Source organism: Tauraco erythrolophus, chromosome Z, assembly GCF_009769465.1.
Source record: "Tauraco erythrolophus isolate bTauEry1 chromosome Z, bTauEry1.pri, whole genome shotgun sequence".
Lineage (NCBI taxonomy): Eukaryota > Metazoa > Chordata > Aves > Musophagiformes > Musophagidae > Tauraco > Tauraco erythrolophus.
The window spans coordinates 29183676-29255764 of record NC_141496.1 but is presented as its reverse complement, the minus strand read 5'-3'; the positions used below and the strand labels follow the sequence as shown (position 1 = coordinate 29255764).

General features: G+C 42.7%; 1 protein-coding gene and 1 non-coding gene across 2 annotated transcripts; one reads left to right on the top strand and one right to left on the bottom strand.

The window, feature by feature from the left end:
• The first annotated feature begins 36799 nt into the window (after positions 1-36799).
• On the top strand, positions 36800-60617 carry AGGF1 (angiogenic factor with G-patch and FHA domains 1). The gene is made up of 14 exons (XM_086628835.1): positions 36800-36970; positions 37767-37863; positions 38322-38521; positions 39239-39385; positions 40786-40974; positions 48100-48454; positions 49962-50073; positions 51316-51367; positions 53483-53584; positions 55240-55405; positions 55656-55738; positions 56744-56871; positions 57816-57915; positions 59557-60617. Exons 1-14 carry the CDS (start codon positions 36800-36802, stop codon positions 59755-59757), a joined length of 2103 nt encoding a protein of 700 aa, XP_086484961.1. The 3' UTR covers positions 59758-60617.
• A 2758-nt stretch (positions 60618-63375) lies between these two features.
• Positions 63376-63504, bottom strand: LOC147526358 (small nucleolar RNA SNORA47). Its single transcript, XR_015222943.1, has one exon. It is a non-coding gene; the product is annotated as a small nucleolar RNA SNORA47 (small nucleolar RNA).
• Positions 63505-72089: the final 8585 nt, after the last annotated feature.

Here is a 72089-nt window from a genome sequence, read left to right as displayed (position 1 = left end):
AAAAAGTCAGCTCATAGACATCAAATGCCTCAACTCCTCCGGGGTCTAGTTCTGGAGAAGTAAGGAAATAAGTACTCTGGTGGATGAAAAGAAAAAAAAAAGAGGAAAAAAAACAAACAAACAAACCAAAAAAAACACAAGGCAATAAAAGCACTGCAAGGAGAAAAAAAAAAAAACAAACAAACAAACAAAAAAAAAAAAACCCACAAAAAAAACCAAAAAACAACCAACTGAAAGTTTGTAAAATGAAAAAAAAAGAAAGCAGGGTAAGAAATACGTGAATAACATGAATATCTGTTGAAATAAGCAAGGAAAGAACTTATCAATCTACAAGGTTGTAGCCTGGAGGCTTACAAGAGCTGGAAAGCCTCCTAAGAATTAATAAAAAATCAAGCTCCTCACAATAAAAATAGAACAAAAGTGTTTGAAGAGGCATGTTGGCTTTGAAAACTAATTGTATGTCAAAGATTTAGACACCTTGACAACCATCATTATAGGCAAAATCACCAAAACTCACAATTAATGTCAAAAACTCACAAAATTGTCACGAGAAGATGTGAGTGGCAGGCTTATTACAGACTCCAATGTCCAAGACTGAACGACTTTTCTTCCTCAGCAAGTTTGCAGATGACACCAAGTTGTTAGATGAGGCTTTGGGCAACCTGGTGTAGTGGAGGATTTCTCTGCCCATGGCAGGGGGGTTGAAACTAGATGATCTTTAAGGTCCCTTCCAACCCTAACCATTCTATGATTCTATGATTCTATGATCTTTTGGATTTGGCATCACCTCTTCCTTTGCCCTAGAGAAGTGATGTAAAAGATGATATGATACCAAAGCAGTGCTACACAGCACAGGTGCACCATGCTAGATTTAGAAAGAAAATCACTGAACTTGAATGGACAGGTCATCCAACACTACAGCGTTGACTCAAAAACTCCTTGGCATCACAAATACAAAGAAACTTAGGGTCAAAAACTGTTGTTTGCAGGGAAAGGGATAAATCAGTAGTTCTTACTGGAATCTCAGCCCTGGAAGACTGTGATACAGAACATGAATGAACTCCTACATTTCTGCACTAACATGAAATCCAGGATGGTTGTTCAGAAAAAATAATGTAGTGAGTTGCCCAGAGAGAGGCTGAATTTCCTACCTTAATTAAGATTTAATCATTAAAAGTCTTCTACTTAAAGACCATGCAATAAATCTTCAGCTTCAATGTTATTTCCATCTTTACCAAGTATAAATAAAAAAAATAATAACAATTGCAGAGATTTATTGGAGAGTGGTAAGTCTTTGTTGTTGAAACTGCCCAGAAGAGAAGACAGAAATACTCTGGAGATAGTGGGAAAAAGGCCAGAGCACCTGTCGCTGTAGAAGTGCCCCTGGGCATTTGAAAGAACCAGTCAGCTGAAACAAGATTTGTCAAGAGTTTTGTGGCAATGGAAAGGGGAACATTGTTATGGGACCTACCAATATAAAACGTGTGCTGAGGGCCACAAAATATAAGTCTTGATACAGGAATAGACACAGACTCATTCAAGCACTTTGGGATTTTTAAAAGCAGAAAAAAATCTGTTCAGGAATTAAGGATTATTTTCAATAAGAAAACGCGCAGTAGAAATATTTTATCAAAGTCCGAATTGCTGCCTTTGGAGGTAAAAACTCAACACAACAATTGTAACTTGGAAAGACTGAAGACAGTGATATATTACAATGATTCTGGCTTTGTGAGGTGACCGTCTGTTCCCAAAATTAGATGCTTTGTTCTCACGCGGTGACAAGAAATCACAGACTTGTTGGCAGTAATGTGCAACTCCGCGTAATAATATGCAATTATTTTTTAAGTTAGAGTTGTTCTGCTAAACTAACGTTGATTTATATCTTTCACAACTGACAATGAAAATAAGCACTCAAACCAGTGTGGTCTTTCTGAATGGCAGCCTAAATGACTTTTTAAAACATCTTCTAAATATCTGCTCTGCTAACATGGATTCTATGAAATCAATGCTTTCTCCATAGTGCAGATTCGATCAATAGTTAGGAAGCAGTCGCCCAAAGGCTGAACAGTAAGGAAAGCAGATTTACAGAACACATTAGGTTCTTGATCATATAACCTGCTTCCCACTGAATATCTGCTCCTACAACCTTAAAATATTTCTCCAGGACCAGCACACTGTACTGGCTTGACACAGCAAGTGGATTTTATGCTACCTGCATGGACTCCATTATTTTGTGCACATAGGTGTAGAAGTCTCTGAACTCCATTATCCCACACTGGAATATACGCAGCACCAATTATGCAACAGGGACCAAATGAATTCTTAAGAGCTTATAGAAATTTCACTCACCTTCAGAAATGTACACTTCTTAGGACCTCAAAGCTGTACTCACTCAGTTCTAAACACAGGCTAAATTATACTTCAAGGAAGTGATTCATTATAGTCATTTTTATTCAGAGCCTCATTACTTCTGGTATCTGAGTAACTTTCTTGTTGATAAATTGACACAGTTTTCACTTTTCTTTCCCCGCTTTGCTTCTTATCTTTAAAGATCAGCAACAACTAATCATAGCAACTATGGATTTTGTACGCACATCATTTCCTATTAAAGGAAATGCAGTGTATTACACGTGAGTCACTACAAAATGAAAAGTTTTCATTATCTGTTCTTTTGAATAAAATTGATATTCATGGTACCGTGCTGCTGCAAATTACCATCAAACCATCAATTACAGTGTTGACTAATAGTTTTTTTATAACTTTGCCCCTCAACAGGAAAGCAAGCAGTTTTATAACAGAAATTAGCTTTTCGTCTATACACTGGTAGTCAACGCCCCTCATCGGGACTCACACAGCATTTTAAAGGACCGAGCATGTCCTTCAGATGAAGCACGTAATGCCTGTTTCATGGAGGACACGTTACTCATGGATATCCCACCACGCACGGTCCCATCCTGGGGCTGGAGTTAGAGGTTTCCTAAAGCAACATGGTGCTCAGCAGCACCACCTCCTGCCAAGAACTGAGACCTCCAGAGCTGGAGGAGAAACATCTGGTCTCCAAGCTCACAGACACCAGTACAGCCTTGCCCAACCTCCTGGAGCCCCGTGGCAGGAGACCATGGTGTTACAGCCACCTCTTCCCAAGTGCTCCTGGCAAGTCTGAGCAAACTATTGTCAAGCAAGGGTGATCTCAGCTCCTCTCCCATGAGAGACGTCCAGGCTGAGCCTCCCCCTGCCCTGAGACACTTCCCACTGCTGATGGTGAGGAGGTGCTGGGGGAGGGCTTTCCTTTGTGCAGAAGAGCAGCAGAAGCTTCCCTATCATCAGGTCTCGCCATCAGGACCCACTGGCCATTGAACATACCTTGGACACGTGCAGCTACAGGCAGGCAACTGGCACATATCTAAATAAAACACTATGTAAATCTGAGTTATTAAAACAATCTGAGGCAATAGTAAAGGATGTGATTGAGTATTTATCACATAACAAAAATAAAAATTACAGAACCATCACAATGACAAGTGATAAAAGATGATAATAATTTGTCTGAAGAACAATTATGCTGCCTTTGGAAAACTGAGTTTAAATTAACTGACAGATATCGGCAAATACCTCCAGGATAGTAGAGCTGGTTGAACTCAAAAGCTGGGTGATGATGACTCCTTCTGACATGGTGTCGTCTTGTTGACATCTTGTTCAGATGTCAGAGCTTTGATTAGGCTGATGGGAGAACTTGCTGAGAGTCTCAGCTGATCCTACCTTGCAGCCCTCAGTCCCAAACCATTTCTGGTAGTGAGAAGTCACACAAGGTGCCTGGCCCAACAGAAACTGGAAACACGCAGCTCCACAACCTGCAGCTGCCACCAGCTGTGAGTCAAACCAGGCACCTCCTGACATCAGAAGTACCTGGACACAGATTTTGCAGATCCTGAAAAGCCCTTCATTATGGAGCTGGAGGTGTGGGGAAACAATTAAGATCTAACCTCACTGGGAAGGTTTCACAATCTTTTGAACTTTTCCAAGGAGTTTTGTGGGCCCAAGCCCTACATCCAGTAGACAACACAACAATCATGTTCAAAGCACTTTGTTGTAGCTTCTGTGAAGATATTAGAAGATATGACAAAATGAGCAACATCTCTAAGTAGCTCTTGGTTTCAATCCTCCTCAAATTTATGTTCTGTAGTAAACAGAGCTTTAAACTGAGCACCTCTTCGAGGAGGTCTGAACACAGCCCCAAGTTTCCGATTCCTCTTAAAAATATTTTGGTTCAGAAATCTGGCCCTTTTGCGAAACAAAGGAGATTGATAGCACCTGCTTCTAAATCTGCCATTATTTAATTAGAGTTACAATAAATCCTCCTTCAGTCTCATCAGATACAACAATTAATTGGAAGCCAAAACGAAGTGTCCCAAATGAAGATAACCAAATGGAGTCTCTGGCTGTTTAATCAGTCAAGCTCCAGTTTAGCCTTTGGGAATGTGTTGGCAGTTCCTTATCATACAAAAGAACCCATGTCTTCATGCTGATTCAAGCTCTCAGGTTGAGCTGAAGCTTTCAGAAGAAGCCACATTGCTGGCATTACCAGTGAGAAAAGACTCCTGTTAAAGTACACTGGAGTCCTTTAAGCAGGTGAGATGATAAAAACTAGAAAAGTCCAGCTTAGAGGCAGGAAGCATTAGATCCTCAAAAGAAGAGGAAGAGAAGAAGTAAATCTGGGAAGCTTTACAGAGCCATCCCCGTGTAATAAAGTCCATTCCTGATGCGGCTGACGCACACATTTATCATCTCATTACATCAAAACGTAGTTATCTTTGGAAAGAGATTGTTTTTGGCTGATCCATTTGTCACTACAGCAGTATCGGCCCTACCTGTCCAAAGATAGTATTTTTTATGTTAGAAATAGATTCTTCACAAAATGTGGAAATTGCTGTGTGTTTACTATCATAATTTGGTTGGTTTGAACACACACAACGGGGATTACAAAAATAAGAAACCTGATCATTCTCAGCCCATCTGAGCTGTATCTACAGTCAGTGGACAGTACAATTTTCTGGGGAGCTGGGGATGCAGTGGAAATGTTGTTTAGGTGATTCAATCTAAAATGAAGAATGGGCTATAGTGAATCCTGGGGATTTGCCCCAGTGGTTTTGGATTGTTCTTATTCCAAACTAACTTAATTCAGGAACGTGATCCATCAGAGGTTGTTCCCATCTCTTGGCTTATTTGGAAAGTTGTTCTTACTGTCTTAGCAGCAAAAAGTGGAGCAGGAGGGGAAACTCTGGCATGTGTGTATCTCCACACTTTACCGAGGACACATCAGGTAGATTCTGGAGCCTGCATTGCATCAAATACAAAAGCAAAATCAATTGCAAAAGGCCAGGCTGGTCCATCACAACCCAGGGGTCCAATTATATTACTACACAGATTCATGAGACCCCATCAGTAAAAAGCCAGCAGTTCTCCCACTGACTTTAAAACAACTGTGCACAAAAACTGGTGCACTGTTAACTCTGGATAATACAATCACGCAAACAGATCATACATATGTTCGTTTCTTGTACAATTGATTAATTGCTATATGTAATTAGTTATTGATTACTAGTGGATTAACTACTAGTTCTCATACAACTTTCTATTACCATTAATTACTGCTGTTTTTCATATTGGGATAGTTTCACTGATGTTTTCTAATTCAGGGAAGTGTAGTCCAGCATGCAGTAAGCTTTCAAAACTCAAAACTAGTGTAAAACTAAAAGCAGGGTAAATTCACACAAAAAACAAAAGCGGACACCACAGCTAAATTAGCCTGTGTTTGCCACAAGAGCAAAAGCAGAGCAGCCTGACGTGATGGGCACAGGACATGCTGTGTGCAGATTGCACACTGGTTTTCAAACTCCAGCAGAACATCATCAGGGGATACTCCTCATTCTGCAGTAGGGAAAGAGAGAATCACAGCCAGGGACAGATCCTGGTTCTTCATTTAAGAGAAAGAGGAGCCTTTATCTTTGGTGAGATGGGGTCAGGTGCAAATGCCAGCCCCTCGCTGGGAGCCTTGCAGGGGGGCCTGGCCCCACAGATGAGAGCTATGTGCTCACTGTGATCCTCAGCCTCACAGAATCGTTCTAGTTGGAGACGACTTGGGCAGATCATCTAGGTGCTTGCATCATAGTTACACCAAGTTGCTCAAGGCCTTGGACAGTGGAGGCTCAAGTACTCCATGAATACAGAGATCATAACCCAGCTGCTCAGCATTACCTGGTCCCTCCAGCTGTTTTATAGGTCCAAAACACTCTATCACAAAGGGGGACCGGTGACTGAGGTAGGCACCCTGACCAACACCATGGATCCTACCAGACAGCTGCCCTCCTGGCATCAGTCTAGCATCACAGAGACTCAAAGCAGACGGGCAGCAGTGGTGTACCTGGGGAGCAGCAGCTTGCCCAGCTTCAACACGAAGGGAGAGGTAGTCCGCCAGAGGGGCTGGCAAGGGTTCTGGTACAAACACAGTGACTATTTCAGTGGCATCTCAACACTGGCATCCTGATGTAGGATGGATGCAGACAGTGATACCGCCACACCATGTACTGAGCAGAGGCTGTGGGAAAAAGTTTCCCATCTGTAGAGACCACCAAAGCGATGACAGGGCCGGGAGATGTGCTCTTAGCCAAGACCTTCTGAAGATCAGTCTCACTGAATGATCTGCATAATTGGAGCCATCCACGGCATCGGGGTCATCTCGCTGGTTGTCAGGGGTAAGCGGTGTCTGGGAATGGCAGTTCAGGTCTCCCAGGAGCAGGTATCCAAACTAGATCAGGCGAGTGGCACCAAAACCCAGCCCGTTTGGCTCTGCTGACCAGGGGACCCAGCATCATCACCTGAGTTGCAGGCATCCTGGTTTCTTCGCTTGCTCCAAAGATATTACTTTACTAAGACACAGAGCTGTTTCAAATTCACACAGCAGTTGATAAGTAAGCTTCTGCACAGCCATAATAAATATAAGGATTTATTTGTCATTTCTCCTACACAAACTGTCATTTTCACTGCTTTAAGGAAAATTATTCCAGATTGAGACTTTTGGAAAATACTGCCTGAGCCAAATCCTACATGTGAGTATTGAAATCTTTGAAATAGGGATGGGATGTGCTGCCCAACCGCTGACTAGTATATCATCTATAGGAATGGAGGGTTAATACAGATTTCTGAGAAGAGAAACTTAAAGAAAGGACATTGCGCATACATAAAACAAGAGAACTTACGTAAATTCAAAACGATGTTCTATTTCGGCTGCTGTTAATTAAATGTTATCTTGCATGCTTCATGCTTACAAATCACTTCAGCTATTGTCAGATCTCAAGTAGCTTCCCTTCATTTCTTCTTCTTCAATGAAACCAATTTGAAAGTCTCTCAGCGATCTGCTTTTAATTGGAAAGCGCTCCCAAATGCGAGAGTGAACAATGCGGTCACTGATGTGCACTGATACTGATAAAGCATTATTTGTCAGTTTGTGTTTAAAAAGGAACATCTGACTGGAATCTGTAGCGTGGTTTGTGTTCACCCTTTTGCTTTTTCCCCATGAGATGGGGTAAGCCTGAGGAGCAGAATGAAGGCAGGCGAGCACCAGGACTCTGCCAGGGAGCACAGAGACCCCAAATCACCCAAGGTGAGGTGTTGGGAGCCTACACAAACACACCAGCAACTGAGACCAGCGGGTGAGTTTTGTTCACAGAATCACAGAATCGCAGAATGTTAGGGATTGGAAGGGATCTCAAAGGATCATCTAGTCCAGTCCTCCTGCCTGAGCAGGACCACCTAGATCAGATCACACAAGAATGTGTCCAGGCAGGTTTTGAACATCTCCAAAGAAGGAGACTCCACAACCTCTCTGGGAAGCCTGTTCCAGTGTTCTGTTACCCTTACTGGGAAGAAGTTCTTCCTCATGTTTAAGCAGAACCTTGTATGTTCCAGCTTATATCCATTTCCCCTTATCCTATCATTGGACGCCACTGAGAAGAGCCTGGCTCCATCCTCATGACAGTCACCCTTTACATATTTATAAACATTAATGAGTTCCTCCCATCATCATCCCCTCACGATGGTGCAGACAGGGGGGAGGGAGGGTCTAAAGCTGTTTTCTTCTCCTCTAGAAACAAAAGAAGCCAGGAAACTAGTAGGTTTTGATGGCTCGGCTGAGCTGTCAGAGAGTGCTAGTGACTGAGGATGAAATCACATGGCCTCTCTCCTCCTCTGCCTCCTCTTCTTCCTTCTGCCTTCTTCAGCATGTCTCTGACCCTCCTCTGCCACTTGCCTGGCTATCCTGTCGCATCAGTCCTTTCCCAAGACAGGGAGAGGATTCAGCTCAGGGAAGGACTCAGTGAGTTGCACCACATGTCTGGGCAGCACGGGCAACTGAGGCTGGGAGAGGGTGGAAACACCGTGTCCCCTTTCTGGTAGTGGCAAGTCACTGGAACAGCCTGAGTCGTTCCCGGTTTGTTGGGAAGAACAGGGAACAGCTAATTAACAATCTGATAGTGCTTTGGGATCATGTGGTGGGTAACCTTTGCTTTCCAGGGACAACCCATGAGACAGGAGGTTGTAAATGGAATACGTTAAAGGAGATGACTTCCCTTTGCAAGCCTCAGAGCACGGTCTAGGCATTAGCCATCCATCTGTTTTGTTTTCTTCTGTATTAATATACAGAGGGAGATAAGGAGATTGACCAATGGACCAGCACCCTGTGCTCCCTCCCGCAGACCCAACAGGCAACTACAGCTGCTCAGACTTAGGAGCCCTCACCCTCTCCCCGCACGGCCGGGAAGAGGAATCCAGGTGGGAATGAGGAACGGCAGCAGGTCCCCGCCCAGCACGGCAAGCCTGCCCCCTCTGCTCCCACATCTACCTCCCAGGTTCCTTTGCATAACAGATATGAAGCTCTGCAAGTGGAACCGACCCCCAGGAAGGACAACAACACAGACATGATAGTATCCTTCCCGAGGTCCATACATGTCATTAAGACATCCTCAGTTAAGAAGAAAAAGCAGGTGATTGTTTTAGGCGACTCCCTTTTGAGGGGAGTGGAGGGCCCGATTTGTAGACCGGACCCTTTATATAGGGAGGTCTGCTCCCTTCCTGGGGCAACAATTAGGGATGTGATAAAAAAACTCCCGTCTATAGTCAGGCCCACGGATTACTATCCCCTTCTTATTTTCCAAGTTGGAAATGATGACTCTAGGAAAAGAAACATTCGGGCAATTAAGAGGGACATCAGGGTTTTGGGAAGAATGGTGAAGGGATCGGGGGCCCAAGTGATATTCACCTCTATCATACCGACTTCAGGACATGACACGAGAGGGAAGGATTTAACTATTTGGCTACAAAAGTGGTGTGAGGAAGAAAACCTAGTGTTCTTTAATCATGGGCTGACCTTCTTAAGGACAGGCCTTCTATCCAGGGATGGGGCGGATTTGTCTCCATGAGGGAAAAGGCTACTTGCTGCAGAACTAGCTGGGCTCGTCAATAGGGCTTTAAACTAAATGTGAAGGGCGTGAGGGGCATTGCCAGACTTGGAGGATTAACAGTTGAGGACAGCCCTCCAGTGTCTGATGAGACGAGTGTAGGCAGGTACCGTCGGCCTGCCGCCTCGGTGATAGTAGGGGGTAGTATATGTAGCAAGGGGGAACACACAAGTTGCATTGAGGTAAAAGAAAATCCCATAAATAATGGCTTAGGAATTAAAGCTACCCCCCCTAGGGGTGTGATGGGGTCAAGAGCCCAACTTAAGTGCTTCTATATGAACGCACGCAGTATGGGCAATAAACAAGAGGAACTGGAAGCCCTCATTAACCGGGGAAGCTATGACATAGTTGCCATCACAGAAACATGGTGGGATGACTTGTATGATTGGAGCGCTACCATGGATGGCTACAAGCTCTTCAGGAGGGATAGGAGAGGAAGGAGAGGTGGCGGGGTTGCCCTTTATGTAAGGGAAGGTCTAGAATGCTTAGAGTTTAATGTTGGGGATGACTTGGTGGAGTGTCTGTGGGTGAAAATCAAAGGGGAGCCTATGAAGGCGGATATTGTAGTGGGAATCTGCGACAGGCCACCTTATCAGGAGGGTGAGGCTGACGAACTATTTTTTAAACAACTGGGGGAAGTCTCGCGCTCACTAGCCCTTGTCCTTGTGGGTGACTTTAACCTACCAGATGTCTGTTGGAAGTATAACACGGCAGTCAGGAAACAGTCTAGGCGATTCCTGCAGTGTGTGGAGGACAACTTCTTATCGCAACTGGTCAGTGAACTGACTAGAGAAGGTGCTCCCCTAGACCTGCTCTTTGTGAACAGAGAAGGTCTCGTGGGAGATGTGACGGCTGGAGGACGCCTGAGGCATAGTGACCATGAGATAATAGAATTCTCAATTCTAGGGGAAGTTAGGAGGGGGAGCACTAAAACAGCCAAGCTGGACTTTGGGAGAGCTGACTTTGGACTGTTTAGAAGTCTGGTTAATAAAGTCCAGTGGGAGACAGCTCTCAAGGGTAAAGGAGCGCAGGAGGGCTGGTTACTCCTCAAAAAGGAAATTCTGGAGGCACAGGAGCGAGCTGTCCCTGTGTGCCGGAAATCAAGTCGCCGGGGTAGAAAACCGGCTTGGATGACCAAGGAGATTTGGGAATACCTCAAAAGGAAAAGGGATGTCTATAAGTTTTGGAAGAATGGGCAGGCGTCCAGGGAGGACTACAGGGAGGAAGTTAGGGCATGCAGGGAGATAATCAGGGGGGCAAAAGCTCAACTGGAACTTGGACTAGCCTGCTCCGTAAAGGACAACAAAAAGTCCTTCTATAAATACATTAATAACAAAAGGAGGGCTAAAGATTACCTCCAGCCCCTACTGGACACAGGGTGTATGTTAGTCACTAGAGATGAGGACAAGGCTGAGGTCCTTAATGCCTTCTTTGCCTCAGTCTTTAGTAATAAGGTTAGTAGTTCCCAGGTGAGCTGGCCTATGGTGTCTGAGAGCAGGGAGGGAGAGCAGATCGAAGCTCCTGTGATCCAAGAGGAACGGGTCAAGGATCTGCTTCACCAGCTGGATGCCCACAAGTCTATGGGGCCTGATGGTATCCACCCAAGGGTCCTGAGAGAGCTGGCGGATGTCATTGCCAAACCCCTGTCCATTATCTTTGGGCAGTCTTGGCTCACTGGGGAAGTTCCGCTGGACTGGAGGCTGGCGGATGTTACCCCCATTTGCAAAAAAGGGCGGAAGGAGGATCTGAGGAACTGCAGGCCTGTCAGTCTGACCTCGGTGACAGGCAAAGTCATGGAACAGGTCATCTTGAGTGCTATTAATGAGCACATACAGGTTAACCGGGTGATCAGGCCCAGTCAACATGGGTTTATGAAAGGCAGGTCTTGCCAATCAAACCTGATCACCTTCTATGATGGGGTGACCCGCCTAGTTGACGAGGGAAGGGCTGTGGATGTAGTTTTCCTTGACCTCAGAAAAGCCTTTGATACAGTCTCTCATAGTGTTCTGGTTGCGAAACTGGTAACTGCTGGCCTGGATAGGCACACCCTCCTTTGGGTTAAAAACTGGCTGGATGGCTGGGCCCAAAGAGTGGTGGTAAATGGGGCTAAATCCGGCTGGAGGCCGGTCACCAGTGGGGTTCCCCAGGGCTCAGAGCTGGGTCCGGTTCTGTTTAACATCTTTATCAATGACCTGGATGAGGGGATTGAATGTACCCTCAGTAAGTTTGCGGACAACACCAAGCTGGGAGGCTGTGTCGATCTGCTCGAGGGTAGGGAGGCCCTTCAGAGGGATTTGAACAGACGGGATCGTTGGCCTGAGGCCAATGGCATGAGCTTTAATAAGGCCAAGTGCAGAGTCCTTCACTTGGGGTGCAAAAACCCCAAGCATCGCTATAGGCTTGGGGAAGAGTGGCTGGAGAGCTGCCTGGCGGAGAAGGACCTGGGGTTGCTGGTTGACTATCGGCTTGATATGAGCCAACAGTGTGCCCAGGTGGCCAAAAAGGCCAATGGGATACTGGCGTGTATCAAGAATAGTGTAACCAGCAGGAGCAAGGAAGTGATCCTGCCCCTGTACTCAGCACTGGTGAGGCTGCACCTGGAATATTGTGTCCAGTTTTGGGCCCCTCGCTTTAAGAGAGATATTGAGCTCCTGGAGCGGGTCCAAAGAAGGGCGACTAAACTGGTCAAGGGCTGGAAAATAAAACTTATGAGGAGCGGCTGAGGGAGTTGGGGCTGTTTAGCCTGGAGAAGAGGAGGCTGAGGGGAGACCTGATTACAGCCTACAAATACTTGAGAAGGGATGGTGGGGAGGTGGGGGAAGGGCTCTTTCCATTAGTGATGGGTGATAGGACAAGAGGATATGGGTATAAGCTTAGTCAGGGAAGGTTCAGGTTGGATGTTAGAAAGAATTTCTTCTCTGAAAGGGTTGTCAGCCACTGGAATAGGCTGCCCAGGGAGGTGGTTGAGTCCCCGTCCCTGGATGTGTTTAAGAAAAGGGTGGATGAACTGCTTAGGGATATGGTTTAATGGGGTATTAGGGACGGTTGGACAGGATGATCTCTAAGGTCTTTTCCAACCTAGAAATTCTATTAAATTCTATGAAATATCTACAAAAAAAAACCCTCAGAATCTACATCCCTCTCATCCTCTATTTATGTGACCTTCTCAGGAAAGCTGAAAAAACAAGGAGTAACTTGAAGCTGCAAGCTGCAGATACCATAAAGTGAATGGCTCCACTGAGAAATGGCATATTAACTCTGTCCTGATGTTGCACACCTTAACAAGAGCTACCAAGTGGCACGTTGTTAATTGAGCGTTGGAAGTAGGTCTCTTGTTCTAGCCAATGTTGTTTCTGGATTAATAGCACTCTTGAACAGGTTATCTGGCCTTTTTAAATAAATGTATAGTAATGATTCTTCTTTTTTGCAGGACTGCCATGGAGTATTTTTAACCTCAGTAAAATATTGCTCAGTGATAATTCTAATTACACCTATAGCTAAAAAGCCACTCAGTCAGTTTCCACTAGAAATCTAAGCAGTCTCTTCACTTGTCTCCTCTTCTCCCAATTGGCCTTTATTAATCCTTATCGTCCTCATAGGTCCCAGCACACTAAGGATTCACTGCTCATGCAGGTCCTGCCTGCCTGCAGTGACCACCGTCATGGCAGCAGAAACGCTCAAGTCCTTACAGACACACTCAGCACCCAGTGAGACCTTGCTCTGTCTGACTCAGCCTCTATTACTCACTCCTCTCTGTTAAGGGATTAGTCCCACCTCTGGTTTACCACAGAGTTTTCCCACTGCTACTTACATAAACCATTTTTATCCCACTGGTATTTGTATTTTCAACATAATGAAAATAATGAAAAATAAATTGGTCTTTAATAGGGACCCTGGCAAGAGTCCAAAATCTCCCACCCTTCTTCTCTCCACACTGACTCAAAGGGAGAGAGCTCAGGGATACAAAGCGAGATCATCTTTTAGCTGTAACAGTATCAGGTTTTTCGGTCCATTTACTTTTGCTGATACTTGGATAAAGTGGAAGGAACTAGTACTTTAAGATGTATGTAGGAACTGGAGTCCAGTGGTACAGGACTTTATTTTTAATAGCAAAGACGTTTCAGGTAGATAACATAGAATTAATCCAAACCAAAGCCTGACTTCACATCCATCAAATAAGGTGATCGCAAGATAGAAAAATCTATGGGCCAAAACTGTATGCTGAAATACAGCTATTCTTTGGTGTGCAAAACACAGAGAAGCCATTTTTCTCTCTTCAGGAATTTCAGTTAAGTGCATGAAGCAGGAGAGTATGTGAATGGAATTGCATAGATTTATTATCCTGGGTGTTGACTTTTGGGATTCACTGGAAGTATTTATATTGTTCAATAAGAGGGTGCCAGGGACCAAACAGGGCTGATGAACCACGTGTCACCCACACTGGGCAATTGTTGACCCGCTGCCAGCCTCTGTTCTGGACCAGATCTCTTCAGTACAAAACCTGGGCACGTTTCAGAGGGCAGTTTCTTCCAGGGACCCATCCCTCCCGGCAGCACGCACCAGCCTGCATTGAACTAGCTTACTCTGCCAGAAGTCAGTCTCCAGCAGGATTTGTACCCTCACATGCCCCTCAGACACCACCTTTGGGAGCTGTAAAACCATGTTATGTTTGCAGGCCAAACTAACATGCTCAGCAGTGAAAAAGAAAGCAAACCTGTATGTGAAAGACCTCATCCAGCTGAGGTCAATGACAGGTGCCACCTCCATGTTGTCCCATATCTGCTGCCCCCTTCATATCAGCCTTGCTGAGGATGCTGCAGCAGCTGATATCACGTGCTGAGGCATGTCTATGAAATGTGGAGGTGGGGTACCTGGTACACTCTGGAGAAGTAACTGGACTCCGAGGTCTGGAGACTCAGGTGGCCTGCTTCAGCCTGGGGGATCTCAGATCAGGGTGGTCTCAGTGACCAAACCAGCCACCCAGAACTGTCCACTGCCATCAGCAGGAGGCTGCCAGCTCTGTGGATACAGCTGTGTCCTCAACAGGGTGGGAGATCTGAGTCACGGTCCTCCTCACAGATCTTTTTTCTTCATCATGTTACTATTTTATTTTTTTTTCTGAGCATGCACTAGTCTGTATCTTTTGCCAGTCAGCTGGAAGCCTGTGACCCAGAAGCCCATAAGATGAGTGACTTTAAAAGGTCCATATGAGCTTATGAGACCACAGAAAGTCTAGCAGAGTTAAGTGTTTTAAACCTAAATTTTGCTTTCAATGATGCTGAGAGTAAGAGATGGTTAAAAGAATGCATCAGCTGCCTTCTTAATCTTTGCTCCAAAAATGCCCGGTATCACCCATCCTGCCACTCTGGGAAGAGGCCAATGAGCAACTGCTCCTTACTACATCTCTCAACTGATGAATAAGTACAAATGCTGATTAAATGAATCTGATCCTTGACATTTCAGATGCCTTTTACTGCATTGGCAGAATAGGCGACAGGAATGAAAGTGCTTTGTGTCTTTCATAAAAAAGCTGTTCATTAATAGCAATTGTTTTCAAACTACAAAGCTGGTATAGGTCTCTACTCAAACCCTTAAATCTTATTTAACTTTCAAAGGAGGTGATCATGTCAGGTTAATTCATCTTATTGAAAGACTTGATTGTGTCTTGTCCAGTACCCGTCAAAGACAAAGCTTGAGATGAGAGAGCAGAGACAGCCAACTGCTGAGCCAAAGTTTTGAGCTCTTGAATGCAATTACTACTACTCCGTTATGATTAAAGCTATGACCAAAGTGGGTTTTTCAACCAGCTGTGAATATGTTTTTATTTTAAGGAGTAAAAAAACCTCAGGTTATTATCTAAACACCCCATATTTTTTTGACTGCTTGTGAGTCATGGTAATGACTGTTGCTTACTGGGGCAAACGAGCTCCAAGCCCGTACAATGAGCAGCATAAACAATGAAGAACATTTAAAACTTGTGTTTCTTTCTAACCACCCCTCAATGAGTTTCTTAACAAATGTGGTTAAAAGGCACATTCATGACATTTTGGGCTTTAAAAGAAAAAAAAAATACTTTTGTGCTCAGGAGAAGGAAGGAGGTTGGTATTCAGTGTATCTGAACTGAAATGGCTGAAAGATATTTCATGTTCAATTTGCTCTAATTTTTTTTCAATTTAAAAGACTTCTAAATTGGCTGTGCATGATATTTCAGTGCCCATTTATTGTATTAATTATTTTAGTCAGAGGTGGAGTTAAAAACCAAACACAATTCAGGTCTGAATTAAAACATTTTCAATTAGATTATAGTATAGCATCACTGTAGTTAAAAGCCCCATTTTAAAGCCACTGAATCACTAATCAAGTGCCAGAAATCACCCTTGCAATAGTTGTAGAGCAGATACAGAAAAGAAATAAGATATGGATGAGCCGTACCCCTGGAATGGGAAATGCTAACCATGACCTTGCCATTAGTGATGGGAAATAGGCAATTTTATCCTCTTTCTGACCAACATCTCATCTTCCTGGGTTGCAAACCAACCTTAGCACTTAGCTAGAAGCATTTGGTGATGGAAAGGAGCCAGTTTTTCTGTTTCAGAATCATACCTCCCCAAGTAAGGCAACTTCAGGGACCTGCTACCTTCTGCACGGGAAACAGATACACTTTAAGATTGAATAATATTAATTTATTGAACAGACAGGCAAGCCTTAAGAAATTAGGGATGATATTTGGAGGCAGCTCCTGAGAGCTGAGAATCACTGCACTTCCCATCTTCTTTATAGCCTCATTAGGTCCCTGGGAGGTTCCTGACTGCCCTCGGCAAGCAAGGCACTCTCTCAGCTCCCGGCTCCAGTCCCTCCATGATCAACTCAGCCCTTCAAGCTAAAAGTCACTGCACCTGCCCTTGTTTTACCGCACATGGCTACAGATGTAAATCCAAATCCTCTTCTGGAGAACATAAGAATATTCTGAGGCTTCCTGCAACCGTTGGCTCTGATAATTTGTCCAGCCATGTATTTGAGCTCCTGTCCAGCTGCATCCCAGCAGTGGCAGCCATTAGGGCAAACCATTTTCAAATCCCTTTTTACTGCTGAGGGAGGGCTTGACCGAGTTCATCAACCCTGACATAAACCTATGGCAGCACTGGAGATCTCATCCCATTACTTCCCACCACCCAGCTGTGCTGACACAGGTTTTCATGGGGCAAGATTGTACAGCAGAACAGGAAAACGGGGCAGGATTAAAGCAAACTTTTTATTCCTAGCTATTGCCAGAAAAGATTGGACAAACTCAAACGGGGGGTGCACGATGGTATGGGAATGAGTGGCTGTGTGCGAAAGGTGGAAATGCTTTACACTAGCATTGCAGTGGAGGTGTTATTGGAAGCTAGGGCCGAACAAGAAAGTCCTTCCAAAATTCAAATTAATCACTTAGCTGTAGGTATGACAAACCCTTCAGATCCAAGCTGATGTCTTTGCATTCTTTGAAGCATCAAGGACTGATGAGGACTGAAACAAAATAACATCCTGCAAATAAAACATGAGTCCACTTCTCTGACGTCCTTTCTTGAATGCACTCAAATGTTCATGACCGACTAACTGTTCATGAGTTCGTAGTGTTTGGAGTTTCTTTATATTTGCTTCTTTCCTTGGGTGTAAAGGCATAAAACCTAAATCAGACCAGTATTTATTAATATTCAGGCATTATCAGTCATCAAGGTATCCTTGAAACTAGTCCATTCGGTTTTAGCTCCCTGAAGAGCCAAAGACAAACAAATGTGTGCAGGCAGCACACGCAGCAGCAAACCTTCCCCCAAGAGAAATCATGGGAAGAGTTTTGGTAAGATGTTTGTGAGTCCCCCTTGAAAAGATCATTCAAAAAGAAAATGCAAATTCCAAATAGTCATTATTTTCTTGGTGAACATTTTCTGAAGCCTTTTATTACTAGGCAACTAAAGAAAAAAGAAACAAACATCCTCAGTTCCATGAAAAAATCCCAAGGAAAGCCTTAAAAAATTATAGTTTTGTCAATTAATTAGCTAAGGCTACAACTTCACTTAATTGAATATATCACATAAGTTCTACAGCTGAAGGTATAATTTACTCATCTATTGCCTTGTGAAGCCTTAGTTTTGCAACTTGTACCTTAAGACGACAGATTAGGTAGAAAATATGAAGTTTGATCAGTCAGACTCCAGAGAAAAAAGCCCAGAGTTCACATCAGAAATGCAGAGCTTTTCCTTTGTTTTCATTTTTTGGTACTCACACTAGCTTCTTCCAAGAGCTACTGAAGACATGTTTCATTTTTGCTTTTATGCGAGAATCTTACAATTCTACAGAACAAATTGGAAAACTGCTACATACACTCATCAGCTAGTCTGGAAATCGAGCCTGTTTTCTTCAGGTTTAGATAGGATCCTGCACAGTAACTTTCAATTTCCACATTAGAAAAGCATTTAGAAAAATATGCTGTATTTCTTGGAATGTAGCTGTCACTTTAATATGTACGTCTCCAAATAAATGTTTTTTATATAGCATAATTACATTTTATCATAGTATCTGCTTCCCAATTCCTTGCACATACTTGCTGCAGTGCTACCTCCTCTGCTGGCTGGGTGATAACTTTGTGATGGCATTGGTGAAGCAGATAAGGTGGGGAAAAGGAGTCTCTACAGTTTATAGTTTTGAAAATGATTAGTTACATTTCTGTTATCACGCGTCTTATGTACGGGCTTTTTCTGGAAACAATTATCTTAGTCACCAGATTTCAGCTTGAATCCTGTGTGATTTATATTCTTTTTTGCCCACTGTACAGGATAGTGCAGATTGTTTTCACTTTGAATAGTTATTCAAACGCTAGTAGAAGCTGGATTTCATGTAAGGTTTTCTATTATGACTAGTAAATCTCTCAGGTACCCATAAAAATGTGTAATTTTTTATTTCTCACCAACAAACGAAGACAGGAAAACTCTTCCTAACTCCAGTTAAAGAAAAACCCTCAGACGCTCCGTTGTTGAGTGCAATTCCTGTAGATTAATTGTTTCAGCAATGGTGCTTGTTTTGTTGGACGCTGTTTCGACATTTCCTGACTTTAGGGAATGGCAGCAAAGGCAGTCTTTGCTCAACAGCAAATCTACCACACCTCTCCATACAAGCACACAGCAAAGTTACGCACAAGCAACCAGCACAGCTCAGCCTTGGTTGTCCCAAATGGCCTTATGGGGCCTGTAAATACATATTCAAGGTAATTTCATCATTTAAAGACATTCCTCATAAGCACAGAGACAAAGGGATAGCTTATTAAAGTTACTGTGCAAAACACTGGCAACAGCAGCTCTGAACGTTTGTGGTCTGCAGAGCAGTTAATGTTTCACAGAGGTTGTCCTGTCATCAACTTTACTTCCTGTGCTAAGTCATTCTAGGTATTTTGGTCTTGTCCAGGTCACATTTTAATTAGCCCTGAGCAGATGGATAAGAACTGGAGTTTTGCCTCTGAAAAACTTTGAAAGCTCCCTGACATCTGGTGAAGGATAATGATTAAGACTCATGAGGATCTTGAAATATTTCCTCACAGAGGTCTGAGTCATACTTTGAGCCCAAGAGGAGAGTGTGCTTGGTATACAGAAGCTGAAGAACAGGCAAAAGAAGTTGTCTGACTGCTTTCTCCTAACTTCTAGCATCAGTAACTTCCAGCTTTAGCACTACCGTTTGCAGGCAGCCAGGATCTGAGCTCTTTGAGGCAGGAAGGGAGGGCATCCGGGCTGCTTCAGCTCCTTCATCAGTTTGTTGAAAGATCAATTCCTGCACAGATGGGAAGGACTGGTGTTGCTTTGGAAATGTTTCTGCTGGTATGATGTTAAAGATGTACCATCCGTACCTTAATAAATGGAGGTATCTCTCAGAAGTGCCTAAGAGTATAAAATCATCTGTTTAAGATCTTTCCAAGGAAAATTAATGATGTGGCAGGATCTGGTGGAAATAAGGTAGCAAATTCATACAACTCTGTAATCAACTGCCAAGCTGGACTGTGGTATCAACAACAGACACCTCTGATCACATAGAAAATAAACTGTAAGCCTGCAGTTAAGGACATAAAAAAGACACAAGTGAAAGAGCTGTCAAGACAGCTGCTCCAGACCTGCTGCTAGCGTGCAGCTCAGAAATATAATTATGCTGTATAAAAAAATATGTATTTATTTCAAGACATTCATGTTAAAGTGACAGCTACATATCAAGGAATACAGTACCTTTTTCTAAACACTTTTTAATGCAGAAATCGGAAGCTACTGTGTGAGATCCTATCTAAGCCTGAAGAAAGGTGGTGAGGCAAGAATCAAGCCTAACGATGAGCGGAACTTACTTAATTAGGTATGAATGAGCACAGAGGCATTTTAAGTTGTATTTTCCAGTATTTCGCCACCATGTATAAGAAACAATTTAGTGCAAACTTAGGAGACTGTCTTGCTGAGTGTAACATCTGTATGTGACCCTCGGACTGGGCAGGAGGAAATGAGGTGAGAGCAAGGATCAAAACTAAGGATCAGCTGCACTAAACTCTTGCAGAGACTGATGCATGTGGAAGTAACTGTGCAACCTGCTCTGACCTTGTAGCTGACCCTGCTCTGAGCAAGACGTTGCACTAGGGACCTCTGAAGGTCCCTTCCAACTTGAATTATTCTACGAACTCATAATCAGACACAGACTATATGGATATCATTGCTGAGAAGTGGAGACCACCATATTTTTCTGAAATCAGTCACCACAATCGATAACCACTTTATTTATAATTGTGAGCTCCACACTTAATCTAGTGTAGAACTACATTTATCAGTAACAATGACGACTCCAGTGACGGCTACCTCAACAGATGGCATCTTGCTAATGTCGAAGCAGGAGTCAGATTTGCGTTCTTGATACTCCCTAGCCCATCAGTACCTGTCATGGCTTGACAGAAGAAGTTCTACATCACAGGGTTTTAGGCATGTGACTGCGTTTTAAGGATTATTTTAAGAAAGGAAGACACCTACATTTAGAACCCTTTTTGTACAATATCTTAATTTAACTTGCAATTAAAGCATGCAGCAGGGGATTTAACTAGAGTCATTACAAGCTACAGCAGTGGCTTACCTGTCACCCACAGCCTCGAATTCACTTGTGATTGGAAGAAAGTCTCCCCTGCTGATCTTCGGTTCAAACAGACACAGCACAAATCAACATTTCCTTTGGTCTTCCTGAGAGAAGGCAGTTCCCAGCCTGAGCAGCTGGTGTTGGCTTTAAGCCAGAAAAAGGCTGAATGGATGGATTTAGGGACAGAGTCATAAAATGACTAATCGAAACAGCAGCGCCTAACTCTCTCAATAGTCGCACGCTGCGCTGACATTTTCGGGCAGGTCAACTCTAGATGGCCCAGTTACTCTGTGGCATTCAAATCAAATCTTACAATGTGGCCCTATTAGGGCAAATCATTAATACCCATTTTTGCCAGTGCTAAAACACTTAGACGAGACGCCAGGTGACTCTGCAAGCTCTCGAGACGAGAACCAGTAATGAATGTATGACCTGCTGAGTAATGAGGCCATTTCTAGGTAAAGATGAATGTTTACTTGGGAGCAATCTTATGGTTCACTTCACCTGAAAACATTCTCAGAAAAATGCAGATGCTGCCTTACTGGATTCCAAGGGGAAACATCATCTAAAAAACCCTCCAAAGCTCTCAACTTTAAAAAATTTTATTTTAAAGGATTTCATAGAGAAATTACTGGGGGAAAGGGCTTTGTAGATATCTGCTTGATCCAGATTTTCTAGGACGTTTATGAAGCGTTTCATTTGCAAAGTTACTGAAGTCGCCTTCTCAGTCATAGGAAAGTATACATAACTTGTGGGACATTACCATGGCATTACCATGATGGTTGAAAAGACGAGTTACAGGCATGGTAACATCTGCATGGAGAACTGAACATTAACAATTTGCAGCTTTCTACAGTAAAGTTGGATTTCAAGCTGCCCTGCATTTTTATTTTGAAAAAAAATAACAATCTGAGACGCAACGGAGACAAACGTTTTCAGTGAAACTTAGAACATAGAGAATTGTTTGCATTGCCTTGCGTGGGCTTGTATGAGGCGTGCAATGACTGGCCACACCTTACATGTGTAGAGTTTGCCTTCTTTGAGCTACTGACACCTTCGCTCAGCATTGATGTGTCCTTCTACGTATTGCTGTGTTAGGTTTTTGCCAACCTCCTGCACCTGTGGGGCATTTCAGGGGAACTGATTCTTCTAATTTCTTGTGACCTGGGAGATCTTAGCACATCAAAGGCCATTGATCATATGAATAGCAACCTACTTTTCCCTCCAACCCCTGTCCCAGCCTTCTTTTTACCTCTTTCAATCAGTGACTGTCAGATTTTCTGGCTATGATAGAAAATACAAGCCTGACTACCAAATGACTATCCCTGTTACGACACCATTAGAATTGCTTCAGTCCCACTTGGGCTCACAGGCCAGGGGCTGGGGTTCACCCAGAGGGATGAAGCAAGCTCATATCACCCTGGAAAATCATGTCGTCAGCAGCAAATGCTTGGACTGCAGTCTACCAGCACCTAACAGGATCAAAGGGTCTTTCTGAACAACCTGGAATGATCATAATTTCAACCACTCCAGTCAGGTATCTCAGAGGTATCTTAAGAAATACTGTCTACTTACACACTAAAGAAGTTTCTATTTTATTTAAAGGATGACTCTGAATGTCAGTCCTTTGTGAATATTATAACTTTTTTTGCATATCAGTTCTGTGTAGGATAACCTAAAGAATTAAGATCCTTTAATCACAAGTTAAATTAAGATATATGTAACTTCACACTTCATCTGCTGTTTTGAGGAGAAGTATGCAAAACTTTTCATGATGCACTTAAACTTGTAGCCAAAGGCAGAAGACACACACAGTCTGTCACATGTCCTCAATAGTTTAGCATTGGCTTTCTAATCTGATTAGGGGAGCAATAGAAAGGGGATCGCAGCTGTTGCTTGTGTGTGTTGGGTGCTCTGCAATATCTGCCTCTGAAGCTTTATCTGTGCTGTGCAGTGTGTCTTGCATCAGCAACTTATATAGCAGTTGCTAGCAAGCAGGCTTATTTACCAAGCACAGTGCTAGCCCTGGTGGTGTCTGTTACCAGTCTTAGGAGTGACTCAGATGTGTTAGTGTGACACCTGCCCAGGATAAATTACATTTCTGTGCATGGTCCAGGTCCAGGCACATTACAGGTAGCTGCCAAAGCTACCTCTACCTTAAATCTGTCACTAAAGGATGTGGTTTTCAGCTAAAGGTAATTTATTTTTTTCCCCTGGATGAAGATCTGGAGTGTGTGTGTACAAGACTATGCTAATTACTTAAAACTAGTTAGTCACTGGTTATGTTTGTAATGTTTTGAGGTTAAAAATTTAGGGAGAACTACAGTTTTTCACTTAAAAGTGACAGATTAAGCAGGGAGACCAGATACTTCCTGCATTCAGACACAAGACCTTGCTGTGATCAGTTCTTAGCTGCAGTCCTTCATAGCTACTAGATCCTACACATCACCCCAACTGGTAAGATCTTGCAGCTTTAAGGAGCAACGTACTTTCTTCTGAGAGACAGAGCAACTCAGCAGACCATGTGAGTCCTCAAATACTCCCTACTGAACTCCCTGAAAAACTCTCATTTATCTCGATTTTACCACAATCTCTCAAGAACAGCAGGTCACAGAGAGGCAGAGTCACAAGAGTCTTGAAGAGTCACCTCACATACCTTCAGTGTTTGTGTATGGCTGTGCAGAGGTAGGGAAGGAGGAGGCTTGCCTGTGTAACTCCAGAAGCTGAGGAGAAGCTGTGGGAGGCTGAAGAGCGACACAGCACAGCTGCATCGACACAGGTAAGTTCAAGCAGACTCGGGGACAGTCACGAGCACAGCTCCCTTAGATGGTACTCTCACTTACCACATCCACCATGCCTGTGGCTCCACAGCTCCTATGCAGGAGAGCAGGACCCTGATGGCCACCCTCACCCTAGGGAGTGGGCAGCTGGCAGAGGAGCTGGTGCCTCTTGGCTCTGGCCAGGGCAGAGGTGAGGGGCAGGGAGCCGCCGAGGAGCTGCTCTTCCCATCCCCACTTGATTTCTGCACATGCAAGGGGCAGCCACGGGATTGCGCTGAGGCTGAGGGCTGGGGCCAGGCAGGATGTGCCTGCTCTGTCAGCTGCCCCGTCACCGCTGCGAGAGAGACTGCCTTTCCTTGCGGGCACTTTCCTGGGCACTGCTGCCAAAGCAGCTGAGGAAGATCTCAGTCTTGGTGAGCAGACTCGTGTACTTCGTTGCATTTGCTGTGACCAGCCACAAACTGATGGTGAAGACAGCAACTTGCCCCATGCTCCAGCCAGTTGCTATGCTAAGACGCATTCCTGATATTTCTGGTTTACTTGCCACAGTAGCCCTGGGACGCTGTCACTTGAGAGTATAAAAAGTCCCCCTTTGCCTCCCCTGAAGAACATTTTTCGCCTCTGTGTTGCAAGTTTCACCAAGGACATGACCTCAGACCACGCCATGTTTCAGCTGGCCCCCTCTTCTTCCCATCAGGCAATCTCAGACCCAGTTTTCATTCACCAAATCCAGGCTTGAGGGTCAGATTCCCAGTTGCTGATGATGACTTCTGAAAGAGCCAGCCTCTGGCCCCAGGCATCAGCCCTGAGCAGTTCAGAGGTCTTTTCCATTAGCTGTCACTGCCTGTAGTCAGGCCTGGCAGCCCATCTCCAACTCCTTCACACAACCCTGTAAGGTATCATAGAATCATAGAATCATGGAATGGTTTGGGTTGGAAGGGACCTCAAAAATCATTTAGTTCCAACCCCGCTGCCATGGGCAAGGAAATCCTCCACTACACCAGGTTGCCCAAAGCCTCATCTAACCTGGATTTCTTTCAGTATCAGAAAGACTGAAGAGAGATAAGGATCAAAGTGGTCAGGAGAAAACTTCACCACCTCATGGCGCAGAGTGGTCTGAGGGGCTCGATTATAAGGTAGAACTCTTGTGTTGTGAAATTTTCCTGATTTATCTGTAGATTCATTAAACAAGGGGGCATGTATCAAAGTCACAGGCCTTTGACACTGGCAGCTCTCTGGCCCCTCGGAGAGTTTTAATGGCTTGAGAATATTTTTATTTCTCAGTATCCTGTAAGTGTTGAAATAAGTTCATAATTCTTACCCAGTTTTGTATGCAAAATTGCCCAAAGAGTAAAGCAATATTTTTGTATCTCTGTCCCCGATGGCTACTCCGGTGAAAGCTAAATTATTTGTTATTAAAATATCTTGAAGAACCAAGCTAGCACAGGGCAGATTTTTTTTTTCTTCCTCTCATCTGAGAAACTTTTAGTATGTTCCTCAGGGAAGAGGTAATTTGTATTGGCAATGTAGTAACAGAATTCTCCCCTAAGTCCTCTCATTAGGCAGAGGAAAATATAGACGCTTGCCCCAGAATTATGACACTGGGACTAGTTAATGACGAACAGAGACATGACAGCAATTGGCATTACATTTTCATACTACAGCACTCCTGACGTGAGTAGCTGGGTTATGAGCATCATTAATAGCAACTTTTAGAAGTGTTTGTGCTCCATCTGCAGTGAAAAAGAGGCTTCTGAAAGACTCAGCATAGACAAAACTAGTAGCTGGGAACAGGAAAGTTAAGAAAGAGGGAGAAAAAAGCTAGCGGCATCATGTATAATTTAGGCCTTCATCCAGGTTTGGCACTATTTCAAAGTTGTTTCATTATCACTAATTCAGTAGCTTGATCAGGTATCAAACACATTTGTAATGGTGAGAAGTTTGTGTTTCTGCTGGTATCACTTGTAGCCAGTCTCATACTCCTTCAAAAACTAGGCGTGCAAACTGGCACTGGAGTTTCAACATATCCAAAAAGCAGGTTTTGGTGTGGCTGATGACAAAAGGCAGCTATAATGCTTTTCAGCTGACAGGGATCTTAACAAAAATTTTGTGGCAACTTGTGTGTGTATATGTATACGTAAATCGCAACAGATTTAAGAGAACAATACGGTAGAAAACAAGCAGGATAGACTATTCATTATCAAGATAATCCTAGCAAAGGGATGTATCTATGCTGGAAAAGAGAGAAAAGTGGCCATCACCACATAGGGAACAACTTTCTCCATGTTTTTTTTTTGACACTCACCCTGAAATGCCATGTCCTCTTCTCTGGGAGCTTGGAGGCCAGCGAAATCTCCACTGAGAGCTACTGCACAGTACACAACTGCACAAGAACTACGATTAACATAATTCTTAAGTTGTTAAGTCTTGATTAAAAAATATATTTATGCTAAATTCACTACCTGTTGTAATAAATTTGTACAAAGTTTGCGTTCACCTCCTTTTTTGCATTGGAAGTAAACCTCCATTGTACTATGACCCCACTGTATGTCATCAGAAGGACAGATTGGTGTGAGGGACCCTGCTATACACAGGTAAGATTCACCTATATTATTAGGTATGGATTGAGAACAATCATTTACTAGAACAGTGTCCCCAGGGATGCGGTAAAAGCCCCATTGCTGGAAGTCTTCAAGATGCAGTTGGACTGGCTGCTAGATAATCTCGTCCGGGCTTCCTTTCCCACAAAAGGCTGGACTAGATGATATCCCTTCCAACCTGGGCTGTTCTATAATTCTATGAAAAATCCAGGAAAAGTGTCTGAGAAAAAGACAGCCAAGAATTACCATTTAAAGAGAGGAGCCTGGTTAAACCAAAGAGTTGGAAGCAACAGGTTTGCAAGCAGAATCTCAATGCGGAAAAAAACGTAATAGCCTCTGAGGAAGAGAAAAAATGTTTTGAGTTGAGAACTGCTTTGAAACCATGGTCTTGGGGGAATTTTCACTGCTAACCTTCCTGCTTTCAAAACACAGATGCATTCCTGCTTACTTGCTGCACTTTTCTAACAGACAGCAAGAAGAGAACTTCTGCAGGGCTCTGCTCATATTAAAGAAATGCTGATTTTTGTGGTTTATTGACGTTTGGGAAGCCAGCTAAGCAGGTCGGTGAGAAAAGAAAGACACCACGAATTTCACCACAATGCAGAATTATCCCTCCAAAACACGTTACACCTCCCTTCCCCGTCTTTTCAGTGGTGTTTTTAGAGGTGAGATGAACTGCAGCTCCTGGCCCAAAACAGAGTGTGCCTTTTCGAGAGCACGGCCTTCCTAGTGACCGTTTGTGTCCTCCCTGCTATAAATATTCTCCATGATCTGTTTTAGAACTTGATCGAATATTTTGGGAAGATGACATAAATATTTCTAACGAGGATTTCAGAGAGAGGAAATAGGGTATGTCCCTCTAAGTAGAATGACTCAAAAAAATGCATTTTGCATGATAAAAGCACTAAACTCTCTTAGATTCAGATGTGTGTGAGTGACATACAAATACAACTCTACAGTTATATGCAGAGACAAGTTCCCACAGTACATCCACAAATACCTTTTTAAAGTTTGTATTGAAAGACCCCATTGCAGAGGGAAAACTCTGAAAAAACTACAGCCTGAATGTTCTCTTCCAGGACACACCAGTCCCCAAAGGAGAAACCACAGGAGAATCATGGGGGTATAATTGGGAACAGGATACCATGTCGAACATTGCTTATTTGACACAACTTTTGTTCCATTCCAAAGAGATAGAGGCTGTTCTGGATGTGAGGAATGAATCAGACTCAAGAGGCTGTTGAGAATGAAAAAGAGCTAAAAACCCGCAATCCTAAATGTTACTTTTCCCCAGAATAGAAAATATAGTAATTTTTGCAGAAAAAAAGTACATACTAGATAAAAATCAGATGTATTTCCTATGTCTCAGCCCAAAGAAATGTGAAAATTAAAAATGTGGCATCATATCAAAACTGCTGATAGCCTGGACATTGCATTTTGTTTGGATCTCATTTCATTTCGGATCTCATTTTCATTTCAATCTCATTTAACCTCTAATAGTAAAAATAGAAAAATAATTGTGTTTTGTTTTAAATAGATTAAATCAAATTTACCTCTTATTCAGATAATAAAGCTACTGGGATCATTTTAATTCATCAGGCTTCTGGTGGAAGATCATGCAATTCATATGGCATACTTATTAAAACAGGTCACACCTGATTTGCTCTTAATTAGAGTCTCAATGTAATGCATTGCAATAGAACAGTTACATGCATCTCTCCATATCTATAAATGACTACAGCAGTTTTGTGATCACTACTCCAGTTATTTTTTAACTCACTGGTAATACACCTATAGAATTTCTCATGAAATATGAGTCAGCTGAACAAAGCTGCCAGTTTAATTAACCCGGTGATGAGGTTGCTTCCTACCTTCCCTCACAAAACCATCTCTTTTTTTTTTTTTCCACAATGACACAGACAAAAAAAGGATTGAATTTGCAAGAAAAATTCCTTTAAAGAGAGCCTTTTAATTGTCACTGATTTTTTAAAAATATGTTACAAATTCACACCTGCACACCGTCCAATATTTCTGTGTTCCTTTTGATTCTTCATTAAAACTACAAGTTAAAAACTATGCAACATATAGCAAGACACTGATGGGAGGAAGTGGGAAGATTGCAACTTGCACAGCTAATATTTAGGCATTGCAGATTGAATAGGTGTTACACCCGCATGTTCTCACAGTGTGATCGGTCATGGAGAGGTGGGTACTCTTTTCCACCTTGCTATCACATAACTAAGTCACAGGCATTTTTCTTCCCTTTAAGCCATCTGCTTATGTATTGGCCTGTGTGACTGCTTCTCTCCCTATAACAACCACAGTCATCGTGATTTCTGGGGCGTGCTACAGGCAGAGAACAGCCCCGTACACAGCATGTAGGCAAACCACACATGTCTGTGTCATTGCCCAGCCACTAGTTTAAGGTTTGCCAGAGGTCAGGGTGAAGAGCAGGGTAAGCATCAGCAGGGCTGGTGCAGAGTGCAGATGGAGCGGATGGAAGTAGGACTGCACGTACCACAGGCATTGGACACCATAACACTATACCCCAAGAAAGAAAATAACGATCTTTCGTGCTGCTGCACTGAGAACGGGGCATGCATGATGTCGTGGGTTAGGCCGATCCAGCAACTAAACCCCACGCAGCTCTCTCACTCCAGTAAAATGGAGAGGAGAAAAATCTAATAAAAGAGCTGAGGGTTGAGACAGGAACAGAGGAGCACCCACCCACCACGGTCCCGGGCAAAAGAGGCTGTTTTCTTAAAGCAAAACTATTTATTAACAGCTACCTACAAAGAGAAAAGCACACAAAAACGGTTATTTGAGAGGATAACAAGAAAACAAGGCCAGATCTTAAAAACAACACCACTCCCTCCCTTTGCCTTTTCTCCCGGCTCTACCTCCTCCCTCCAGCGGCACAGGGCGGGCAGGGAATGGGGGAGTGCAGGTCAGTTCATTCCATACTGTTACTGCCGCTTCTGTTAAAGGAGAAAGAGTCCTTACACCATTGTCCCTTGCTCCAGTGGATCCCCTACTCACGGCGAAAGCGTGAATCCTACCCGCTAGGAGGCAATCCTTACCCCATCGGATTGCCCAAGTGTGGGCTTTACCAGTCCTGGGCTTTTAAGGAGCTGTAGCCACTCGCTCTGGCGTGGGTCATCATACAGACTTTAAATGCGCTCCGGCGTGGGTCGTCATGTCGACCTTAAATGCGTCTCCATGCAGACTTAGATGCGTAAATGCACCTCGCCCTGTGCCCATGATTCACAACAGTCTCAGGCTCAGGCATCTCCTTTAACAAAGCACCTCCCCATCGGCGGGGGTCATCCCACGGACTCTAGATGCGTACCGTGTTCAGGCTCTGGCATCTCTTCTCGACGTGGATCCTCCACGGGCTGCGAGTGGGTCTCTGCTTGCTCCACCGAGGGCTGGTTGCAAAGGGGCTATTCGCAAGGGGGACTCAGCCGCAGCACACGTTGTTCCGTTCCATCTTCACTGACCTCTTATCTGTGTGGCCGTTTGTCTCAGATCTCAGTCCTTTCTGGGTAAACTAGGCCCAGTGGGTGCCCTGGGAGCAGAGCTCTCCCCGAGTTCCCCAGGCAGCTCTGTTGGGGCCATCCTCGACGGAGCGGGCACCAGCCCAGCCCAGGCCGCCGCCCGGCCGGGCGCCGGGAGTGGGGGCCGTGCCCCCCTCCTTCTCCTCGCTCCTGGGCAAAGGCACACACCTTTCCAGTTCTTCTGTCCCGACATAAATAGGGCAATTCGCAGAGGCGCCGATTGGCTCAAGCCCCGAGGGGTATGGGAGTCTGGTCTGATGGGCAGCTTCTGCCACCCAGACCTCCCCCCCCCCCACTTCAAACCATGACACATGACCGTGACACAAGCCAACAAATCCACCATGATGGTCACGCTAGTGGCATCCTCATAAGAGGAGGCTGTAGCATCCCAGAGAGGGTTGGCTGCAATAATTTTGGAATCATTAGCAGCAGGTATTCTTTCTGGGATCTGCAGCCTGAACCCCTGGTATTGAGCTCTGTGCTCTTCAGAGAACAGCCTACACTTACTATTCTGACTCCTACTTGCATTAATCTATTTTTGCCTTTGCAACTGAGCAAAGTTGTCAAAGCTAATTTGTAATCACTAAGCAAAGACGCCAGATATTTGTCAGCTTCATGCCACTGGGAAAAAAGCTGAACACCCTTTACAAAACATGGAACCAGAGTTAACATCTAAGCCAAGGAGTTCAGGTTGGTGCTGTCTCTGTGGCCTGCCCCTGCTGGCAGGTGGATGGTGACTCACAGCGACAGGTCTGTAGGTGCATGTGCTCTTTAAGAGCTGCTCAGGAAGTAATGACAAAACGCAGGCAATGCTATCGCTTGTACAGCAAGAAAGGGGCAAACATATTTATTCCTCTGCAGTTGACATCAGTAACAAGCTTAAAGAAGAGCATTCCAACTTCGGAGCAACTTTGGCACCATTGTGAAAGTGCCTGTTCACTCTACAGCACTAGAGATACAGGTATCTCCCAGCAGCAGGGACTGCTAAGGGGAAGGGTACAACGAAGCTGACTGCCTCTTAGACGCAGGTTACTCACCCTCTCCAGGGTACCAGCTACCATAGAGGCACGGACAAGTCTTGCTCTATTACTGGGCCCTTAGATGAGATCATCTCAAGGGACAGCAACAAGCCATTTTCTGGGGCTGTGTCCAGCACCAGTCGATTCCACAAAGCTGAGATTTCCTATTTTTTTTTGCACGCATTGCTTTTGCTCAGCTCTTTAAGGAAACTTTGGTGAGAATGAGACGTAAGGCAGGCTTCTACCGTTCATTCAAGACAACTTTAGAGCCCTGTTTGTGTGCTTCTGTATCAGTAACTCGCTTGTGTGCTTAAGCCCAAATTGTGTGGAGAAAGTAAGAAAATTAGGTCAGAAATCCATCATTTTGCCTAGATAGGCAGTTTTCAGGACTGTGTTTCAGAGCATTTAAAAAAAAAACAAACCAAAACAAAACAATCCTTAAGCGCCATCTAGTGGTGAAAGCTACTTTGGATTTTCTGATTTTCCTTCACATTCTTATCCTTGAACGCCATACGATCAGAAGCACTAGGAATCCTGGAAATATGTTCACAGGACTCAAGCTCTGCAGTGCCATGTACTGTGATGTCTCACTTTCGAGTGCCCCAACATCAGAGCAGAATCCCGTTGCAAATGAGGAGCCTGTCCTTGCAGCAGGACAACAGGTAGGTCTCCTACATGCAGTAGGTCTCCATGTGAACCCAAAAGCATCAGCATGCTGGGAGAGGAGATGGCTACACATTATGCAGGGACAAAAGGAACCTCAGATACAGAAACTTGAAAGCCAAGATGTGCTTTATAGTATCTTGAAACTGGTTCAAAGATGCTGCAGCAAGACTGTAGCAAGCAGTACCAAGCAAAGCACCAAGATGTAGCTCACTGATTCTATTTAAAACCCCTGAGCTGCCTCAAAACAAGCTGTCAACATCAGCTGAAACAGTCTACATAACATGAGTTCCAACTAAAATTACTGAACTCTCGGTGGTACTTTGCAGCCTTTTGCAAACACTTCCTGGTCCTGCTTAACAAAAACCCTGTGCCCCAATGTCCTCAGTACCCCTCAGAAGACAAGTCACTGACCAGCTGCTTCCTGTTTGGATACACAGTGTTTTGGGGCTGCATTTCTGCTGAAATACACCTTTTGTCTCCGAGAGAATGCTGCTGGGACTCCTGGCCAGCCCAAGACAAGATCAAGCCTGGGCCAGTGACCTGCCCAAACACTGAGGACCTGGATGGACTCCTCTGGCATGACACAGACATACTGCTGCCCTATACTTTCAACTCCACATTACAGCACAAGAGCCTTTAGTCCATCCCCAGGCCATTTGCCTCCTCCAAAGCAGCACCATGGCAAGAGGCAGACAATGTGATCCCAGTAGATGCACTAAGGTCAAGCACTTGTTGTCCAAGCAGTGTCACTCTAGCCAATGCCCCCACCCTTAAGAAAGCTCAGGACAACACCAGAGAGCCTAGATCAGGTTTGAGTGTGTCTATTTTTTTAAAGCAATGTACATCCATATGAAAAGGAGGGTGGTACGAGGAAAGAACAAGCCAGTCTCTGAATTCTCTGCTGGAAAGAGTTGCAGCAGTGCAACCGGTTTTCTCTTTCATTTCTTTTCCCTGTAGCTGAGTTCTCCTTAAGGCAAGTGCATAGGTGGTGATGTGTGCAGCAGTATTACTATTACTAAAATAGGTTGTCAGTATATCTTGCCGTATATCATTTCCTGATCAAATATTACATGCTGATGAAAGAATCATTAAGTTCCAGGAAGACTTCTAAGGATTTCCCTGTGAAAATGCTCAAGGCATGTTATCACTACCTGAACAACATTTTGGAGAATCTCCATGTTGTTGCAAGACTAGAAACAAGTACCAGTCAGGCCCATCATCACCACTCCTAAGAAACCCAAAACCAGAAAAGAGCAGAAAGAGATCTGTCTCCAAAACCTGCGATGATGTGAAGCCGGCTCCAGCAATCCACATGGAGAAGATGCACAAGGATACAGAAGAATGAGCATCAAGCCTACAAATCACATGAAATTGGAAATTGCTGTATTTAAGCTCACTTTTATGACAGAGAACATTTGCATTGCCACACACATGAAATCACACTCACAGAAGCCTTTAACATCTCAGAGGTAGGACAAAGCAATCGCCTCAGTCAAAAGAGGCACTTTCGATCTGACACATGACCCTCTACTAAAACACCAAGGAAAATCACGAAGACCCATTTCTATTCAGAGATTCCATCATTTTCTTCATCTCAAAGAAGCACAGGGCACAGTTGGGGAGCTAATTTGATGTTACACATAAAGTCAGAGCTACTGCAGGCAAGCAGACTGTATCTGCACGAGTGAAGAGAACGCGTGGAGGGACAGAAAGCTGAGCAAAGCTGAGCTGTGAGGGAGCAGGGGGAGGTCCACAGTTCACTGGCAAAGGCAGGCTGTATGAGACGTGTGGTGGCAGACAGCAGGAGAGGGCCAAGCAGGTCCAGTTTTGCAACTCACTGTGGAGGAAGATGGAAAGGCCTTAACAATTTGCTGCTGTAAAAGGACAGTGGTTTGACCACGCCATGAAGACTGTGATGGCAAAGATGGCTTCAAGCACTCCTCTGGCTCCTTCCTTTCTTTGTGCTGCCCCTCAGGAGAAGCAGGAACCTGGAAACAGCCACAGAGGAGGACCACATACTCCATTGGGGTAGGGGAATGAGGAAGCAGGGAAAGCAACCCTAGAGCCATGCCTGCTGGGCTGACACATCTCCCTGCAGCTCTTGGTTGTTCCTGCATGGCACCATTCTGAGGAAAGAGCAGGCATTGTTAGATGTCTGTGTCCTCATGCTTCCCACCCCTCCAGGCCCTCCCTGTAGGCTTTGGGCTCCTATATTTCACTTGTGCAGCATGCAGAGTGGCATTTTCTTTCATGCAGGTCTGAGCTCATGATGGCTATGCAAGGAGGAGAGCTCCCCTGGAGATCTTGCCCTTAGCCAGACAGTCTTGCATTTCAGCAGCCTTGCTGTCCACGCATCCCACAAGCTATTTCATCTTCCTTCCACTATCCCCTGCCCTTTGGCGGCAAACGTCCCTGTGACCAAAGTCCTCCCCTCCCTTTAATACAGAAGGTGCAGGAACCCGGCATCTGTTTTCTGTTTAGCTGGACTAAGATGCCACCTGTACTTGCAAGTGTAACTACTCCTCCCAGCAGAGCAAGGAGCAGGGACAGAGGTGGCTGCAACAGCTGCTCATCAGTCCATGTCAAGTGCCCAAGAACATGGGCAGCAAAGGGGCACATTCAGAGGCACCAACCAATTGGCTTTATCAGGAGACTGAAGAAGAGCAGAGCTGAGACCTTAGACCTATGGCCAAACCATTCACCAACCAAGAGGTCTGTCTGGAAGTTGGCTGGTTGTGGTGACAGCTGCCACTTTCTTCTCCATCTAACTGAATACCACTGCACATGGATGCAAATCACACTCTGCATACCCAGTTCCTCCACCTGGTCTGCTGCTGTTCCCTTCCTGACAGCAACGGTGGAAAAACAGGCTGTGGTGACAGCCAAATCACCCAGCACGTCTCCCCCATCTGGCAGGGATGTAAATCTCCTCCACCCCCTCCATTTTAATCTGCTGCAAACCTTTAGGAACACACACAATTTGAAGTGCTGGCATTATTTTTCATCCTCTTTTTACTGCTGGAACTTTATAATCCATTATTTTTACAATGAAGTATATGACTTGCAGATCAAAGGCCTGAGATTAGGTCAATCTTTTAATAAGAAGATAGTGCGATTCTGTGAACTTCATACAATTTAATACAAGATAGTAGATGAAATCTCTGCGGTTTCAGCAAGTACATTCCTCCAGCTCAGGTCCTTGTTTACTAAGTGAAATGATCTTGATACAAACAAAAGCATTACCTGAAATTAAAAGCTTTTTGATACAGACAATACACTAATTCTCAGCCAAAAAGACGTACATGAGAAACTATGGAGGAACAAAACTGAGATCTGAAAATGTGTTTTTTAACATCTCTTAGGACCTGCAGTCCACACCAGAGCTTTACCTCCTTTTACAATGTGTTTTAAAGAAGACAAGCTATGTGTATTTTTTGCTCATTTCCTTTCAGTTAGGATATGAATAGGTGTAGATTTGCTTCTTGCTTGCTCAGGTAGGTCACTCTCTGGAGTTCAAGCATTTGGATCTGGCAGTTTTGGTCAGAATGGTACTTCATGAGCTGCGCAGGAGCGCATGACCTGATTGCCTTTGCAGTAAAAAGTAGTGTTCGTGCTAAAGTAACACTGTAACATACTGTGGCTTTCAAGCTCACGTCTTTAGGCTTATTTATTGGAAATGGGTCATTATTTCAGTAGCTGTAAAGACTGAAAGTGTTGTATTGTCTGCTCTCAACAGAAGCTATGTAAGGCTCAAGCTCGCTTGTGTTGAATAAGGGCTAACCCAAAATCCACTGTAGTCCCACGTTGCTACCAAACTTTAGTACGTAACGGCATGAAGCCAAACTAACAACACTTCAGAAGCGCCTAGATAGATTGCAGTGGCAAAAATAACCACCAATTTGATGCTGAGACAAAAGTTTGACAGGCAATAAACCATCCCCTTGTATTCAGCAGCCAAAAAGCAGGCCACAGAAGCACAGCTACAACTTTGTGGCCTGCATCGTGACATACCGCAAACTTTAAAGCTCTCATTCCTCTGGAGATTCTTTCAGTGTAGCAAGAACCAGCAGTCAAAGAAAAGCCAAAAAAAAATTAAGTTATATGAAATATATATACACATATGTATGGAATGCATACATTACTTACAGCAGTCAGGTGAACACTTCCTCTAAAGGTGGTGCATTATTCAGGACGTACATCTCCTAGCAGGAGTAGATGTCCACGTCTGTAACACATTCACTATTGTCAGGTGTAAAACCAAAGCCATCAGCACAGATTTAAGACAGCAGCCTCGAACGCTGCTCAGACAGCTACACTTGCAATACTCCCAGACACTGTAATTCCTATCCAGGACATGACGCGGTTTGCCACGGCACAGACTGAGAAATCGCAAAGGAAAGGGGGGGAAAAAAAAAAAAAGTGCAGACGTTGATTGAGACTGCTGACAGATTTCGGGCCGTTAGCAGATTTCGGGCACTCTCGGCCGCAAGACTGCCCTGTGCAGGCCCTGAGCGTGACACTCCTGTTCTCTCGGGGGTCCCTGGTCACCCCTCAGCCTCTCTCCGACGCTGCCCCTGATACCTGAAAGGGAAACTGAACTTTCCAAGACTCGTTCTGGAGTTTTAGAAAGCAGACATTCTTTATTGCAGCGCTGGGTGCACGGGGGATATCTCCTCCTAGCGTGCACACCCGGCTTCTGGACAGAAAATTAGTTACACACCACAATCATGCGTGATTCATAACACGTTTACATATTCTGAAACAATTGGTTAATTTTCTCTCGCTTTACATGTAAATTACTTCACATGCTCAGTTTTCCTCCTCCACCCCTTTCTTTTGGGTCTGGGGTGTATTTAGGGTAGGTGGTCCATGAGTCGGTGGTCGCGATCTCCCCCTGCCGGAATGACCTTTTCCCCCAAGCAACTGCATGTTCACAGCTCAGAAAAACATGGTAACAAAGTTTCTGCAGTTTCTGGGATGTTCCCTCCAAGGGCAGACAGTTCTTCATAAAGAGTCTGCTTTTTAATCACTCCTGACAGCTTCAAGGATGGACATCTTGTTAGTTTCTTTAGGTGTGCGTGAATCACCTGCTGCCGACTGAACCCTTCATGAACCTCTTACACAAAAACTTTAACCCCTTTATTGTTGGGTTAAAGCGACCCCCCGGCCGCAAACCGCACTGGCCCCCGCCAACGCCCGCAGCTCGCCCCGCGAGCGTCCCGCCCGCGCTCCCCCTCGCAACCACGCGCTGGTACCAAGCGCATGCGCACGGCCTGGGCACGGATGGATGGGTGGACGGATGTCTGCAACTTCCGGCTTCTCCCTATTGCTTCCGGGTTGCGCCGCCTTCCCGCCCGGCGGGCCGGTCCTCGCGCGCCGCGGGGAAACTTTTCCTGCGGCGGCACCGCTGGGCGGAGTCCGCGCGCTGCCCTCGCGCCCGCCCGGGCGGCATGGCCGGCACCGGCGGGCGGGGCCGCGGCCGCCGCTTTGTCCCAGGCGCCCGGTGGCGGCCGGCGGGCGGGCGCTGAGGAGCGGGCGGGCATGGCCTCCCCGCCCGACGGCGAGCAGGGGGCTCTGCGGGAGCGGGTGGCGGCGCTGGAGGCGGACCTGGGCGCCTGCCGCCAGCAGCTGGAACGGGCGCAGCGCCGGCTGCGCCGCACCGAGCGCCTCTACCGTGAGGCGCGGGAGGACGGCGAGGCGCTGAGGAGACGGGTAGGCCCCTGCCCCGGGTACCGGCTCCCCCCGACCCTTTCTCCCGCTCCGGGCCTTGCGGCACCCGGCCCCAGCCCTGTCGGGAGCTGCCGTCGCCCCCCGACCGCGTACCACTCGCCCCCGCCCCCCCCCCCCTCCGCGTTGACCCGCCGTTCCCGGCTTGCCCCCTGCGCCTGGACAGCTCGTGGGCAGGCGGGCCCCCGGCCTCCCGGAGCCCGCCAGGCTCTCCCGCGCCGCCGATCTCCAGCGACCAGAGAGAGTGCCGCTTGTGGTGTCCCGAGTTCGGCGTCAGGCCCGAGCGGTGGAGGTGGTGGCGAGAATGATAAAGGACTTCTCAGCCGCGAAGTTGTTTTCGCGGTCAGAAGGAAAAAATGAGTTTAGCAGAAAGAAAGAAGCTTAATAAACAAGATGAGGTGCAGGAAAAGTGGAAGAACTGTCCCACGGATGCTTATGGCAAAATAGGGAAGTTTCATAAATGCCACAGTTCGTCACTACAGAACAGTGGTTGTTGCTTGAAATTCAACTTTTCAGTGTGGGCATCTTAAAAATAACCTTGGTTAATTTTTTCCTCCCAAGTGTGTGCCTTTATTATACCCTTTGTGGGCAGAAATTGTTTTTAATTATGCCAACCATGCAAGTAGAAAATTGTTTCTTGCAAAACAAAGATCAGTTGAAATAGCTGTGATGCTGTTATGCTTTGTTTGAATTATAGAACGTATAATAAACTTATATTCTTTTCTGCTGTAGACGCCTAAAATGCAGCATTGTAATTTGTGATGTGCTGTTTTTCTTCCAGGTTGAAGAGCTCACAAAGGAAGTCCATAACAGGAAGGAGAAAGATACGTCTAGTGTAGAAGTACAGACAGAGGACTATGCTGCATGGTCGCAAGCAGGTAGAGAGGGTGGTGATTGCTCAAACAGACATCTAGAACAGTATCTTCTATCGAGTTCTTTTTAGTATAAAATATGTTTCAAGTCTGTATCCTTAGCTGCATTGAACTCAGTAACCCGATGTTGTCTTTTGGACCATTTCCTATTCAAGCCGTTCTTTTTAGAACAGGATAAAATGTATCATGGACAGTAGCAGAATTCATGCTGTAGTAATCTGTTACATAGTAGTCTCACACATTACACATATTCATGTTTTACTGATTTTTAAAGAACATTAAGACATAATTTGCTTAGTAAAAATAGAATAAATTCAATGTGGAGACACTTCCTAGTAGCTGATTTTCATCAGACTGCTTGTATGCATAGATTTCCAGCTTAAGATTTAGGATCCTTAAACTACATTGTGTAAAATACTGCTTCGCTAGTTTATGTGACTTCAACTTTTTTTTTCTTCCTGCAGATTATTACTACTATGAAAATTATTACACTGATGCTCAAGACTGTGCATCTGAACTCCCAGTGCAGCACAATGATGGAAATGGAGGCACTGAGGGTAGTTCCACAGAGGAATCGCAGGCAGGTGCTAGTGTTCCTTTAAGGATTGATAGCACTGAAGTTGCTGAAGGTGGAGAAGAGGAAAATTTAATCCAGAATTCACAGGTTATAAAACTGTTTGGGATTTTACCAATTTTCAAATCAGCACTCTATTAATATTTGATTTCATTTAAAATGTGCTTTTGGTGTTCGTGTCATTTTATGAAGTAATTTTCTCTTTTTTTTTGGTGATGGTGGGGTGCTAATGATAGCAGACAAATCATCCTTCTGCTTTGAGACTAATTCTTTTTGTGATATGTTCCAAGTGTAACGTACTCCAAGATATGTGTTTTTTTAAAAAAAAAATCTAAATTCTAAAGCATGTGTCCTCAAGAGCCTAGAAGCATATGTTCAGTATGGCCATGTTAGCTATCCTACAACGCACTTTTTTTTTCCCCTCAGTTGATACGAGGAGGCAACACATAAGGAGAAGAAAGTTGTTACGGGGTTTCATTTGTTTTGTTTTTGTTTTATCCCTTCTATCCAAATCTATTTTAGGAATGCACTGGAAGATATTCACTGTATACTTTTGATGTGAATCCCTTTTGAATAAAGGTTGGGGAAAACGAAAGGCACAGAATGAAGTCTTGGTCCCGTTGAAATCAGTACGAGTTTGTCAGTAAACTACAGCTAGATTTTTGCCTTCTTGTTTGACAGTTCTTGAATCAATCCAAGTCCATAGAGCACTGATTTGTTTTATTTAAAATAAGGCACTATAAAATGCTGAAGAATCAAGGAGGTTCTTTTTAGAAGAAAATTTAATTCCTTACTTTTTGGTACCAGGAAGGAGAAGATACTTCAGTACCAGAGGGTTCTTTGGCAGAGAGCTTGAGAGCTGCTGCAGAAGCTGCTGTTTCACAAACCGGATTTATTTATGATGAAAATACAGGATTGTATTATGACCATAGCACTGGTTTCTACTATAATTCGGTAAGGATCGTTTTCAAAACCCTTGACTTTTTTTCTCTTTTTCTAAAGTTTTAGTAGTAAAAGTTGATGTGAGCGAAGAACTAAGATCCAAGCTGACTCTATGATTTGAAAAATGTTACTGAAGACAAAGAGTAATATAAGTTTGTTAATTAGTTCATTATTGAACTAATTCATTATTATCATATTAGTTCATTATTTCAGTCAAATTAAAGATAGCAGGCTAAGATATAAACTTAGATTTTCATTGAGTTCTTTTTGGTGTCTGCTAAATCTTTAACTTGCTTGACATTGTAGAAATTTTATACTCTAAAGCTGCTCTTACTCTTTCAAAATTAAGAGCTTGAGCTAAAAGATGATTTATTTAGAAAAAGTGTTCTTGTACTGGATTTACTGGCAAGGTATTGCTAGTGGGGCTGGGGGCTGCAGAGGCAGCCTCTGTGAGAAGAGGTCAGGGGCTGCCTGTACACGGCCAGTTCTGCTGCAGGACACAGCTGAGCCCATCAGAGAAGCTGGTGGTGCCTCTGTGAAAGCGTGTTTAAGAAAGGGTAAAACACTGCATAGCGGAGTGTGTATGTGGCAGAGGAGGGGAAGAAGGAGGGCAGTGCGAGAAGCAGCCCTGCAACGCCAAGGTCGAAGAAGAAGGAGCAGAAGGAGGTTCTCCAAGCACTGAAGCAGGCAATTGTGGAATTCCGCAGCAGTCTGTGGACCATGCTGGAGCAGGTATCCACACTGCAGCCTGTGGAGGATCCCACAGCAGAGCAGCGCCTTGAGGAGCTGTGGCCCATGGAGAGCTCGTGCCAGAGCAGGTTCCCCTGGCTGGAGCTGTGGCCTGTGGAGGACCCACACTGGAGCAGTTCTTGAAGGACTGCAGTCAATGTGAAGGACCCATGCTGGGCAGGGTAAAGACATGAGGAGGAAGGAGCCGCAGAGAGGAGCTGTTACGAACTGACTGCATCCCTGGCTCCTCTCTGCGTGGCTCAAGGAGAGGCAAGAGAGGTAGAAGAGCTGGGAATGAAGCAGTAAAGTAGAGCTTGGGGAAAAAAAGGAGTGAGTAGAGGTGTTGTCTTTTTCTCATCTTCCAGCACGCTTTTAACTGGCAATGAATTAAATTTATTTTCACCAAGTCAAGCTGGTTTGCCCATGATGGTGATCTCCCTGTCTTTATCTTAACCTATGAGCTTTTCATCTTATTTTCTCTCCCAGTCCTGTTGAGGAGGGGGACTGAGAGCGACTGGGTGGGCACCTGGTAGCCAGCCATGGTCAACCCACCACAGTTCTTTAGTACGTTTGAGTATTTATTTATTTTCTAACTTAGTATGTGGTTCTTTATTTACCGAGTGTTTCTTTAAACGATGTATTTATTGAAGTCATGATAACATTGTTCTTTGTTTCGGATAAAGGAAAATCAACTATATTATGATCCAGCAACTGGAATTTATTACTACTGCGATGTGGAAAGCGGCCGATACCAATTTCATTCACGTGTGGATCTGCAGTCTTATCAGGCTTCTGGTACTCAGCACACCAAGGATAAAAAAGGGAAAAAGAAGAGAAAAGAACCAGAGCGGATTACTGCAAATGAGTATAAGGTAACTTTAGAACTGAGAGGCAGACATACAAAACGTGGTTTTTTTCTTTCCTTATGCAATTCATGGATTGTGCGTTTTGGTTTTATGTAGAGGATGTATGCTTATTTTCTGAAGGAATCAAACATCTTTAGACTATATACAGCAGGTTGCTAACCTGTAGTTAGTGTTCAAATAATTTTCCCAGTGAGTGATTAAGGATGAAACTTTAAAATTTAATTCCTTCACTCTATTTTAAAATAATTACAATGCAGCTATATAGATGTCTAAAATTGAGTGTCAGTGAAGCTCTCTCAATAGCAAGCAAACTAGAATGAATTCAGGGTACTGTGTGGACTGGATTTACCTCAGAAATTCAGTGTTAACCTCAACGTCTTGGTTTTAGGGTTTTGGCTTGTGGTTTTTTTGTTGCCTTTTTTTTTTTTAATTCACATGATTAATCAAAAAATGACTAAAGGTTTTGAAAATGCACACACTACCTCTTCTCTGTGGCTCCATATTCCATAGCTCAGTCAGTTGACATTCTTCTGTGTCTCTACCATCATTTTGGTATTGGTGAAATGTCTGTGAAGTTCCAACTCTTTGCATACTATACTCTTCTATTGACATTTTATTTGATCAATACATTTTTATTGTCCGCAGCATGCGGATAAGCTGTACATCTTAATAAATGCCCATTGTAATTAACTTGTATTTTTAAGTTATAAAAAACATAACTTCCTTTCATTTTTTTTCTGATTGCTAAGAAAGCATACCGTATAGTACATAGTGACTGCCTTAAAACATTGCTCCTAAACAGCAGAAGTTTTATTGTAACACGGCTATTAAACCTCCAGGAGCGTTTTCTTAATGAACACTATTATTGATGTTGAATCAAATTTGTATAGTCCTATTCTGCAAATTCGCTTTATTGCCTAAGATTTAATTGAATGTATTGATTTCTTTAGTTTGCAGTGCTCCTTAGTTTGCACGTTTTAAAGTTATTGCTTTAACCATTGCACGATGTCCTTATGTAAGGGACAAGCTGACTGGTTGAAATCTAAAATAATTACGTTAGTGTGCAGTTACTTTTACGTAATAGTTACAGAGCATCAGTATAGAGTTTAAAAATTTTGTATTTTTGTATCAGTGAGGTCTTCTGAAAGACTTGAAAATGGGAACTTTACATTAAGAACAGGTGAAGGTAGGTTAAATGGATAGTGGTAGTTGATGGATTATGGATTTTATAGATATATAGATTTTATAGAGTGTGGCTAATGTGGGAATTTCTGCTCTTCAAGAAAACTTGATGCGAACCATTCCGTTTTGAAGGCTTGAAGTAGATATGTAGCAACACTAAGAATAGCGATCCTTTAGACTTGAGAGGGGAACTATTGCAGTTGAAGCTAGGAGCTTTACCAGCGTCCACGTCTTGGGCATGCTGAATGCAACTGCTGGATGAGCATTCTGCCATTCCCAAAAGGGATTGTTGATGCAGAACTTTATTCATCAGGTGTCAGGAAAGCATCATGGAAAGTTTGTAGGAACGAGCCTTTATAATGTAGTGCGTTAATAAATCTCTTTGGTTTAGTTCTATGATGAATTGTTACATGTTGACCTAAATCAAGAAGTGTATTTATAAAAGTTCTGTGATGTATATAGCTCTGACTCAACAAATAGTTTTGACTACTTTGTGAGATCTTGTCACAATCCACTTCTGTCATCTGATTATACTACAAATAGCTGCTTGTCTTTAGCTTATTTTATATTGATAAAAAATTTTCATATAGATTGTCTTGTTAACAAATCTTCTGTGTGAAGCTTGCACGGTCACAAGGTAGGAGGTTAACATCACTTTTTATGATGTGTTTTGTTGATAGTGAACTGAGTACTTTGTTTTATTTGTGGATTAATTTGTTTGACCAATAAGAACAGGAAAAACATTTAAAACAGATTCTGTAGTGCACAGATCTTTGCATCTGTGACCAGTGGGTGAAGGTTAGTGTTGTAGTAAGAATCAAGGCCTTTTCTGTTTTTTAAAAAACAAAAAAAAGGGGAGACCACAAAGTGAAACTTTACTATTACTCTCCGCTTTAAACTTCAAAAAGCAAAGTGCCTTATTATGTTAGATTTAGAAAAAGCAAAAGCACCCTACTGTCTTATTTTATGTTTATTTAGCTGAGTTTAAATACTTTATTTTTTCTGTATGGTTCTTAATCATTTTCGTGGTTTAACGTGGCAGGCAGTGGAGAGGAACTCATGTGCTTAGTATCTCCTGAGGAATAATCCTAATTTATGCAAGAACTTTATCTTTAAAGAGATTCTTTTTTTTCAGTCACCAAACTTCTATTTTACAAATAGTTTTCTTTTGACTTACGAAACTCAGTATGCTGCTCACATGCTTGCTTTTAGTAGACAATCAGGAGTTTTATTTGCCAGGATAAAGTCTTAGAAAGCCTCTGTGCAGCTTGCATAAAGAGGATGAGTAGAGTAGTTTGGAACTTTCAGGCATATAGTTCAGTTCTGATAACTTTTTGTAGTGGTGGGCCAAAAAAAAAAAAGTGGGGCAAGAAATACTATAATTATCTCCTGTGCAAAAAAAAAAAACCACAACAACCCACCTTTAAATAAATAAATTAGGAAAAGGTTGTTTTTTAAAAAAAAAAACAAACAAACAAACAAAAAACAAACCAAACACCAAACGCAAACCGCACACACAAAAAAATCCAAAACAAAAGACATCACAAGGTGGCATCAATGAAAATGTAGTCCCTGGTCCAATATCAAGATCCAGTGCTTCCATACAGGTTGGAGAATAGACTCTGTGCAACAGTGATCATCTAGTTCTACCTGCTGCATTGGGGCCATTAGAAGTACGAAGCAAAATTTAGATGAAGGGTCTGACTTATACCCTTTTTTTCCAGAAATTATCTTACAGTTTATTCTTAAACTCCTCCTGTCTGATAAATTTTGTTTCAGTTTCGTGCTCAAAATTAACTTCTGCCATATTCTTTTTCACTGTAGATGCATCCTAGCTCCTTCTAGGAGAGACAAGGCTTTTGTAGTAGTATTTCCCGTAGAACTCTTGAAGCAGTGATTTTTTAATTTTTTTTATCACGTGTAGTTTACTTTTTGCTGATATTCATCCCATCTTTAGGTACGTCAGTTGACAGAAACCATGGCTAATTTGAAGATTTCTTCTTTTGGATTGGCAGCTTCTGGTGAAGGTAGAGTTGAGACACCAAACACATTAGTCCATGGATACTTACCTTTAACTTTGATATTTTTATTAAAGGAAAAATAATATCTAGTAGTTTATGTTTAGATACCTATTTTCCTAGAGGAATTTATACCTCTTTTTAAGCTATTTGTTCAAAATCAGTTAATCTACAAAGTAACTTTGAAATATATTAGAAACACTGTAAAGTAGAACATCTGAAGAAAACTTTGATGGCATTCTAGAGTATTTAGGAAGAGACATACTTAGCATCACTGTATTAACGTAGGGTGTCCTGACTAAACAAACTATCCGTTTTTTTTAGGTAAGGCAAATTTATGTTTCCTGTATTTCAGAGCTGTCCACCAGTGTATAAAATGGCTTCTTTATGATATAGGAGGAGCTTTACTCTTTTTCTGGCTTTTAATTAGATTTTTTCCACTGGAAATTTCATTATTGCATAGAGTGGAAGACAGTAACTGAAGTACTAGTGAAACACTGCTACCAAGTGAAAGCTTAGTTATCTGAGTGAAAGAGATATTTTAAACTGTTTGAAAATGCTTCTTTAAAATACTGAATTTCAGATTAATATTTTAAATTGAGAGAAATTAGTGCTAAAGATCTAACATTCAGCCCTTTAAATGAGGGCATTGGGTACACATGATTCCTTAAAGTCACTTACTGAATCAGGCAAACTAACAAGCAACAAACTACACATTTCTGAAAAGTTGTATTTGTACATATTTGTCTGTTTTGTATAAAATAAATTTGTTTAGAAAACAATAAACAGTTCATTTCTTAGAATTAAGCTAAATATGCTTACAATAATTTTTAAGTTCTAATTTGTAGGCATGGTGAAGAATTGCCTGAACATGCATGCTGATTGCAAAACAGGAAAATGTAAAGTTTTGAAAGACAAAATGTCTTACTCTGTCTCAGTAAAGCAAAAAGTGTAGTTAAATGCTTAAAATGTGCTGAATTTTTCATTAAAAACGCTTCCATTCGTATGATCATTCATGTATATGTTCTAAGTATGCCAATCTGCACTTCAGAAGATCAATGTAATCAGTAATTTGTGGCCTATTCTTTATAAAGCAAAACCATCAGTTCCAGTCACATGAACATGATATGTTATTCTTGTAAGATCACTCACTCCTCATGAGATATATAAAACTGATTTCATTTGCACCTTTGGCTGTCTTTCTGAAGAATGCAGAAATATGAGCTGACTCAACCCTGTAGTTAAGAAATAGTTTATTATGGATCAGATTCATCCCACCTCTCAACTTTACTCATCCTTAGTAAGAGAAACGCCGGGGGGTCACGTGGTGATACCCGTAGATAAAAAGTTTTTCAAAGCTGAATCACATAGAGGCAATCCATACCCAACGTATGACTGTTGGGGTAGGTCTGCTGACTACTTACATATGTATGAGGCAAAGCAACATACAAAGGAACGTATGTGCCTATTACCATGGTGTAACAAACATGGTTATAAAGAGCCCCATACTTGCCTACTTCATGTGTTGTATCATGAGTTTGGGATGAAGAGTTAAAATATCCTGCCATTGAGAAATGAAGTGTGTTGCTAGTATTTGTTAGGTCATTCAGGATGATATTTACCAAATACTCTTTTTACGGCTGGTTCCTTGTTTTTTAACCAGTGTCTGTATGGAGGCACGGTATTAGATGCGCTTTCCTGCATGCTACGTATGTTTTGTGTTAGTACTAGTAGCCATTTATAGCGGAGAAATATTTCTTCAGCATAAGTAAAGACCCCCTCAGACGCTTTAAGAATACATTCAGCATCCCCAGGCTTAATGTTTAGATGTTGTCAAGATATGCGTTTTAATACAAATCTGTGAAATCATAAAGGGATCAAAATACGCGTTCTTTAGGAATGCAATTTTAAATTCCTCAATTTCGTGCAAGGATTTCTAAATGCGAAGATTATATTTATATCAGTACTTAACAGAACTGTTTCGTTTATTTGCTTTCTTAAAAAAAAAAGAAGCTGCTGAGAACAGGCTTAGCAGTCGTATTGACAGAATGTATGTACAGAATCCTTGGTCTGCCTGTAAGAGTGGGCTTTTTTAAATTCTTGTTTTCAACACAGAACAGAGAGTCTGCTCTTCAGTAGATAGGCTTTCAAACAGCACCTTTTTATTTTCTAATTTAGAATATCTAAAATTATGCCAAAAACAAGTATCACTGGATTCACTGTGGAGAAAGAGCTCAGTGGTTGGAGCATTGTACTTTGGGCATCAGTGCATCACAGTCATCTGTGGCTTTGCCTCAGTTGTGATTTGAAACAACTATTTAGTTTCTCTGTTTTCAGATTAGAGTAGTAGAAGTTTGAGAGCTCACATATTACGGGAAGAAATATATTTAGGATTGCAGAGCACCTTGTTATGTCACGTATTGATCTAATATCCATACCAAACATAAATATAGACAAAGATAAGTACACTGGAAAAGATTGTTCATAACAGTAATAAACAGTTTTGCCAAAAAGATTTCTAAAGGAATTAATGTGTTTGACTTCTATGAACTGTGTAGTCTTACTTGTGGCAGGATTACTACATCTCTTATTTAAAATAAACATTAGGCAGTGAGCTTGTGATCTTGTTCCTTCCTAGCTCCAATACTTAGAGGATTCAGGGAGGAGGGCTGGTGTGTTACACAGAAACCCTAAACAGATAGTCCTTCAGTTAAAGCATGAGATCTTTTAAAATTTTCTGATTATTGCTGATAGTCTGCTGTGGTATTGAGAGTGTTTCAAAAGTACACTGTGAAATCCTATCCAATAGCTTGTCTGCTGGGCTGAGGGGAATTCTTGTGTTTGTCTTACAGCTGTGCCACTGATGAGTTTTTACAATTCTGAAAAGGGAAAGTGCTTTAATTTCCATGATGTTAAAATTCACATTAATTCACGGATCTTGAAATGAAAACTTACTGAAAAAAGTCAAGGATGTGTTTTGTTTTAGCTGCTGTGTTGCCATATTTGGTACAATTCAGGGCAATTGATTGCATTCATGCTTAATCCAAGATGTCAAATAATCTGAGAAATTTTTTTTATTTATCTTTTAAAGCCAATTGTGTTCATTTATTTATTTATTTTTAAAATGATCATCAGGGTTACTAGATTGATAATTAAGTTTTCAAGGCACTCTGGCAAAATTAATCTGAAACTTTAGATTTCTCAGTTAAAAAAATGTTGATGATTTCTTTTTCTGCTGATGAAATCAAGTCCCAGTGGAAGAACCTGAATGGTCTAATCTGTCTGGTATTCAATGGACAAATATGTTGCTGTAGAAAATGGATTCTCAGTAGAACTGTTCCACTTAGCGTAAACTAAACTTAAGTTCTGTGCAGTATCTTGATGAAAGGCTTTGTTAAAGTTGCAATTTTGAAAGGAGAAAGAGCAGGTCATTGGGCGAGCATGGGTGGGCATTCCAGATATTCTGGGCCATTGTGGAAAAAAATGAGATGACAAAAACAGGAGGAAGATATGAAGATCAACTAAAGAACTTCTAAACAAGTTGCAAGAATTGAGTAAGAGGGGCACAGAAGTAAGTGTCCTAAAAGCAAAACTGGAAAATAATCAAGATGCTGTTGTACAAGTTTGAAAGTGAGAACAAGGATCTTAAGTTTTGTGTGAGGAAAGAGGAAGGAGTAAGTGAAGTTTAAAAGAGGAGTGCAGTCACACTTTCCCAAATAGAAGATGGTCTCAGTTGTGTCTAATACAATGTGAAAATATTTCTACTGAAATCTTCTGTTGACTGCATGTGCTAAATTTTGTGGTCGTTTAACCGTTTCTTAATAGCTGTAAAAAAAAATTCTTCCTAGCGAAGCATTTACTTCCAGGCTGATAGTAGGCTTTAGAATAACTCAATCTGTAAAGAATGTAACATTCTATAACTCCCCTCCAGGATATGGACACAGAAGAGCAGAAATCATCTAACGGTCTGAATTGCTTTTCCACTACTGAGCAAGTAAGTTCCACTGAAGAAGAAGAGTCTCCAAATGTAAGAAAGAAGACTAAAATGGACACAAAACAACAAAACAGTGTAACAGCCAAAGAATCCATTTCTGCAGACAGTATAAATTCTTATTCACGCAAAAGTACACCAGATACTGCAGCATATACAGATGACAGCAGAACAGCAGACACAGAGAGTGAGCCAGAAGAAGGTGAAATTACAGACTCTGAGTGTGAAGCCTACAGCAGTGAGGATGAAATAACAAGTGAAGAAACAGCTGAATCAGAAGACTCAGAAGACGAAGGTGATTTATAGTGGCTTTTATGCATAACATTACTGTATTTTTCCAGGAGCTCATTAAGAATAAACTACAGGAAAACAGTTTGGATAATGTAAAAAACAGAAAAAAGGGCATGTGACTTGAGATACTTTGAATTAAAAAGTGCCATATGTTACCAGTATTTGTTTCCTTCTCTTTACTTGCACCGTAGCCAGAAGGAAGTAGTGGTGTTTTTGTAAAAGCTGTTTAGGGGTGTAACTTTGTGTGCTCATGTAGAATCTTCAGTGGTAGAGTAAGATTTGTTTAGATTAGGATACTGACAGGAGAAAAGAAAGTCTTTTGCTAAAATAGAGATTCTAGTTCAGACCTCACAGTAACTCTGTGTATTAACTGTCTTCAGTTAATGTATTATATTTCTGATACTATCCAATCGTGTAATTCAATGTAAGATGAATCCACTGTGGTGAAAATGATGGATGCAGAGTACTCAGTACTATTTGAAATCCTATTTTGTGTGTATTCTAGTGGCAACATGTAAGAAACGTGTATAGGCAGGAAACCTGTATAGTGTTTTGCACCTAAGGAAGGGTCTCCTAGGTCCTTAAGATCACCTCAAGAATTGAATGATCTCTTGAAAAAAAAAAAACAAACAAAAACACAACAAAAAAACCCACCAAAACCAAAAAACTGTTAAAAGCTTAATGCAGCCAATTGGAACTGTGTATGTACAAAGAATATTTCAAATCACAGAAAGAAATACAACCTATAGAAGTCTGTACTGCAGCCTGTGCTCTGCTTACATTTAAATAGTCCATTTCTTCTGTTTTCACTACTTTACTTAGTCAGCTACTCAGATTCTGAGTGATTCCCTCCTCTTAGTACTTTTTGAGCTAGTGTCTTCCCATCTTACCATGTCTGTTCCTAGCTGAGATCACTGGGGACCAGTTCTGCAAACATACATCCAAGAATAGAATTCATGCTGCTTTTAGAATGTAATTACTTAACAGATGATGAGGCAAAAAAGTATATGCATCTGTAGGCTCTGTTCCTCTATTTCTTGTGCTAGTAAGAGTAAAAACTAGTAAAAATACATTTGACACAGAAATTATCAAATATAAAGTTCCATATGCATGAGGTTTGTGATGTGCTGAACAAAAAGGTTCTGCCTTTTCTCAAAATAAAATTGTATTATAATTTGTTATGACTAATGATCCGTAAATTTATGGTATGCTAGTAAATTCTGTGAATGTATTTATACTTTATTGCTGTAACTAAACAGTTGTGCATGTGTATATAACCAGAATTAGTAAAACATTTTTAATCCTTTAGTGTGTAGTCAGAAAGCCTTTGACACAGTAGTCTCATCAAAGTTTTCTCTCAGATGTGCTTATACATTTCTTTTTCTGAAAGTTGCATAGGATTCAGGCAGATAACAGCTGAATGTATATCAGTTGTTTGAAGACTATGAACTAGGAGTAGAACTGTAATTTGTTGGTAGTAACAGTATTTTATTTTTTCTTTGTAATTACAGATGAAGAAAAGATCTGGCCTCCTTGTATCAGAGTAATTGTAATAAGATCGCCAGTTCTACAGACTGGGTCACTTTATATTATCACCGCTGTGAAACCTGCTACAATCGGAAGGTAAAAACGAATGCAATTTGTGGTATATATCTGAAACTGTACCTTGCTTTGAAAGCTGTGGAAGCCACTCAGGTTTGCTTGTCCCTACTCTTTGTGCTTGTCCTCCTAGCGTGCAGCAGTTGTGAGGTACTCTCAGTTGGGTTAGCCCACAGTAAGAAATTCTAGTCATGCCACGTAACGTCATGCTTGCTGTGATAACAGCATACACAGTTAACGTAGCTCAGCAGTCATGAAAATTTGTCAGTGATAACTTGATCTTGTCTCTGAGTCCTAATGGCAGCATAGCTGCAAGTTCTTCTTTGAAAACTGTTATTTTCTAGAAAGTAAGTAAACTTTTTTTCTGGGCCACTAAGGTAACTTTTTCAGAAGCGAAAGAACACACTTCAGAAATTCAGGATCATAAAGAAGCATATCCTGGACTTTGTCACGCTTTCAAATTCCAGTAGGATTGGTTCATTGTTTTGAGATAATAAGTTGGGGTTTGTGCTAGCCTGGATGCATTCTTCCAGTTCTAATATTAAAAAAATTCCAAGCTGGTTTTTTCATTGTGGGTGATGAATTTAATGACGAATTAGGGCCTTCTTGTGTGCTTACTGAAACCCTCACCCCGTTTCAGCTGCTTTTATCTAATCTGATAGATGTGTTTTGATTTGCTCTTAGCTGGCGTTTTCTAGATACATTTATGTGAACATTAACGGACAACAATTCTGCTTGCAATTTGCATATAGGTCCTTTGCTAGCTGCATTGCTTCTTCATCCCCTAGTGTAAGAAACTAATACACAAATTCCTTCCTCCTGCTGTAGTGGTTTTGACCCAAAAAAAACCCTCAAAACTGTACAGATTACTCTCTCATTGCCTGTATTAACTGCCTAATACTAGCAAGAATTCAACTTCAATATTGAAGACTGATACCAAGATGCACTGAAAAGCTTGAAGGATGCAGAGTTCAGGCCTTGTATGAGTATAAAAGTTCATAGAAATGTCAGGTTTACAGATAAAAATTTAAAGGTACAGCTTTATCATATATTCATTGCCTACTGTGTATAGTTAATGTATGAAAGAAGGGATGTGAAGCAAGTTTTTACATTGTGTATATTGCAACAGTGTTTTACATCTGTGAAGCTCCCTAGTAGCTCAGAAGAGAACATGAAATTAAGGTGCAATTGAAATACACCTTTTGTAAGCCACTTATTAGACTTGTTTCTACTTTGGTGTGATTTATATATCAACTTGCTTTCCAGAGAAAAAGATGTTGGACACACGCTTCACATTCCTGAAGTTGGAGTCAGTAAGGTAACTTTTGTTTCTGTCTGCTGAAAGGTAGATCAGCAGATGATCAGCTTTAGATTTTTATGGCTTTAGTTTTGCAAAATCTTATGTTAATTTTTTTAAAGAATTTTTGAATGGGATGTGGGTTTAGCCACATTTGAAGTTAGAAAAAGGAAACCATACAGTATTTTACTAAATGGGAATTTACCACGAACAGCAGTGTAATTTCAAACTCTAGAAAAGCTAAGTGTTTTTTTTAAATGGGAGTTTTACTAATCCGCAGTGTAATGTACCATAAAGAAATTACACTTTGAATCTTGAATTTCTGTTCCATAATAATGGTATATAAAATACTGATGTCAGCTAGTTAGAACTTTGTCATAAAGTAATCCATCCTTGCAGTTCAGCTCAGAGCAACAGATTTTGTTTAATTTTTCTTCAAGGCAACTGTATAAATATTTAAGTGATGTACAGGAGGGTTGAAAATTTAACAGAATTTCTTTCAGTGATAGATTGTAATGGAAAATTTTTCTTCTGGTTAAGAAAGATTAAAGATAAATTATGTGCTCTGTTTTGCTAACTACTTTAACATAGACCATAAATACAGCACTCTTATTAAAGAAAATGTAGATTGATAAAGACATGTCATCTAAACAAAAAAAAAAGTGGATAAAAGCATCTGCAAATGGAAGTATCTGAACTACGCTTTACTATGTCTGTTCCAGATGATAGTTCTAATTAATCAGCCATCTACCGTATTTCATATTGAACAATTTCCAGAGCAAATCTTTTGCTGCTATTAATAACTTTTTCAGCCATGTATTTAAAATTGGGTGCATAAAGAAGCCAAAAGTCTTATTTTTCTGTAATGTTAGTGGTTTAGTACTTCACAGGTACCTGGCTGTTTATACAAGAAGTTATTTCACTTTGCAGATAAGAAGTCAAAGGCAGGAAGATAAATGTCATATATGTAGAAAAAGAAGTTAACTACCAGTTTGATAGCTGTGGACCACTTTGCCATTTGCTTTTCTCGAGTGTAAAGCCAGATTTAAAAAAAAAAACACCACCACCAACCCAAAACCCACTACATTCTGCAGATTTAGAATCTTTAGAAGTAGTTTGGTTTCATCCAATTCAATAAAACAGATGTAGAAATTAAATTATCTATTGAATGATCTAGTCAATCTTTTCACCATTATGGAAGTATTCCTGTGATAAATGCTAGCCAATCTACAATTTTATTTTTTTTTTCTTACTGAATGTAGCAACTTCTATTGCTTAAAGATAAGAAAAGAATTGGTTTTAAATGAACACTTTCTTTCTAGATTGACTCTTGGGGTTTTTTTCTACTATAGCAAAAGGGATCTTTGCCTGTCACATTTGAAATCATCACTTTTGTAGGCTTCTGGTTTTTACTGGGAGTCTTAGTAGGCCACAGAAGTTGATGTTTTGGTTTGCTTAGTGGCCATTTTTGGAGGTAGTGTATATCTTTGTGAGTTTAGCCAGGAGTTGTGTTTTCTCTGTTCTATGTGGGCTTGGGAGCAATATCTATGTAGAATTTTGACAACATAAGAAACAAAAATAATAGATTGTTAGTATCAGAAAGGATATAAAAGGAACAGCAAATGAGGGCTAGTCATTGTGTCCTGGGCATTAAGATGCAGGTGAAGGTGAATTATGGTAAATTTACAAAAGCATGGCATTTAGGGAACTATTTCAGATATGAAAGACCAAGTAATCTGAAGTTGTAGAATGAGATCAGACTTTTTTTTTTAATCAAAAAATTGAGAGTGCTGTAACCTAGCTTACAAGAAAAAAGCCTTCTATTTACAAGAACAGTTAATAATGCTGTGTTACTGAATCTTGCAGTCTTTCAAGTAAAGCATACTTGCCACATTGGAAGTATATACTTTCTCAGTACTGAATCAGTTATTATCAAAATAGTTATATAATTAATTGTATACTTTAGCTCAAGATGTTGTGGCCCATTCATTAACATTTCACATAGATGAAATCATAAGGTGTGGAATTAGAGTACCAGAGCCTCAAAACATGTTCTGAAATCTTACTAGAAAATAGCTTATAAATTGTGAAGTATTAGCTTCATGAGAACATTTCACTTAGTCTTCTATTTATTAGTTTCATGCAGAAGTATATTTTGATCACGATTTGCAAAATTACGTTCTTGTGGATCAAGGCAGTCAGAATGGAACAGTTGTTAACGGAAATCAGATTCTCCAGGTGAGTACCTGTTGTTACAATGCTGGGTATGTTGCAGAAAAACGTAGTCATGTGGTCGTTTTAAATATCATAGAATCATAGAATGGTTTGGGTTGGAAGGGACCTCAAAGATCTTCTAGTTCCAACCCCCCTGCCATGGGCAGGGAAACCCTCCACTACACCAGGTTGCCCAAAGCCTCATCCAACCTGGCCTTGAACACTTCCAGGGATGGGGCATCTACAGCTTCTCTGGGCAACCTGTTCCAGTGCCTCACCACCCTCTGAGTGAAAAATTTCTTCCTTATCTCTAATCTAAATCTCCCCTCTTTCAGTTTAAAGCCATTTCCCCTGTCCTATCACTACACACCCTTGTAAAAAGTCCCTCTCCAGCTTTCCTGTAGGCCCCCTTTAAGTACTGGAAGCTGCTATAAGATCACCCTGGAGCCTTCTCTTCTCCAGGCTGAACAGCCCCAACTCTCTCAGCCTGTCTCCATAGCACAGGTGCTCCAGCCCTCGGATCATCTTTGTGGCCCTCCTCTGGACTCTCTCCAGTAGCTCCATGTCCTTCTTGTGTTGGGGACTCCAGAGCTGAACGCAGTATTCCAGGTGGGGTCTCAACGAGAGCAGAGTAGAGGGGCAGAATCACCTCCCTTGACCTACTGGCCACGCTTCTTTGGATGCAACCCAGGATACAGTTGGCTTTCTGGGCTGCCAGCGCACATTGCCAGCTCATGTTGAGCTTCTCATCCACCAGCACTCCCATGTCCTTCTCCTCAGGGCTGCTCTCAATCCATCCTCCACCCAGCCTGTACTTGTGCTTGGGATTGCCCCGACTCATGTGCAGGACCTTGCACTTGGCCTTGTTGAACTTCATGAGGTTCTCACAGGCCCACCTCCCCAGCCTGTCAAGGTCCCTCTCTCGATGGCATCCCTTCCCTCCAGTGTGTCCACCACACCACACAACTTGGTGTCATCTGCAAACTTGCTGAGGGTGCACTCAATCCCACTGTCCATGTCTCCAACAAAGATGTTAAATAGCACTGGTCCCAGTACTGACCCCTGAGGAACACCACTCGTCACTGGCCTCCACGTGGACATTGAACTGTTGACCACAACTCTTTGAGTGTGACCATCCAGCCAATTCCTTATCTACCGAGTGGTCCATCCATCAAATCCATATCTCTCCAGTTTGGAGACAAGGATGTCGTGTGACAGTATCAGATGCTTCGATAAGTCCAGGCAGACGATGTCAGTTGCTCTTCCCTTATTCATCAATGCTGTAACCTCATCACCGAAGGCCACCAAATTAGTCAGGCAGGATTTGCCCTTAGTGAAGCCATGTTGGCTGTCACCAATCACCTCCTTATTTTCTATGTGCCTTAAATATGTTATGGCAAATCCCTGACGTCATTATGTGGCTTCTTTCATACATCAGTGTCTTCCTTGGTTCCCTTCTGGTTTTAGTGCCACTTAGAATACTTAATGTTTGGTTTATATTAGGAAAAATCCACTACTGTTGCAGTTGCTAGAGTGAAATACCCACTGTAGTTAAATGCTTGCCTGCATTTGTGAGGCCGAACTGAATTGCTAAATTATGAGCAGCATTAATGAAATTAAGGTGGTGCCCTTCATTAGTAACTAATTAACATGGCTGCCAAAACTTTCTTTTGTTGTAGCCTAAAATAAAATGTGATCCCTACATCTTGGAGCATGGAGATGAAGTGAAGATTGGTGAAACTGTGCTTTCTTTTCATATACATCCTGGCAGTGATACTTGCGATGGATGTGAACCAGGACAGGTCAGAGCACATCTTCGCCTGGACAGGAAAAAGGAATCTTCTGGTTAGTCATGTTATCTTGGGATATGTTTTTTAATTATAGCTCTTTACTTTCTAAACATAGTAATTACTTGAATTTTCTTAAAATTCTCTTGTCAGCTGAGAATAGTTCTGCCGTACATGATGATGTATTTTCTTCTTGGTATGTGTGTCTGTGTGTAGTAATGTTAGAACAAGATTTCTCACAGTTGATTTATATTTCACATGGTTACATTATTAATTAGAAATTCAGTCTTTGTTGTTCTTTCTTTTAGTTTGCCCAGCGCTTAGCAAAGAAGAGAGAGAGTTAGTCAGAAGAAAAGCATTAAAACAAATACGGGTAAAATATGGTTTACAGGTGAGTTTCAGCAGAAGTTGATTTAAGTGAAGTCTACATCTACTTTCTGATTCCTATTTTAAGCCATAGACTTCAGTGAATAAGGAAAGTTTTCAAATGCACTCAAACTTGAGCCTGGTAGTTTAACTCAAGCTTGTCTTTTATATGCTAAATAATAATTATTTACAAACCTCTACAGAGAAGAGATGATGGTAACAGGGCATGCAAGTTCTGTTAAACATTTAGGAAAATAAGATCTGTTCCAATGTACAAGATTCCTCATCGTTTTGAGATTAAGATTTCTTAGGACATTTCTATTTCTATTTCTTCAAATTAAGTTTGCACTAAATTCCAGTGCTGTCTTTTATTTGGAAAGGAAAAATAATGAGCAACTGAAAAAATGATGGAAGGAAGAAGGAAATTTTTTTTTAAAGTCTGCTTTGCCATAGAAGAATGCCAACAAGAATGTACAGGCGATACAGTATATAAGTATTCACGTTACTTCTATTTTAGAGATTATTTTCACTATGGGGTTACATCTAGCGCTTGTAATAAGTATTGATGTAGAAAACAGAATGGTATTGTCTCTCTCAAATTCTTCAGTTACCAAAATAATATCAATACAGAATCCATACACGTGCTTAGTTCTGTCATCTATTCTGAAGAAATAGTGGCTGAGAACAGGCTAAATGTTTAAACAAAAAGCCGGTGGCATGTCCATACGGTTTTCTGCTAATATGGAGAAATTGATTCTTTATACCAAGAGAACATGTTCATTTATTTACAGTCTCTGTGAAGTTAATGAATTTGGCAATATTACAGTATTATGTGATGATGGCAATAGCATATCTTACAAAGTATGTCTCTAAGGTAAGAAATTACTAAATGAGAACTATAGTTTTATGTTAGAAGATTTGGAATTAATGAAATAGGCTGAAGCTGCCTTACTTTTGGAGGGAAGCAGTGAAGTTATCAAAAACGAAGACTTTTAACGCCTGCTTTCTTTGCCTTAATCTGCTTATAAAGAACACAGAGTATGAAGACAACAAAGCAGTGAAGAATCCAAAGTACAAAGATAGAGCAGGAAAACGCAGAGAGACCTTTGGAAGTGAAGGAACCTTCCAGAGAGATGATAGTCCAGCTTCTGTTCATATGTAAGTTGGGGGCAGGGGTGGGGGGAGAATACTCTGTATTCTTCTCTACCGAATCTTAAAAACTGATTATAAATTCAGTATCAATTACTTACTAGGATACATTTTGTTAGATTATTAATTACATGTATATAATGTGTTAGGAGAGCTAGAAAATAGTACGCTGTTCTCACTTTCCAGTTCTTATGCTCTCTTTATTAGCTCCTCACCTTCCATACAGAATTCAGCTTAGCAGTAAGGATGCTTATATTGCATCACTTTCTTACCAACTCAAAAAATCAAGGAACTCCCCGGCTGCAGTACTGACACCTTTCAATAGTGCTGATTTTTTTTCAAATGTCTTAATTTCTACTTTTCCTATCCAGTTCCAGTAATAATACACGTGAAAATTCTTCACCTGCAGTTTCAGCCTATCATAGGACATGCATTTACATAACTCTTAAATGACACTTTAATCTTCCTCTTTAATCATTCCTTTGCTTCTGTAGTTGCTTTTTGAGGTGTTTCTTTAAAAAAACATGAACTTGTAGGTGCTTGTTACTAAAAGAAAGTGTGAGCCAAATGCTTGAGCCAATGAAATATGTGCATGAGGATGATTTGGTGGTGAGGCAGTGATACCGCCTTTTCCCTAGTGTAGTCAATTCCCACCTATCCATGCTGTATCTTTTAAATCTGAAAGTAAGCATGTAGTTCAGAAGGAGTTTTAAGAAAGTTGGTATTGACCAGAGGCTTGGAATGGCTTTGGTAAGCAAAGATATTCATGGAAGAACTTGCAGAAGGTAGCACTAGGGTCTTCTGCATTGCTCTTCATGGAAGTAGGAACACCATAGTAGTTCCGGTTTCTAGAGCAGCATACGTGTGCACATTTCCGTCCTTCAGTATTTGAGTAGAGAGCATATTCTTTGTGTTAACTCTTGCTTATCAGTGATCTTAAACTTTATTCAAAGTGAAATCAGCAACAGCAACAAAGGACATAAAATGTTGGAGAAGATGGGATGGAAGAAAGGCGAAGGCCTGGGCAAGGATGGTGGTGGTATGAAGGATCCGGTAGGTGTCTGGTTTTTACTTGGAGCAAAAAGGAACAGAAATGTATTTGCAATGAAAAATGTCTAATTGTAAGCCACTACTCACTTGAAAGATTTCATAATCCTGGTTAAGGAGGAATAATCTCAGTAGAACTATTCTCAAATAATTTTTTACTTGATTAATAATTTTGAAATTTTGCAATGATTTTGTCCCTTCAGTGGAAAACACCGATAATGTCTGTGTTTGTTAGGAAACTAAGCAAAGGAGAACAGACAGTTTCTAGCCATTGAATTAATAATCTCATATTTGTATACAAAGTCTGGAGGAAGACTGAAATCATCTGAATTGACATGAATTCAAGATGGGCTTACGGTGGAATCCTTTACTCTCTCTGAGGCTGATGTAGCACAAAAGCCAAGATAGATGATGGGCCATGAGAGAGGAAAAGCTGGCTGAAGTCACTGTAGCCACCAATTTTGGGGACTCTGCAGCAGCCATGTTAGCCCCATTTTGGTCACCAGAGATATGTTGTCTTTTGGCAGCAGTGCTGCTCAGAGCCACACCATACCTTTAGTGAGGAGTACTTCACAGTACTTGACCTTGACAGGCTGGAGAGGTGGGCCCGTACCAACCTCATGAAGTTTAACCAGGCCAAATGCAAGGTCCTACATCTGGGTCGTGGCAATCCCAGGCATAAATACAGACTGGGTGGTGATTGGATCGAGAGCAGCCCTGAGGAGAAGGACTTGGGAGTACTGGTGGACGAGAAGCTCAATATGAGCCGGCAATGTGCTCTTGCGGCCCAGAAGGCCAACCGCGTCCTGGGCTGCATCAAGAGGAGTGTGGCCAGCAGGTCGAGGGAGGTGATTCTCCCCCTCTACTCTGCCCTTGTGAGACCTCACTTGGAGTACTGCGTCCAGTTCTGGAGCCCCCAACATAAGAAGGACATGGACCAGTTGGAGAGGGTCCAGAGGAGGGCCACGAAGATGATAAGAGGGCTGGAGCACCTTTCCTATGAGGACAGGCTGAAAGAGTTGGGGCTGTTCAGCCTGGAGAAGAGGAGGCTCCGGGGTGACCTTATAGCGGTCTTCCAGTACCTCAAGGGGGCCTACAGGAAAGATGGGGAGAGGCTGTTCAGGAGGGCCAGTTATGATAGGACAAGGGGTAATGGTTTTAAAATAGAGGGAGGTAGGTTCAGGTTGGATATTAGGAAAAAAATTTTTACTATGAGAGTGGTAGAACACTGGAACAGGTTGCCCAGAGAGGTGGTGGATGCTCCATCCCTGGAGACGTTCAAGGCCAGGTTGGACAAGGCCCTGAGCAACCTGATCTAGTTGGAGATGTCCCTGTTTGTTGCAGGGGGGTTGGACTAGATGACCTTTGAAGGTCCCTTCCAGCCCTAACCATTCTATGATTCTATGATTCTATGATTCACAGTAATGTTAGTGGCAAGTGACATCAGCACTCTAGATCGTAGTTCTAGAAGTGGTGATTCGACGAATCGTTTTAGCAGTACTTTAGATGTCCATGTATGATCTAGGTATGTTAGAGCCTTAAAGAGAAGCATGTGAGGTGGGGAGTGGAATTAGTATTATAAAATATGATTTAAAGTATGTGGAATACCTAACTTGCAGTTACAATAATATTTAATGTATTTGACAGATCCACCTTCAGTTACATAAGACGCATGCGGGTTTGGGTACCAGTAGACCAGCCTCAATTGAAGAAGTTCAGATCATCCAGAGCAAGAATAAAAAGAACTGGGATAAAGCAAGAGAAAGGTTTGCTGAAAACTTCCAAGAAACTAAATCACAAAAGGATACACCTAAGATTACGCCTTGGGTTAGAGGGACTGTAGAGTAAAGTATGGGGTCCCACAGCAGGGTGATTCCTGTGTGTAAATAGTGGGAGAGAATTTATTTTTATTCTTTTTTCTTTTGCTAAAGCAGAAGTCTGGTGATATTTAAAATACAGTTGTGGAAAAACTATACAAAATTAACTCTATGTTAATTGGTTTTCTGTAGTATTCCTGCTTTTATAAAGACACATTTTTAATAAGAAATTAATGGAGTTTAGAGGGATATTTAAATTTAAGTACTTGAAAGTGATTCTCATCACAAGCAGGAAGTTTCTTCAATGTGTTTTTAACTCAATTCTTCATGGAAAGTCAAAAAAAACATCTGTTGAATCTAAACGTACCTTTAACATTTGAACAGTCATTTAAAAGCAAGCTGAAAGCAAACAAACAACAAGAAAATCCCCCAGACCTCTACTAACAGAGTATTATATTGGCTTTTTCTCTCTTGTATGTTTATTTATGATTGCTGTGAAATGCTCAGCAAGAGGCACACCACTCTTAAATTCATACAGCTCAGTACTAGTCACAGGTCTCAGCTTACCTTAAGGGTGGGGAGGAAAACTTGTTTTTAAATGATTCATCAGTACTGTTCAAAAATAAATCCTATATTCCATGAAATAAAACTACCAGCATTGGTGAAGAAAACAATGTTCAGCGATGGCTTGTAGCAAAATTTTCTTCTGTGAAGAACTTGCTTGAGATTTGTTCAGTAAATCTGTATCATGCCTTTAAACGAGGAGGTATGTTTAGAAAACTGCTGTCTGTGTGTATTATTTATTAACTTCTTGTTCTGATACGTCCATTGCTGGCAATGGAGATTATGCCAGGAAAAAAACCCAACCAACCAATGTTTGGTGGGGAAGGATTGCCAAACTGAAGCTAAAAGCTTGGTATTTATTCAATGTTCCTAAACACAATAAATCATTGTTAATTTAAGCAGTGTGCTTCTTGATACTATCTTGTGCATATGCTGGATAGGAGTGCTCTTCTAAAATGAGAAAAAATTTAATCCTGTTCTATTCAAGTTAAAGTTCTGATACTTACCCAAGTAAGGGAAACTTGGTAGTCTTGCCATCCTATTGCAATAGGCAGGCAAGCACTGTTGAGTAAAACCAGGACAGTTGCTAGCTATTTATCTTAATATATCTTTAGACACATACAATATAAAGCAGAATATTCAATCTGTGTTAATAATTAAAGCACACAAGATGCCTGAATACTTCAGCAGTAGAGCTGAAGATAGTTATGAGCACTCTGCCTGCAGCAGTATTGCTTAATTAAAATCAGTTGTTTGCCCCTGTAAGCAATTATTTTTTTACTGTTTTAGTGATAGTTATGAATTATTAGCTTACTTTGCTGTTGCATTCCTTTATATTGACAACTTCATGTTTACTAGCCATCATATTTGAGAGGTCCTGGCAGTCTGGTGAGGTTCCTACAGATTGGAAAAGGGCGAGCACAACCCCCATCTTTAAAAAAGGGACCAAGGACAACCCAGGAAACTACAGACCAGTCAGCCTTACCTCTGTGCCAGGTAAAATCATGGAACAGATTCTCCTGGTAGCTGTACTAAGGCACATAAAAAATAACCAAGTGGTTGGTGACAGCCAACGTGGCTTCACTAGGGGCAAGTCGTGCCTGACTAATTTAGTGGCCTTCTACGACAAAGCTACAGCACTGGTTGACATGAGTAAAGCAACGGATGTAATTTTCCTGGACTTGTGCAAGGCGTTTGACACTGTCCCACATGACATCCTTGTCTCTAAAATGGAGAGACACGGATTTGACAGATGGACCACTCGGTGGATAAAGAACTGGCTGGATGGTCACACTCAAAGAGTTGTGGTCGGTGGTGTGATGTCTACATGGAGACCAGTGTCAAGCGGTGTTCCTCAGGGGTCTGTTCTGGGTCCAGTGCTGTTCAACATCTTTGTCAGCGACATGGATGACGGCATTGAGTGCACCCTCAGTAAGTTTGCCGATGACACCAAGTTGTGTGGGGCCGTGGACTCACTTGAGGGAAGAGATGCCATCCAGAGGGACCTTGATAGGCTTGAGAAATGGGCCAGTGCAAACTGCATGAGCTTCAATGAGTCAAAATGCAAGGTCCTTCACCTGGGTTGGGCCAATCCTAGGCACAAATACAAACTGGGCACAGAGTGGGTTGAGAGTAGCCCTGAAGAGAAGGATTTGGGGGTGTTTATAGATGAGAAGCTCAACATGAGCCAGCAGTGCGCTCATGCGGCCCAGGTGGCCAGCCACATCTTGGGGTGTATCAAGAGAACCGTGGTCAGCAGGTCAAGAGAGGTGATTCTCCCCCTTTACTCTGCTCTTGTGAGACCCCACCTCGAATACTGCGTCCAGTTCTGGTGTCCCCACCATAAGAGAGACATAGATCTGTTGGAGCGTGTTCAGAGGAGGGCCACAAAGATGATCCAGGGACTGGAGTACCTCTGCTACAAGGACAGGTTGCGGGAGCTGGGATTTTCAGCCTTGAAAAGAGAAGACTTCGGGGGGACCCAATAGCTGCCTTCCAATACCTGAAGGGAACCTACAGGAAGGCTGGGGAGGGACTTTTTACAAGAGTGTCCACTGATAGGACAAGGGTAAATGGGTTTAAGTTGAACAGATTTAGATTAGATCTTAGGAAGAAATTCTTCAGTATGAGGGTGGTGAGACTTTGCAATAAATTGCCCAGAGAAGTTGTGGATGTCCCCTCCCTGGAGGTGTTCAAGGCCAGGTTGGACAGAGCCTTGAGTAGCCTGATCTAGTTGAGAGGCGTCCCTGCCCATGACAGGGAGGCTGGATTAGATGATCTCTAAGGTCTCTTCCAGCCTATACCATTCTATGATTCAGAGGCTACCTATTTCTAGCTGTGAAAACTGTTCTGTATGAAACAGCTACATTAAGTTTTAGTTAACTGCATATATAAAATGGCACTTCTGCTAGTAGGAGGAAAAAAACACCCTGTATGCTAGAAGAAAGTTTTTGCCTTTTTTTTTTTTTTTTAAAGTTGACCTCTGTGGTCTTGATAGTCAACCTATAAATTGTAATTTGAAGGGAGAGCAAGATACCTTGTACATACTTTATCAGGAACCTTAGCTTTCCCTCTCCCCAATTATTCAAGTAACAGCTCTAAGAAAAAAGTCAGTAACTGGTTTATTGTTGCCTTGCAAAGAAGAAACTTGAAAGGATTTAACTGAGTTTGTATTTCATAAAGTTTTTGCAGTAAGACGTCATTTGACTGCTATGAGAGGCATGGTCTCATGCAGTCAAGCACTGACTGCTCCTCCGTACTGCAGCCTCCTCTTTCAAGAAACAGTTGCAGGTACAGGGTTGAAGCTTAGTCTCAGTTCAGAGCTGGTGTGGCAAATCCCATTCTATCTTGATGCTGCCTAGGACAGTGGAAAAAAGCAGCGCCATTAATACGCACAGTATTGTTAACAAAACAACTGAAAATAAGGTCTGACTAACCCTCATCAAGCAGTTGTGTGCCTTTATTGAGTAGAAAGACTTGTATTGAGCTAAACAGGGCTTCTCATCCCCTACCTTAGTGACCTCTTCAAAGTTTAAAGTACAAATGAGTTAGGTGAAAGCCACCAATGGTGGGCAAGCCTTATGCGCAAATGCAGTACTGCTTTCCCTCATGTCGGGAGGGGAACATCAGTTGCCATTGCACTGTTTCAATTTTGGAGGCTATAACCAGTAAGGTACAGCATAAAGTGTAACTGTCTTACCTTCTCAGTCCTCCAACCACCCTGTTGTCTTTTCCAACTTATGATACTTAATATTCATCACTTAGACAAAGTTGCTTTTCTATACATCTGGAGTCAAGAGTTTTGAGAGTTTACGTATATAAGAGAGTTTATATATGTAAGAGTTTACATATACTGTGTATATGTAAACATTGCTAGTGAATATATATATATAATCTTAAAGCTGTTAACAATAATATTACGTTCATCGGTTTATTTGAACAAACCCTTTTCTGTAGTCCTAACAGTGAATTTTGCAAAGCACCAACTTAACAAACATACTTCTGAAATGAAAATAAACTAAGAATAGTAGGTATGTTCGTATCTCTGGAGCTGAACAACCCAGCTGGCACGTAAAAACAGGAGTGCATTCACCATTGTGTGAAAGCCACTGGTCTAAACACCTCTGCCAACAGAGGCTCTGAACTATTCTATACACCTGAAATATTTCTGCAAAACATACCATAGATGAAAACGGAGCTTCTGTTCTAACAAGAGCAAACTCTTTGCTACTGCAGCTGGATGTATGAAGCGCGCCTGACAGGGGCTTTCAGCCAGTAGCTAACAGATCCGTAGCAGCAGGAAGAGATGTCAACCATAGCATCCTGTTAGGAATGAGACGTGTTTAGATGTGCATACCAACAGATTTTGTTCTATATGGACTTTTTGTAAGCGCTGTGCATCTTTGTGACCACAGAATGTGGGATTGTTTTCTCATCCAGTCGTTGCCTTGGACACGTTCTCCCTCTGCTGCTTACTTTAACCCGGCAATGCCTCCGTCGACGAACGCACCTGCGCGCCGGTTCCCGCGGCCCGGCCAGCGCTGACCCGGCACCGGCACCGCCCCACAGCGCGGCCGGGCACTATCCGCGCTCATCCGTTCGTGCCGCAGCGCCCCGCTGTCATCTCGGCGCCGCGAACGGGGCACACGCTGCCTCTTCCGCTGCTCCTCAAGCTCCTGGGTAAAGGCAGGGGGAAAAACGAGGGTTACGGCTCGGCCGCCCCGCCGGCGGGGCCCTTCCTGCGCGCTGTGCCGGGGAGGCCGTGCAGCGGGCCAGGCGCGGCAGCACCACCGCTCCCTTACCCGCCCGCCCCGAGCCCGCCGCTCGCCGCAGACCCCGCTTCGGAGCGCGGGGAGCCGCGCCGCACCGGCGCCGGCCCGGCCCGCGCTGCCGTTACCTCGCTGCCGCGCCCGCCGCCATCTTGTCTCGGCCCGGCCCGGCCGGCCGGCGGCACCGCGCGGGGGCGGCCGAGGGAGGAGCGTGGCACACGCAGCGCGGAGCCATCGGCGCCTCGCGTGTGGCTTTGAAACTGGTGCTCCTCCTCCTCCGCTTACCCGCCTGCCGCCCGCCGGGGCCCGGCGTTGGCTGCCGAGCCTCGCCGTGGGGTGCCCGCCCTGGCCGTGGGGTGCCCAGCCTCGCCCAGGGGTGCCCAGCTCCTCGCCGTGGGCTCAGGAGCTCCGGGAAAGGCTGCTCCTCCGAGTTGACAGCTGATGCAGTACCCAGCAGCTGGGGAGGAGCAGAGGGAGCAGGGAATCCATTGCAGGAGAACAACATGACCAGCAGCCGAACAGCCACAAAAGAAAACGAGACCCATAGTTTAAAAAGACATCTACATGACTTTTGTGAACATTGAGGATCATAAATTATCCTGAGAAAGAATGAGTGGAGTCTCAGGAGTGATCCTAAAAGAGAAATGCCAGAAGGAGCTGGCACAACCTGCCAAGGGAACTGGCATAGCAGTGGCCTTGGCCAGTTAGTGGGCCAGCATCCCACAAAAAACTCAGTCTTAATCTGCTGTTCCCTACCCTTCTGTTGTAATTGCCTTATGGCCTCTACTCCTCAAGCCTCTGTCTGCTCTCCCTCCGTGTTCTCTCCCTTCTCTAACCAAGGACGATGGTAGACATGGCCTTGGTAGTCTTAGGTCAAGCCTGGATGCAGACCACATGCTTTGGCCAAACCTCGGCTGTTGTGCTTTAGGAGACTAAAAAGTCTGCACAGGTTGTCAGGCTAGATTTTGTAGCACCTTGGGTACTGCACTAATGTCTGCTCATCTTCAGCCCTTTCCTCCTGCAGTCCTACACTTTCTCCTTCCTTTTTGTTTCCTCTGGCTAATATTTTTATTTTAGATCATTAAGTTTTTTCATTTAGCTCCTTTCTACCCACCAAAAAAAAATAAATCAAACAAAGTGCTGATTAAATAAAACTGTGATACTTACTCGACTTAACCACCATCACACAGCTCACTGGATTTATTTTTTCAGCCTTCTATCTTCTTTATTCAGCCTATACTACCACCAGGCAGTAATAGTCTCTAAAGTGCCCAGTGATGTTGAGTAAGGCTTAGCTTGAATTAAAATTATGGTTTCAGTCCCTTAACTTCCCTAGCAAACCCCTAATCTTTCTCTTTGATTCTTTATCTGCACAATGGGAATAATAATCATAGAAACATAGAATCATAGAATGATTTGGGTTGGAAGGGACCTCAAAGATCATCGAGTTCCAACCTCCCTGCCATGGACAGGAACACCCTCCACTACACCAGGTTGCCCAAAGCCTCATCCAACCTGGCCTTGAGCACTTCCAGGGATGGGGCATCCACAACTTCTCTGGGCAACCTGTTCCAGTGCCTCACCACCCTCAATGTAAAAAATTTCTTCCTTATCTCTAATCTAAATCTCCCCTCTTTCAGTTTAAAGCCATTGCCCCTTGTCTTATCACTATATACCCTTGTAAAAAATCCCTCTCCAGCTTTCTTGTAGGCCTCTTTCTGGTACTGGAAGACTGCTATAATACTTGTTTTCACTGCCTCTTTAGAGATGCTCAAAAAACTGTCTGGACATGGTCCTGGGTAATTGGTCTAGGTGGCCCTGCTTGAGCAGGAGGTTGGACAAGAAGACCTTCAGAGGTCCCTTCCATGCTTAACTGCTCTGCTATTCTGTGATTACCACAGAAGGTGCAATGAGGAACTGATTGGCAGTTTGACACTACAGGGGTGGAGGCCGTAAAAATATCTAGGCAGGCAGAAAGAAGTCGTGAACTAAAAAAAAAAAAAAGCCCAAAGAGACTGGGCAGTTTAAGATTTAACAGAAAGAAACAATCTGCCACCCAGGCTACCCAGCTCTTCTTGAAGTCGGGATTCATGACCCAGAAGAGGTTAAGCTGCAAGAAGAACAGTTAAGCACAAGATGAGTCTGAATGGTAAATATTAAACGGGAGTTTTGGAACGTACACAAGTGGCTACTCTTTAGTGTAAATGCCAGCCTAAAGAGTGGAAAAGTTAGAACGAAACTCCGTCAAACCTTGCCTGAAGCAGTTGGTGCCACCACTGCGGCAGACACTGTAGGCCAACACCCCCCTTCAGCCTGGCAACTCCAGCGTTCCTCTGTGCAGTGTAACAAAGAAATAATAGGTTAAAAACCAAAGTGATAAAGTGCCACAAGTAAGTGGCACAGTGCTGGGCCATTTTGGCTTTTTGAAACATTGTCATGTGCTTTATAAAGACTAATTCTCCCTTGTATGACATTGTGCAAAGCCCTAATGCTCCTGAACTTTTGCTCAGGGGCAGGTCTGGATAAGATTATCTATTCATAGACAATTTCTCAGTGTGATATAGGTGCACAGATCCTCCACAAAGGCAGTGGCAGGGAGAACACCACTGAGGTATTTCTGAGGTATGTTTTCTGTTTGGAGACACTTTTGGGAGATTTTCTGATGTGTATCAACCAAGAGGTTGGGTTTCGTTGGTTGTGATTGCTGTGGGAGAGCAGAGCATGTGGCTGAGTGGGTTACTTGACCATGAGCTTTCTACCAAGGAGGTCAGTGTAATATGGAAATGACAATCAGGAACCACTAGAGATGAGCTTCTTTTGTTTGTTCTGGTTGAGTGTAATATAAGTGTGTGGACAAGGCCCTCATCCAGCTTTTTAGAGCTTGTTTAAAGTACTTCATGGGAATGTGGTTGTAATTGTAATGTTCTTGAAAAGTATGATTTTTTGAGAGAGTAGTTTCGTTTTTCATTTTACCACATAAATGCTTCATTTTAGACATAGAATCATGGAATGGGTTGGGTTGGAAGTAACCTTAAAGATCATTCAGTTCCAACCCACTGTCAAAACTCACAGTACACACCAGGAGGAAAATCACATTCTTTAAAATAGCTTTATCCACCACTTGTCTTTTGTGTCGAATTTTGGAGGTATTTAAAGAAGGATAGCTCTTCTGGTGAATGTGCAATATTTGGGATTTATTATGGATTGAGATATTCTGTGTATGTTTTGACTTAATGGAGAAACACATGTGAGAGGTGACCATTGAATTCCAACTGTATCTTCTTTACCACATGTCTGTACATATGGCATCCTGCAGAGACCCTGCCACTGGGCTGATGGTTGAAATCTGCACCTTGCTTGCTTAAATGCCCATTTACATTTAATTTTACCACAGCCAGAGTTGAGCCAAAACTGAATGTGGTTTCAAGTTTGTAATCATTCCCATTTTGGGTAGCCACTGCTTGTTCTTTCTCAGACCTTCTGCAAAACCCAAGGTTAGCTGGTTCTTCCAAGGTTGTATAATTGGAGTTGTTAGAGGGATGACGAAGCATTGCAAAAATGTTTAAACGACTGTTTACAAAATGTGAAGTGAGCCTCACCTGTTTCCTTGCTGTCCCATGACCTGTATTTAGGGAAGTATTTCCTTTTCCCCAGACACTGCTGACACCTGGCTATGGTAATATTCCAATTCCCAATATTCACCATTAAAACTAATGGACTGCTGAAGCCTAGATAAATCACTTTAGTCATTACAAATAAAGATTAAGAAGGCTTAACTGAGTGTAAGGCTCATTTTTAAAATGCTGCAGTGGATGTGTTGTCAGGAGACCTTTAAGCTGAGATCTCAGTACACTTGAAGAGGCCTCCTGTAACAGCTGGCAGGATTATTAATAGCTGCCACAACTGATTTAGGTAAAGAATGTGTTTTCTTGGGGGATTTTAACTAATGATTCATGTCATTTTATTCACCCTAGTTTTTATTTGTTTTGCTTTGAAAGGAAGAAGTTTTTGTTATGCAGACATGGATACGGACAGTGTGCCTGGGTTTGAAAGCTCGAAAGAGCAGCCTACAGATTCTGGAATACAAGGGCGGGAGTCTCAACTGCAATATCACCATATCTTCAGTGAGTGCACGCTAACCTCCAGCAGCTAACCGTCTGGCCCCAGATGTTCGTAGGCCAGTGTTAGTAAATAGATAGTAGCGTGGGTGTTGGTACGGAAGTCTACGCACATATACACACGCCCTAACTCTGCAAGCTGGGGGAGAAATTGGAATGTTTATGTCAGACATCAGAGGAACAACACGACTCCAAACTGAGAAATGTGTTCCTCTTCCACTGCACCATCCTCCTGCCGAACTGTGCGGGTGGCACCACAGCAATTAGCCAAGAGAGATCTGTCTTTTGTCATTCGTTTAGAAGCCCTGGTATGTTTGCTCACTTGAATGAAGCATTTACCCCAGCTTGTATGCAGCATTTCGGGAGACAGCTGCTCTCAGAGTTGGCATAGTCACGGTGCCAGCCAAATTGCAGCAATGTTACAGGTGTCAGGATGCTTGCTTATTTTCAAAACACTGCATATTTCAGATTGCGCCTTTCTCATTTGAATAATTACATGTTTCATATTCTTTTACAGGCTGTTAAAAATAGTCTAGAGCCTTAAAACTCATAACTCTTGACAGCTGCAGTGGCACCATTTTTTACTGGCTTCACTTGGAGTGACTTAATCATCTGAAAATGAGCAATGATTTTACAAAGCATGTTTTGGAATCTACAAGGCTCATTTAGAGTAGAAAATTATTTTCTTCAAAGTGAAGATAGCAGTCTTCACTTTAGGCTTTCGCAGTGTTATCTTTCGCCAGCTACTTGTCACATTAGGTATCTCTTCATGATGTAAGAGTAGGATAGAATTTCATTTATGTGTGCATCTGTTTTTTTATGACAGCATCTCTTTGAGTTCAATGCGATTACTTTTAACTTACATTAGTATTAATAAGAAGATACATCCCCAGCCCTAGATGCTCAGAATGAGAGGTAGTAACCAAAAGCTGTCTGAGCACAGGGATACTTGTATCACACACAAAATCAACATGAAGAGTATATTGTTAGCATTGCAGTCAGGCCCTCAAGTGTTGCAGAAATGTGAGAACTACACTTGCCTGAACATTTATCAGAATTTCCAGCTGTTAAATGCCTAACTGCGTGATGCTAGCGGTGTTGTCTCAATGCAGTTTTCTTGCTTCATGATTTAATGTATAATTACATTCTCACGCCCTCTTTACTTCCAAAGTCTTTCCACAGCTTTTATTGCACAGGAGGGAATGTGCTTAGCTAGCAAGCAACGGAATCAGATGTTTTCTCTTCACTTTCCCTTTCCCCACTCACGACTCCTCTTCACATCTTCTGGTCTGCACCAAAAATCCCATACTCTGCCTTGGACCATCCCTTCCTTTCATCACTAGGATTCTCATGCTGCCTGCGCTCACCCTCCATGCTACAGCAGCACAGTTACACCTAGTGCATGAGTATGAGGCTGAAGAAGCTGCAGCAAGCTGTGCCAACAGTTGAATAAATGACTCTTCTATGACTTCAAATACAAGCACGTCAGTCATCTACTGTTTTCAAGTCATAGAATCATAGAGTCATGGAATGGTTTGGTTGGAAAGGGCCTTAAAGATCATTTAGTTCCAGCCCTCATGCAGGGACATCTTCCACTAGATCAGGTTGCTCGAAGTGTCATCCAACCTGGCACTGAACACTTCCAGGGATGGGGCATCCACAAATTCTCTGGGCAACCTGTTCCAGTGCCTCACCACCCTCAGAGGGAAGAATTTCTTCCTTATCTCTAATCTCAATCTACCCTCTTTCAGTTTAAAGCCATTGCCCCTTGTCCTATCACTACATGCCCTGATAAAGAGTCCCTCCTCATCTTTTCTGTAGGCCCCCTTTAGGTACTGGAAGGATGCTATAAGGTTTCCTCAGAGCCTTCTCTTCTCTAAGCTAACCAAGCCCAGCTCTCTCAGCCTTTCCTCATAGGAGAGGTGCTCCAGCCCCCTGATGATCTTTGTGGCCCTCCTCTGGACCAACTCCAACAGGTCGATGTCTTTCATGCACTGGGGACTCCAGACCCAGGTGCAGTACTCCAGGTGGGGTCTCATGAGAACAGAGTAGAGGGGCAGAATCATAGAATCATAGAATGGTTAGGGTTGGAAGGGACCTCAAAGATCATCTAGTTCCAACCCCCCTGCCATGGGCAGAGAAATCCTCCACTACACCAGGTTGCCCAAAGCCTCATCCAGCCTGGCCTTGAACACTTCCAGGGATGGGGCATCCACAACTTCTCTGGGCAACCTGTTCCAGTGCCTCACCACCCTCAATGTAAAAAATTTCTTCCTTATATCTAATCTAAATCTGCCCTCTTTCAGTTTGAATCCATTGCCCCTAAGAATCACCTCCCTTGACCTGCTGGCCACACTTCTTTGATGCAGCCCAGGATACAGTTGGCTTTCTGAGCTGCCAGCGCACATTGCTGGCTCATGTTGTGCTTCTCATCCACCAACACCCCCAAGTCCTTCTCTTCTGGGCTGCTCTCAATCCATTCTCCGCCCAGCCTGTACTTGTACTTGGGATTGCCCCAACCCACGTGCAGGACCTTGCACTTGGCCTTGTTGAACTTCATGAGGTTCACACAGGCCCACCTCTCCAGCCTGTCAAGGTCCCTCTCGATGGCATTCCTTCCCTACAGCGTATCGACAGAACCACTCAGCTTGTTGTCATCAGCAAACTTGCTGAGGGTGCACTCAATCCCACTGTCTATGTCCCTGGCAAAGATGTTAAAGAATACTGATTCCAATGTGAACCCCTGAGGGACACCACTTATCACTGGTCTCCACTTGGACTTTAATCTATTAACCACAACTCCTTGAATGCCACTGAGTGATCCACCTGTCAAATTCACGTCTCTCCAATGTAGAGACTGGAATGTTGTGCAGGACATTGTCAAATGCTTTGCACAAGTGCAGGTAGATGATGTCAGTTGCTTTTCCCTTATCCACCAATGCTGTAACCCATCATAGGAGGCCACCAAATTTGTCAGGCACAATTTGCCTTTAGTGAAGCCATGTTGGCTGTCCTCTTGGTTATTCATGTATTTCAAGTCAACCAACACAATTTAGTGTTGCTAAGCCACTATCCATCATATTTCAGAAGTTGTGGCAATCTGGTGAAGTTCCCAATGACTGGAAAAGGGGAAACATAGCCCCCATCTTTAAAAAGGGGAAAAAAGAAGACCCAGGGAACTACAGGCCAGTCAGTCTCACCTCTGTGCCTGGCAAGATCATGGAGCAGATCCTCCTGGTGACTATGCTAAGGCACATGGAAAATAAGGATGTGATTGGTGACAGCCAACATGGCTTCACAAAGGGCAAATCCTGCCTGACTAATTTGGTGGCCTTCTATGATGAGGTTACAGCATTGATGGATAGTGGAAGAGCAACTGACATCATCTACCTGGACTTATCCAAAACATTTGA

What these genes read in the sequence shown, in the direction of transcription:
- AGGF1 (XM_086628835.1), top strand. Translation starts at nt 36,800, where the DNA reads ATGGCCTCCCCGCCCGACGGCGAGCAGGGGGCTCTGCGGGAGCGGGTG. An exon ending in AGAAGACTCAGAAGACGAAG is followed by an intron (nt 48,455 to 49,961) that starts GTGATTTATAGT and finishes TTGTAATTACAG; the next exon opens with ATGAAGAAAAGATCTGGCCT. An exon ending in CAGGAAAAAGGAATCTTCTG is followed by an intron (nt 55,406 to 55,655) that starts GTTAGTCATGTT and finishes TCTTTCTTTTAG; the next exon opens with TTTGCCCAGCGCTTAGCAAA.